Here is a 72,089-nt window from a genome sequence, read left to right as displayed (position 1 = left end):
TCTTCTCTTATGATATGGGGTGAAACACAAGGTTGCCACACCTTACCACCCCCAAACAAGTGGGCAAACCGAGATATCTAATAGAGAGCTAAAAAGGATTCTGGAGAAGACTGTAGGAGCATCAAGAAAAGACTGGGCGAAGAAGCTAGATGATGCTTTTTGGGCATATAGAACGGTATTCAAAACACCTCTTGGGATGTCCCCGTATCAACTGGTGTATGGAAAGGCCTGTCATTTACCACTGGAGCTGGAACATAAAGCCCTCTGGGCTCTTAAGCTACTAAATTTTGATAGCATTGCTGTTGGTGAAAAAAGAGTCTTACACCTGCAGGAAATAGAGGAGTTTAGATCTCAAGCCTATGAAAATACCAAGATCTATAAAGAAAAGACAAAGAGAAGACATGACCTCAATCTAACACCCATGAGCTTCGAAAAAGGACAGCAAGTGCTCCTCTACAACTCCAAATTGAGACTCTTCCCTGGGAAACTCAAATCAAGGTGGTCTGGACCCTTTCTCATCACAAAGGTCTCACCACATGGACACATAGAAATTATGGAGGAAAGTTCAAAGAGGACTTTCACTGTGAACGGACAGAGGCTCAAGCACTACATGGGCAACATGGGGGAAAACCCCAAAATGAAGTATCATCTCAACTGATGGAGAAATCGTCGAGCTAGCGACGTTAAAAGAGCGCTTCGTTGGTAGGCAACCCAACCTAAGGTAGTTTCCTTTTCATGATCTTTTCAATAAAAGTTACAAGTAATTTTTCCTGTATTGTAAGGAGCAAAGTTTGGTGTTGGACACCAAAACAATCCAAAAGTGAATGCGTAATTCTAAGTTTGGGGTTCCACCAAAGATTTCAGTTAGAATCACACTACACCTCTTCAAGGGGCATATTGCTAGCCCCAACCAATCAGGGAAACCACTTAACAACAGTTTAGTTTCTAGTTCATATTCGTTTTATTAATAAAAGCACATGAGGTTCTCTGCATGTATTCAATCTATTGCATTAGGTAAGGAACTAAGTTTGGTGTTCACACACCAAATGAAGTTCAAAAATTCATGAGTATACATGCATGCTGACTATTTCTCAAGTGCTTGGGGAACAAGCAACTTTCCATAACTTTGCAGGGATTCAAGTAACCTTTTGGAAAAACAGTACACCGTCATCCAGGGAGGATGATGACAACAAAGAGATAGCTAGAAGGCACCACCAAAAGGTTGTATTGTTACTTGATTCTATATGCTTGGAAATGCTAAAAAAGATGGGAAATCTGAATGTGTCCCTGAATCATTAGTTACTCTTTAGTTTAAATCACTAGAATTTAATGTTTGTTTTCCCCTGCTTAGGTCTATGCTAGCTGTGCCAAATGATCTGCTGCATTTTCACCTTGCTTACTTGTATGCTTGTCCTTTGAAATCAAATAAAAAGAGATGTTATGAAAGACCAGAGTGATGTTCAATTTGTGGATTAAAGTTCTTAAGCTTGTGGTGTAGTAATTACTTAGCTAAGTTGGTTCACCAACAAGGTAGGAAGGCAACTATCTGTCCTGAATCATATGCTTGAAACACACCCCATGAGACTAGCTACATAACAAGATCCTAATTAGAAAAAGAGAAAGAAAAATGAAAGTTGAGAAATAAAGAAAAATAATAAGAAATAAGGCTAGGCACCAAGGGTTGAATCTTAAGGCATGTGTCTATGGTGCTCCTGTGCAAAGGATATACTTGGATGAATATGCTCTCACGGGTGCCTTATCACTTGGTAACTTGGTTAACTAACCCGGGATTATCAGCTGAAAGTCCACTATCAAGAGTAACCTTTGCTACAGAACACATAGTAACCCAAAGAGGTACTAAACACCAAGGCCTCAAGTAAGAAAATAACAAACCATGTGCCTGTGGTGTGTATGTATGGGGGAAAGAGACTTGATGGAGTAAGTCCTTAGGGGTGTCTTAACACCCAGCACCTTGGACCAACTGGTTCAGGAGTGCTGGCTGAAAGCTTATTTTAAAGAGTCGCCCCCTTACAAAGCACCTAGTCTAGAGAACACAATCAAACCCTGAAAAGAAAAAGGGATCAATAAATAAAAGTCTCATAGGGTGCAATCAAGTGAGTATTCCAGGGCATGGTAAAGGTCTGAAATCCAATAAAGGAATGAACCTAAGTTGCTATGCATGAAACTCCATAAAACCAAGGACATGACTTCCACAATAATGATTCATTTCTCTTGTCATTTCATTCATCATTCTTATGTTTCAGTACTTGCTTAGGGACAAGCAAGCTTTAAGTTTGGTGTTGTGATGCCAGGGCATTTTGGCCAGTTTCATTGACCTTTTCTTTACTGTTTTAGGGTAGTTTCATGCATTTTCTTACTTAATAAACAAGTCTTGGGTAGATAATCACTTACATCTTGATTCAAGCAAAGATTATGAATTTCAGGTGATTTTATGAGAATTATGCATGAATTGAATGATAAATTGGATAATGCATGTCTCATAACTTGGATTAGAGCTTTGATGCACTTTATTTGCTTGATTTCAGGACAAAGGAAGCAAGGAAGAGCCACGTTAGCAGCCACGTTAATCTAATTAACGTGACCTCTAATGTGGAATGGGAATAAACTTGCAACGTTAATGAGAAAAGTGATTGCCAATAACGCCTTTGAGACCATCATGGCCCACGTTAATTGTCACGTTAACTACATTAACGTGGTAGTTAATGTGGAGAAAAAGGGAGCTCCAGCGTTAGTGGTAAAAGTGAACACCACTAACGCTCCAAATTGGCAATTAGCCACGTTAAGAGTCATGTTAACTTTGTTAACGTGAACTCTAACGTGGAAAGGAAGACCATGCAAACGTTAGTGACACTCACCTTTGTCACTAACGTTGGACTAAGCCCAATTGGCCACGTTAAGAGTCACGTTAACTACATTAACGTGAACTCTAACGTGGGAGGAGTAAGGAATCACCAACGTTAGTGACACTCACCTTTGTCACTAACGTTGGACCAAGCCACTATGAGCCACGTTGGCTGCCACGTTAATTGCATTAATGTGGAAGCTAACGTGGAGGAAGAAATGATGAGCCAACGTTAATGACATTCACCTTTGTCACTAATGTTGGAGATAGGTATCACCACAACGTTAGTAGCCACGTTAAGACAATTAACGTGAGGCACTAACGTGAGAAGGGGCATTTGGAGCGTTAGTGACAAAGGTAAGTGTCACTAACGCTCTTGAGGCTAAGGCATGCCCACGTTAAGAGCCACGTTAGTTATACTAACGTGGACTCTAACGTGAGAAAAGTGGGGCTAAGAGCAACGTTATTGGCAAAGGTAAATGCCAATAACGCTTGCGATGGACTAAGAGGCAACGTTAGTGGTCACGTTAGTGCCACTAACGTTGAAGTTAACGTGAACCATCTTGGGCTAGGAACGTTAGTGAAAAAGGTGATCGTCACTAACGTTCTCGAACCCACATTTTCACTTAACGTTAACGCCACTAACGTCCTAGCTAAAGTCCATGCCTACTTCACACTTTCTCTGCAAGTAAAGCTGAGCCCACTGAAGATTCCAAACTGCTTCAAACTCAAGATCCAAAGGCCCATATCCAAAGACTTGAAGAGCCAACTAGAATATCAGAAGAGTAGTATATATAGGAGTAGTTTTGAACTAGAGAGAGAGCTTTTGGGGCATTGGGAGAACTACTCTTTGTATAATTTTACTTTCTCTACAACTTCTAGTTTTACTTTCAGAATGTATTCTCCATCTTTGATTTTCATTCCCAGTGCTATGAACAACTAAACCCCTTTCATTGGGTTAGGGAGCTCTGTTGTAATTTGATGGATCAATAATAGTTTTTCATTATTCTTCTTTTTTCTTTTCTCTTGATTTTACTAGAAAGCTTTCAATCTTTATCCAATTGGGTAGTTGTCTTGGAAAAGAAGCTATTCATACTTGGATCTCTTCGGACCTTGGAAGAGAAATGAAGAGATCATGCTAGAAATGCTTTCTCATGTTGGACCAAATTGGGGTTTGGATGGATATAGTGACATATAATCCTACCAACAGTTTGATTTGGGAATACATGTGGTATAATCAGTGACCACTCTTCATCTCTTCTCATGAGCAATTAGACCAAGGAATTGGCTATTGATCAAGATTTGAGAGATTGAATTTCCAAGGAATTGGAATTCAATCACTTAAGATTGCCAAGGAGATCAATGAATGCATTGATTGAGGAAGAGATGGAGATGAACTTGATCCGGAGAATACAACATCTCCTGAGCCCAATGAATCCCCCATTTCTGATCTTACCCATTCTCTTTACTTTCTGCCATTTACTTTTATGTTCATTTCCCCAAATCCCCATTTAAGATTCTGCAATTTACTTTCCGCCATTTACATTTTGCTCTTTAATTCTAGCATTTACACTTTCTTTTATTTACTTTCCCGCCATTTAATTTCCTGCAATTCTCAAATCAAATTCTGCTTAGCTCAACTAGAACATTTCTCCAATTAAAATTGCTTGACCAATCAATCCCTGTGGGATTCGACCTCACTCTATTGTGACTTTTTACTTGACGACAATTCGGTATACTTGCCAAGGAAAAATTGTGGAGAGACAAGTTTTCGTGCGTCAATTATAGGGTAGGAATGGCTTAGAAGAGAGAAAGAAAGCATGTACAAAATGGGGGAACACGAAGACCTGAAATTTTGGAAAAAGCAGCATTGGCGTGCCCGCACACTCCACGCGCACGCGTGGATGAGTTTGGCTAGAAGTGGCGCGCAAGGATGGACGCATCCGCATGGATCAGAAGATTTCTATCGACGCGCACGCACACTTGGCGCGCACGCGTGGGTCGCAAAAGCAATCGGCGCGCACGCACGCATGGCGCACACGCGTGGGAAGCTGCACGTGACCTCATTAAAGAAAATCGTGCCTAGCGATTTTTGAGGCTCATCAGGCCCAATTTCAAGCTGTTTCTGCATGGAAAAGACCCAAGGATGCTAGGGGGAAAATGGGGGATCAACCATTTTACACTACAATTTTAGCTAGTTTTTTGGTTCTTTGTTCTTCTAGAGAGAGAAACCCTTGTTCCTCTCTAAATCTAGTTTTACTTTGATCTTCCTTTGTTGAGTTGTGAATTGGATCTTGTTAATTACTAGTTTTAATTGTTCAATTTGAATTTCCTAGTATAATTTTTCTTATATCTTGTGATAGTTTTATGAATTCTTGTCAATTATCATTTTATACCCATTTCATGAATGTTGTGAATCTTAGCTTGTTGATATTATATTGATAATTTCTATGTTTAATTGTGTTGTTTGGATGATTGTATGTTGACAATTGTTAGTGGGTACTTGTTGATTTCAATTTAATTGCTATTTTGAACATGTCTTTTGTTAATGCTTACCATGTGTTTGATGAAATGTTTACTTTGATTATGGAGTAGTTTTCTTTACTCTTGGCCTAGGCCAAGGGAATTGGGTAAACTTGAGTCATTGGGTCTAATGGATTTGATGATTTGGGAGCCCTTAGTGGTCAATTTGATAACCATTGACGCTAACCTTCTACTATCTCAATTAGTAGTGAGGTTAGAACTTATGGATTGATGTTGACCAAACCATTTGACGTACTTCAAGTATAGAAGTAGACTTAATGAGTTTGCTTCCTCATAATTGTCATGATATGGTTATTAGACAAGGATGGTGATCCCAATTCTCATGCCTAGCCAAGAGTTGCTTTTATTATTCATACTTGAAAACCAAAATTCCCAATCATTTGCCTTAGTTATAGTTACTTGTTTAGCTTAGAATAGAATCATATTGAATGTTACTTTGTTAGTTTGAAATCACTCATATCTTGCTTACTTTATTGAATTAGTTTCTTGCAATCTAAGATTACTTGCTTGTTAAGATTTCTATTTATTTTTATGCTCATAACTCACAACCCCGGATTTTTAACCAATATTGAAGCACATGTTTGCCCATTCCTTATGAGACGACCCGATGTTTGAATACTTAGGTTATTTCTATTAGGGTTGAACTTGTGACAACCAAATTTCTCTTCTAAATTTGATGCCCAAGGATTGTTGTTGGTAGAGCTATACTTGCAACACAGTTTTATTATGGAAAATCTTTACCAATACACCCTTGGGTCACCATCATTTCTTCGCGTTTAAGGACGCGTACGCACACTGTATGCGTACGCGTCGATGTTTCACGTGGTTCATTAAAGAGCAACTCGTGGCCAGCAATTTCTAGCTCATTTTGGGCCCAATTCAACTCATTTCTGATGCTATTGAACCTAAGGATTGAAGGGGGAATGAGAAAGTTGTCATAGTTTTAGTTTTCATCATGTTTTAGGTTAGGATTCTAGAGACAGAAGCTCTCCCTTCTCTCTAGAATTTAGGGTAGTTTAGGTTTAATTTTCTTAAATCCAATTTTCAATTCTTGTTTTGGTTTTAATTCTCATTATATTTTAGTGTTCTATTGTCTTAATCTTCTTAGTTTCTCTTGTTAATTTCTTATTTTGCTCTCTTTTGTGTTGATGAACCACTGTTGGATCTTGATTTCTTTTAATGAAATTTTATGTTTCCATGTTTCTTTTATGTTGATCTTGATTGTTATTGTTGATTTCTAGCTTATATTGGTTATGGGTTTCCTTTAATTCTTGAATTTTATGATGTTTACTTTTCTTGCATACTAGGTGTTTGATAAAATATTTCCTCTAGTTTTTGAGTAGTTTTCTTGATTCTTAGCCGAGGCTAAGGGAATTGAGTGACCTTAAGTTATTGGGTCTCAATGAATTGGTGATTTGAGAACCCTTGGTGGTCAATTTGATATCTATTGACACTAACCCACTACTAATCTAATTAGTAGATAGGTTGGGACTTATGGGTTGATGTGATCAAGCCTTTTTGACATACTTCAAGCTTAGGAGTAGATATTATGTACTTAAAGCTTTTGGAGGTAGACTTAATAGGTTGGCTTCTCGTAATTATCAAAATGGCGCCGTTGCCGGGGAGTTGCAATGGTGCTATATTATTGGCTATTGTAAATATGTGAATATGTTTGCCTTTTGCTTATTTGTTAGTTTTTGTTAGACTTAGGACTTGTTGCTTATTTTTGTAGCTTTTGTTTTTATTTGCTATTATGAATTCTCATCACTTTGGCTATGAGTGTGGTTCAAACTATGTTGTAGGAAATGGAAGCTTCAATGATGATGTGCATCAAGAATTTGGAAATCGAAGGTAGGAGGAGCCCCAAGCTTATGAACAACCTTCTTGGCAACAACCTCCTTCCGAACCAAGCTTGACAAAAGTGCTTGGGGACATGACTACTATCCTCACGGAGGATACGCGAGGACCAAAGGGCATTCTATGCCACCCGAGCCGTCCAAGCATCACCCCAACGTAACTACTCTCCAGATTCTTATGGGTATAATCCTAATCCTAATGCATATCCACCTAGTGTGTGTGATGATCCTTATTGTAGTTTTCAATCACAATCACCACCACCCTATGCCTATGAACTACCTCCCCAACATAGTTTTGAACCACCGCACTCACAAGCCTCATACTACCAAACACCTCCATATGATCCTAACCCATATCCACTATACCAACCACCTTGTGAATCATATGAGCCATATGAAGAACTACCCCAATTTAACCCCCAATACCCTCAAGAAGCACCACCTCCATGTTATGACCAAGATGATACACCTCTAATGTATGAGAACTCTCAACCACAAGATGAATCACCTCCCATATTTGAAAAAATCATGGCTCAGTTTGCTAATATTACTGCTATCTTGGAATCATTGGACTCATGCAACAAGCAAAGCATCTCCACGGATGAATATGAGAAATCAACCGAAGAAAGGAGCATGAAGGAGATTTTAGAATCTCAACATGAAGAATTGGAAGAAGGTGAGCAAATAATAAATCTTCCTCTTGGAGATGAACCCACAGCAATACATGATCCTTTGGTATTTGAGGAATCTTCCCCTATTGATATTGAGGTAAATGTTGAGATAAGTTCCACATTACCTCCATGTTGTGACATGAAGAATGGGGAAGAGCTAGAAGAAGTTGGTGAAGAGGTGGTTGAATGTGAAGAACTTTGTCAAGAGGAAGAGGTTGAAGTTGAAGAAGCTTGCCAAGAGGTGGAGGTAGTCAAGAAATAGCACAAGGGCAAAATTCCTATCCCTAAGCTTTACTTTCTCACTTGAATATGGTTTTATTGAAAATGATGGTCAACTTAGAGCTCTTTGTGGAGTTAAGAGTAGAAGAGATTTGTGTAGTGGTTGGAAACATCACTCTAGGTTCATGATGGTTGCATGCTCAAGGTTGAATAGCAATGGTTGGTGTAGAACCAAATTGCATGGGTCTAGGAGAATGTTTGGATGCTTAATTGAGAATTCACAAGCCTTGTCACCCAAATTTAACTATGGTAGTCAACGAGAAGATGGGTGCAAGAACAAGGTTTGGGACCCCTAAATTCATTTCAATAATCAAAACTCTTGGGGCCTTGTCATTTACTTAAGCTTACTCGAAGGCGTTGTGCGCCTAATTTGGGATCCCAGAGGCTATTGGAAATGCAAGCATTGGTGGAGATTCAAAGAAGAGTTCAAGCATAAGCCACCATAGAAAAGCCCCCACCAAATGTCCAACTTAAGGACTTAAACTAAAAGTGCTAGGTGGGAGACACCCCACCATGATAAACACTTTCCATTCTCTTGTATATATAATCAATGAATGAATTGGGTTGCCATTGTTAGGTAGTTTTCTTATTTTCATACTTTAGCATACTTTGCTTTGATTACTAGGTTACTTGTTAGATTAATGTTTTGTTTAGAATAGTTGTTGTTAGATTGTATTTTACTTGAAGTGTAAGTTTTGTGTGTCTTGTACTTGAAAATTTTTCAAAAACCAAAAAAGAGTTGTTGTAAATTTTAATTTTGATTGTTTTAGAATTCTTGTAGATTAGGAGAGTATCCTGTTTCTGTTTTCAAAAAAAAAAGAGGCAGGGACGCGTGCGCACGCTGTACGTGCACGCGTCGATAAGTGAATGTAGCCCCTCATACATGGAACCCGAGAGTTGCGCGAACACCACGCATACACTGCACAAAATGCACAGCTACATTCACGCGTATGCGTACATCACGCGTACGCGTCGATTTACACTCTCACCATGCACGCTTAAGCGTACAGGACGCTTACGCGTCCCTTGTCAATCTTGCCACCCATGCGCGCGCGCACATGGCGCGCATGTGTCGATTCCGCGCACTACTTCCCCTGTTTTCTGCTCTGTTTTCTTTTCTCCTCCTCTCTTCTTTTCTTTCTTCTTTCTCCTTTCTTCTTCTTTCCTTTTCTTTTCTTCTCTCCTTTCCTCTTCTTTCTTCTTCCTTTTCTTACTTTCTCTCTTCCTTCCTTTTCAAATTTTCACTTCTCATTTTTCTTATTTTTCATTTTTTTTCATATGTTGCATTTGCTTATTATCATCCATTGCATTTTAATTTGGTTCTTATAACTTGTTTTTAGTTTCTTTTCTAAATTTCTTATTTTAATAATGGTGTTGAATTATCTTACTCAATTGTTGAGAATTTCTTGGTTGATCTTGGTGCTTCTAGACTTGTTTAGTATTGATGGGTAATGAAATTTCTAATTCAATGCTTAACCTTTGATGATCCTTATATCCTTTGTGCATTGATATGAGATTACATGTCTTTCATGACCCACTCTTTCTTGTTTGAACTTGATGCTCGACATGCTCTTCATGTCATTCACTCATGCTTTGACTTTACTGTTGCATCAAGTCTAAGTTGATATGCCCTTAGCTTATATTGTTTTCTCACTAATATGTTGTAGCTACCATGTAGTAGAAAACCATGCTCTTATTTGGCACTAGCCCCCGCCTATGTTCTATTTGCTCTGATATCCTTATTGTAGGCTTAATTTTCTTTCTTTTTCTTTCCATTTAGGTTGGCCACCAAAAGAGGAAAAGGAAAAGCTTCGAAATGGGAGCAACAAACAAGTTCACCCGCACAACCTTTTGAAGGAACTCATCAATTGTAGCAACCCGTCCACCTTGCTCTTCTTTGCATGCACCGAGGACGGTGCAAATTTCTAAGTGTGGGGAGGTCGTCCGACCGACCTCCATGGGTAACAATTTCTTTCTTTTAACACCAATTCTTTATCTCCTTTGCTAGTTAGTTGTTGCATTGCATGATAGGTTGCATGTTAGTTAGAATTTGTACATATTTCACCATTTCTTTTTATGCTAGGACTACTTGGTTAGGGTGATGATTTCTTTTCCAAGAAAAATTATTTTTTAGGGCACCCTACCAACTTGAAAAAAAAAATTTTGTGACAAACTTCCTTGAAGAATTTATTTTGGAACATAGTTTTTGAGCTAAGAACACAAGCATGTGAGTTTTGAGCCAAATTGTGTGGTTACATCTTATAACCACTTATTTCCATTCTTGTGTGCATTGTTCTCTTTCTATGATTGTGATCTTTTATTTGTTTGATTCTTTATGTCCATTGTTCCATATATACATGCATTTATATGATTGAGGCCATCATTTCATTTAGCTCACTTATCCAAATAGCCTACCTTTCATCAACCATTGTTAGCGAATTTTGAGCCTATTTAATCCCTTTTGTTCTTAATTGTAGCACATCAATGCCCATAAGCGAAAAACAATAAATGTCCTTAATGTGGATCCTTGATTAGCTTAGGCTAGTGAGGGTGTGTATCATTTGGGTATGGGAAACTTGGGACATTGGTTGAGGTAAAAGTATAATTTTTATTTTTGTTAAAAATATTGGAAATTGGGTACATATTCATGCACTATATGTAAAACCATATGTATTGATACGTTTGTATATACTTTAGAAAAAAAATGATAAAGAGAAAAAAATTAATGAGAATGCGAATTAATGAGAATGCGATTAATGAGAATGCATGAGTATGTGAAAAAGTGGGAATCATGGGTAGCTAGGTTGTGTATTAAAATTGTATAGGTTGTTATATGTGTTTGGTGAGAGCTTAGGTTAATCAAAGATTCAAATTCCAAACTCACTTGACCATATGCATCCTCACCTTTACCCTAGCCCCATTACAACTAATGAATAAGTCCTCATGATGAATGTATGCATGCATTGAATAATTATTGATTGTTAGATGAAAAACAAATCATGGAAAGCATGATTAGAAGAGAATTGAGTGATCAACCCTATACACTTAAGCGACTAGAGCGGATACACTTCCGATGAGGGTTCGATGCTCAATTCCTTGTTCCCGGCTTTCATGAGCTTTTCCTCTTGCAAGTCTATTTGTGCCTTATTTTGATATTCAAATTGGTAGGATTCATGTATCATCATACTACTTAGCCCTATATGTGCATATATGTTCTTGGGGATTGATTTACTTTTAACCAAGTAGGTAGAATCATTTTGCATTTAGTTACATTCATATAGATAGGTGCATATAGTTTATTTGCATTGAATAAATGTTCATAGCCCTTTTCTTGTCCTTTTTTATTCTTAGCATGAGGACATGCTTGGTTAAGTGTGGGGAGGTTTGATAAACCCCAATTTTGTGGTTTATCTCGTGCTTAATTTGGGGAATTTTATCACCTTTTCCCATATTTATTCAATGAAATAGCATGGTTTTGTAATTCTCCCTTGATTTGTGCTTAAATGTGAAAACATGCTTTTTAGGCCCTTAAATTGGTGATTTTAACTCACCTTAATTCCATTTGATGCCTTTATGTGTTTGTTGAGTGATTTCAGGTTCATAAGGCAAGTATTGGATGGAAGAAGTGTGGAGAAAATCATGCAAAGTGGGAGAACTCATGAAGAAATAAAGGAACAGCAAAGCTGTCAAGCCTAACCTCTTCGCACTCAATTGACCATAACTTGAGCTACAAAGGTCCAAATGAGGCGGTTTTAGTGGCGTTGGAAAGCTAACATCCGGAGCTTCAAAATGATATAAAATTTGCCATAGTTGCTTCACGTTTAAGGATGCGTACATGCACTGTACCTGTATGCATCGATGTTGCACGTGGTTCATTAAAGAGCAACTCGTGGCCAGTGATTTATAGCTCATTTTGGGCCCAATCTAACTCATTTCTGATGCTATTGAACCTAAGGATTGAAGGGGGAATGAGCAAATAGTCATAGTTTTATTTTTCATCATGTTTTAGGTTAGGATTCTAGAGAGAGAAGCTCTCTATTCTCTCTAGAATTTAGGGTAGTTTAAATTTAATTTTCTTAAATCCAATTTTCAATTCTTGTTTTGGTTTTAATTCTCATTATATTTTAGTGTTCTATTGTCTTAATCTTCTTAGTTTCTCTTGTTAATTTCTTTTTTTGCTCTCTTTTGTGTTGATGAACCATTGTTGGATCTTGATTTCTTTTAATACAATTTTATGTTTCCATGTTTCTTTTATGTTGATCTTGATTGTTATTGTTGATTTCTTGCTTATGTTGGTTATGGGTTTCCTTTAATTCTTGCATTTTATGATGTTTACTTTTCTTGCATACTAGATGTTTGATAAAATGTTTCCTCTAGTTTTTGAGTAGTTTTCTTGACTCTTGGCCTAGGCTAAGGAAATCGAGTGACCTTGAGTCATTGGGTCTCAATGAATTGGTGATTTGAGAATCCTTGGTGGTCAATTTGATATCCATTGACACTAACCCACTAGTAATCTAATTAGTAGATAGGTTGGGACATATGGGTTGATGTGATGAAGCCTATTTGACATACTTCAAGCTTAGGAATAGATATTACGTACTTAAAGCTTTTGGAGGTAGACATAATAGGTTGGCCTCTCATAATTATCAATATATGGTTTGTTGACAAGGATGGTGATCTCAATTTCTCATGTCTTAGCCAAGAGTTCCACTTTCTTTTATTTAGTCAATTTTTCTTTTACTTTTCTTGCCATTTATTTTCTTGCCAAAATCTAAAATCAAACCCCTTGTTCTTCATAGCCAATAATTGACCACTTCATTGCAATTCCTTGTGAGACGACCCGAGGTTTAAATACTTCAGTTAATTTTCATTGGGGTTTGTACTTGTGACAACCAATATTTTTTGCATGTGAGGATTCTTTGTCGGTTTGGAACTATACTTGCAACGAAATTTCATTTGTGAAATTCTAAACCGTACAAGAAACTGAGCATCAATAGTCCCTAAGTGCGCATCCCCATGAGTCTATGCATATATTCATAATAATTCATAATTCAATTCTCATCTCATTGGGGAAATCCAGGGAGTTAAAGTACTCGGTCACAACTTATGTCGAAGGGTCAACAGAATGTCAAATCTCAACCTGAAGCAAGTGGAGTTGACCCACTGCGTCTACCCAGAAAAATCTAAAATTCAGATAAAATATCATATCTCTTGTCATTCTCAACCGGGGTCAAGTAGAGGTGAACCACTGCATCTACCCCAGGAGACTCAAACCAAACTGGGAGCAAGTGGATTAATGCCACTGCATCTACCTAGGAAGGTGTATTAAAATCAGAATCATGTTCAACATCAATTTCATTATCAATCTCATGGACAATCTCAACTTCAATCTCATCTCAACTTATGTTGAATCTTAATTGATCTCATTCATCATCATCAATAATCATCTCAGTCATATTCATCATATAGCCCTTCACATCTTGTTCAATTTCACTAACTCAACTCTTTTGGTTTTTTCCCTAACTCTTCCATACTTAATTACACCGGCTCTTGACTCTTATTGGGGTTTACAAAGGCTTAAAAGGCTCGAGGAATGGTTAAAAGCCTTAAAAATTCACTTTCTAGAAAAACAGGGTGGTCGCAAACGCATGCACATGCTCACGTACGCAGACCACCTTCGCTTATGCAGAAGGTTTGGACAGTGGGGTTCGCCTACGTACGCTTGACTTATGTCGCATACGCATGAGCGTCATTTTGACAAACTTGTGTATGCAACCTATATCAGAACTTGAAAAAGCTGAGATGGTGTAAAAACCAGTTTTTTAGCCCCAAATTCAAACATTCATATCTTTTTCTACAAATTCATTTTTCAAACATTATTGAACTGTTGGAAAGATTGATAAATGAATTTTCATAAAAATATAATTTTTAAAAGTTTCCGACTCCGAGGCCAAAAATCAGTTTTAACCAACAACACATATTTACCAATTCTTCCAATTGTTCACAAGCCAAATCAGTTTTAACACATCCAAAGGACTCCAAACCAACTCAATTCATATATTCACACTCAACTAAATTCAAACCTACTCTATTTATACAATTCAACTCAAATTCACCAACTTCACACTTCAAATCCACATTTTTTCTCTATTTCACGAATCATTTAAATTTCTATACATTTTATACCAATTCTTCATTCAATCTCATGTATTATCACACAATTCAATAATCACTTACTGTTCTTACCTTTTTCTGGCCTCCGGCCCAAAATCACATCCTTCGGCCCAAATTCATCAATTCAATACACATCACATAAATATATAATCATCATTCAATTTATAAACTTTTACAACACATTAACTATGCAAAACTACACAATCCTCATCCAAGACATCAATTACCACCACATATCATCTACAAATATCAAATCTATCCAAATACACAATTCAAATATAATCCTTGGGGCATCTAGCCTAGGATTTCATACTACATTATACGGTATTTAAATAAAACAAAAATTGTACCTCTTGGAAGTCAAAATCATGCTCTCTGCTTGTGAAATTTCACCAAGTCTCAGCTCCAGGCTCCACCCAATACTTTACAAGCAATTTCCAAGTTCCAAATGTATACCCAATACTCTAATACACACAATTTCATACATACATCAACCTAGCGTTCATAAAATTTATGAATCACAAGAGTTTGAGAATTTCTTATCTTAATTCATAGAATTGGTTGATGAAAATTACCAATAGCTCATACTAGAGCACCCCTAAACAACTAAAATCACAAGATTGCTCAAAACCCATAACCATATTTTGAATTACACATGTTTTACAAAAATGGGATAGGAGAACTTGAAAATCTTACTAATCTTTTTAAATAGAAATGAAGAGGATGAGAAGGGCTTTACGTGGTCACAAACGGTGTGGTAATCGGAGCACCAGAGAGGAAGTTACGGTGGATTTAATGTTTATGAGCTTAGGGTTTCTCTCTTCACCCTCTCTTCTTCAATTTCAGCATGAGTGTGTAAATCAGTGTGTTGTTGGTGCTGAAATCGCCTAAGTTAGGGCTTATAAATGTCGGCCTTGGGCTCAACTTGGGATCGATTTACATATATGGCCTGTTTGGCCCCATTTTGAGCCAAATCCTTTAAGATTAGCATTTTAATTTGTATTTTAAATATTTTTACCTTCTCAAACCTGAATTTTAACTTTTTAACATTTCTCACTCATAATTAATTTTTTCAATTGCAGTATCGAATAGATCTCAGCAGGTACTGCCGGATCAAATTTCCAGTGCGCATTTTTACGCAGAAAACTATGTTTTCTTACTCAGAAAAATTTACTGAGTCCGAATATCATATTTAAATTGTCAAATTACAATTGCTAAATTTTTAAATCATTTTCTCCCACATTTAATTTATTATTTAATTAATTACGATTTGAACGGGTTTTACATCCTACCCAACTTATTTAAAATTTTGTCCTCAAAATTTAGTTACCTATAAATAATTGTGGATAGTCCATCCTCATATCAGCCTCTAACTTCTGTAGTTGTGAAACATAGAACACGTCATGCAAATTTGAAAGATTCGGTGGCAACATCACTTGATACGCCGGAACTGATCTTCTTCAATATCTCAAATGGGCCAATGTATTGAGAATTTAACTTCTTTGTTTTAATTGCTGGTCCAATGCCCGTCATGGGGGTAAGTATTAGAAATACATGTTCACCCTCTTCAAACTTTAACGGATTTCTCCTTCGATCTGTATAACACTTTTGACGACTTTGTGTAGTGAGGATTCTGGTTCTAATCTTCTTGATCTTTTCCGTTGTCGCAGCTACCAATTCAGGACCTAACACACCTGATTCTCTAGGTTCATACCAACACAGAGGTGATTGACGCTTTCATCCATACAATGTTTCACTAGCCACCATCCCTATGCTCACATGATAACTGTTGTTATAGGCAAAATTCACTAATGGCATATAGCTATCCTAACTTTCGGGTTGTTCCAAAACACATGCTCTCAATATATCCTCTAAGGTGTGAATGGTTCGTGATGCGTGAGCATTTTATACCTTTTTTCCAGTATTTTCTACTTGTTTTTAGTTAGATTTTATTTAGTTTCACTTGATTTTAGTGGAAAAATCCACTTTGGATGCTACTTTGAGTTGTTTTGGTATTTTTATGATTTTAGGTAAATTTTGGAGTAATTTGGCAGAGTTTGGAGTAGAAAGAAGAAAAGCCTGCAGCAACCCCTCTAGGCGCTAAACGCCCAGCTGGCATTTAGCGCCAGCAAGGGATCAATGCGTACATAAGCTTGACTCCCCATGGGGCGTTATACACCCATCTGTGGCGTGAAACACCAAGAGCAGGCCGAAGACATCCTTTCATTAGGACTCCAAGTGGATTTAGCATATCTTAGTTTTATTTCCTTTTGTAATCTTTATTTACGAATAATATCTTTTTTTAGGTCTAACATTTATTACTAGGTTAGTATATAAGGAATAGGATGTACCCTTTTCGGGCAATCGGGCATCACGCATCATTAGGCAATAATTGCATTTTCTCTGTAAGTATGAGCAACCTAACTTCTCTTGGTTAAGGTTAGGAGCTCTGTTTATTTCTATGGATTAGAACTATTATTCTTCAATTTTAATATATGTTTAATTCAATTTTAAGGATGGTTTTCGTTCTTAATCTTATGAACTGGGTGGAACGAGAGTATGACCCTTTTCTACATGAGTTCTTATGATTCTCGAGAGAGTTATCTCGCTTGAACTACAACTTGAAAACACTCCTCCTAGACGTCTAATTACACGAACCGATGGGGATAAGCAACATCTATTCAGCCGATTTTGGGGTGAATAAGGCCTTTGTGGTATAAACTAGTTTTTTGAACTTCACCCTCTAATCGAAATTAAGTGACCACGAGAGTGGCGGTTGATGAAGGTTAGGGGAAGCTAAATCACTAAGAGATTAGGGTTTAGACACTTATGGTTTGCCATAGAAGTAATCATTCATTGTTAAAATAGTTGGTAAGAACTTTTAATCTGGAAAGATAAACATCTCCGAGACCTTAACTATTTTCTCATATCGTTTTCACACCAACTTGTTTATCTCTTTCTTTATTTTATTGCTTATTGTTCTATGCAAATTACACACACCAAACCCCTTTTCTAATTCGCCTGACTAAGTCCAACAAGACAACCATTGCTTGCTCAGTCTGACAATACTCGTGGGATCGACCCTCACTCACCTGAGGTATTACTTGGATGACCCGGGGATGCACGGAAACTTGTCTCTCAACAATTTTCCCTCGGCAAGTATACCGAATTGTCGTCAAATAAAAACTCACAATAGAGTGAGGTCGAATCCCACAGGGATTGATTGGTCAAGCAACTTTAATTGGAGGAATGTTCTAGTTGAGCTAAGCAGAATTTGATTTGAGAATTGCAGGAAATTGAATGGTGGGAAAGTAAATAACAGAAAGTGTAAATGCTGGAATTAAAGAGCAAAATGTAAATGGCGGAAAGTAAATTGCAGAATCTTAAATGGGGATTTGGGGAAATGAACATAAAAGTAAATGGAAGAAAGTAAAGAGAATGGGTAAGATCAGAAATGGGGGATTCATTGGGCTCCGGAGATGTTGTATTCTCCGGATCAAGTTCATCTCCATCTCTTCCTCAATCAATGCATTCATTGATCTCCTTGGCAATCTTAAGTGATTGAATTCCAATTCCTTGGTAATTCAATCTCTCAAATCTTGATCAATAGCCAATTCCTTGGTCTAATTACTCATGAGAAGAGATGAAGAGTGGTCACTGATTATACCACATGTATTTCCAAATCAAAGTGTTGGTAGGATTATATATCACTATATCCATCCAAACCCCAATTTGGTCCAACATGAGAAAGCATTTCTAGCATGATCTCTTCATTTCTCTTCCAAGGATCCGAAGAGATCCAAGTATGAATAGCTTCTTTTCCAAGATAACTACCCAATTGGATGAAGATTGAAAGCTTTCTAGTAAAATCAAAAGAAAAGAAAGAAGAAGAATAATGAAAACTATTATTGATCCATCAAATTACAACAGAGCTCCCTAACCCAATGAAAGGGGTTTAGTTGTTCATAGCTCTGGGAATGGAAAGCAAAGATGGAGAATACATTCTGAAAGTAAAACTAGATGTTGCAGAGAAAGTAAAATTACACAGAGAGTAGTTCTCCCAATACCCCAAAAGCTCCCTCTCTAGTTCAAAACTACTCCTATATATACTACTCTTCTGATCTTCTAGTTGGCTCTTCAAGTCTTTGGATATGGGCCTTTGGATCTTGAGTTTGAAGTAGTTTGGAATCTTCAGTGGGCTTAGCTTTACTTGCAGAGAAAGTGTGAAGGAGGCATGGACTTTAGCTAGGACGTTAGTGGCGTTAACGTTAAGTGAAAATGTGGGTTCGAGAATGTTAGTGACGATCACCTTTTTCACTAACGTTCCTAGCCCAAGATGGTTCACGTTAACTTCAACATTAGTGGCACTAACGTGACCACTAACGTTGCCTCTTAGTCCATCGCAAGCGTTATTGGCGTTTACCTTTGCCAATAACGTTGCTCTTAGCCCCCCTTTTCCCACGTTAGAGTCCACGTTAGTATAACTAACGTGGCTCTTAACGTGGGCATGCCTTAGCCTCGAGAGCATTAGTGACACTTACCTTTGTCAATAACGCTCCAAACGCCCCTTCTCACGTTAGTGCCTCACGTTAATTGTCTTAACGTGGCTACTAACGTTGTGGTGATAGCCATCTCCAACGTTAGTGACAAAGGTGACTGTCACTAACGTTGGCTCATCATTCCTTCCTCCACGTTAGCTTCTACGTTAATGCAATTAACGTGGCAGCCAACGTGGCTCATAGTGGCTTGGTCCAACGTTAGTGACAAAGGTGAGTGTCACTAACGTTGGCGATTCCTTGCTCCTCCCACGTTAGAGTTCACATTAATATAGTTAACGTGACTCTTAACGTGGCCAATTGGGCTTAGTCCAACGTTAGTGACAAAGGTGAGTGTCACTAATGTTTGCATGGTCTTTCTTTCCACGTTAGAGTTCACTTTAACTAAGTTAACGTGACTCTTAACGTGGCTAATTGCCAATTTGGAGCATTAGTGGTGTTCACTTTTACCACTAACACTGGAGCTCCCTTTTTCTCCACGTTAACTTCCACGTTAATGTAGTTAACGTTACAATTAACGTGGGCCATGATGGTCTCGAAGGTGTTATTAGCAATCACTTTTCTCATTAACGTTGCAAGTTTATTCCCATTCCACGTTAGAGGTCACGTTAATTTGATTAACGTGGCTGCTAACGTGGCTCTTCCTTGCTTTCTTTGTCCTGAAATCAAGCAAATAAAGTGCATCAAAGCTCTAATCCAAGTTATGAGACATGCATTATCCAATTTGTCATTCAATTCATGCATAATTCTCATAAAATCACATGAAATTCATAATGTTTGCTTGAATCATGATGTAAGTGATTATCTACCCAAGACTTGCTTATTAACTAAGAAAATGCATGAAACTACCCTAAAACAGTAAAGAAAAGGTCAGTGAAACTGGCCAAAATGCCCTGACATCACAACACCAAACTTAAAACTTGCTTGTCCCTAAGCAAGTACTGAAACATAAGAATGATGAATGAAATGACAAGAGAAATGAATCATTATTGTGGAAGTCATGTCCTTGGTTTTATGGGGTTTCATGCATAGCAACTTAGGTTCATTCCTTTATTGGCTTTCAGACCTTTACCATGCACTGGAATACTCACTTGATTGCACCCTATGAGACTTTTATTTATTGATCCCTTTTTCTTTTCAGGGTTTGATTATGTTCTTTAGACTAGGTGCTTTGTAAGGGGGCGACTCTTTAAGATAAGCTTTCAGCCAGCACTCCCGAACCAGTTAGTCCAAGGTGCTGGGTGTTAAGACACCCCTAAGGACTTACTCCCTCAAGTCTCTTTCCCCCATACATACACACCACAGGCACATGGTTTGTTATTTTCTTACTTGAGGCCTTGGTGTCCAGTACCTCTTTGGGTTACTAAGTGTTCTGTAGCAAAGGTTACTCTTGATAGTGGACTTTCAGCTGATAATCCCGGGCTATTTAACCCAAGTTACCAAGTGATAAGGCACCCCTGAGAGCTTATTCATCCAAGTATATCCTTTGCACAGGAGCACCACAGAAACATGCCTTAAGATTCAACCCTTGGTGCCTAGCCTTATTTCTTATTCTTTTTCTTTATTTCTCAACTTTCATTTTTCTTTCTCTTTTTCTAATTAGGATCTTGTTATGTAGCTAGTCTCATGGGGTGTGTTTCAAGCATATGATTCAGGACAGATAGTTGCCTTCCTACCTTGTTGGTGAACCAACTTAGCTAAGTAATTACTACACCACAAGCTTAAGAACTTTAATCCACAAATTGAACATCACTCTGGTCTTTCATAACATCTCTTTTTATTTGACTTCAAAGGACAAGCATACAAGTAAGTAAGGTGAAAATGCAACAGATCATTTGGCACAGCTAGCATAGACCTAAGTAAGGGAAAACAAACATTAAATTCTAGTGATTTAAACTATAGAGTAACTAATAATTCAGGGACACATTCAGATTTCCCATCTTTTTTAGCATTTCCAAGCATATAGAATCAAGTAACAATACAACCTTTTGGTGGTGCCTTCTAGCTATCTCTTTGTTGTCATCATCCTCCCTGGATGACAGTGTACTATTTTTCCAGAACGTTACTTGAATCCCTGCAGAGTTATGGAAAGATGCTTGTTCCCCAAGCACTTGAGAAATAGTCAGCATGCATGTATACTCATGAATTTCTGAACTTCATTTGGTGTGTGAACACCAAACTTAGTTCCTTAGCTAATGCAACAGATTGAATACATGCAGAGAACCTCATGTGCTTTTATTAATAAAACGAATATGAACTAGAAACTAAACTGTTGTTAAGTGGTTTTCCTGATTGGTTAGGGCTAGCAATATGCCCCTTGAAGAGGTGTAGTGTGATTCTAACTGAAATCTTTGGTGGAACACCAAACTTAGAATTACGCATTCACTTTTGGATTGTTTTGGGGTCCAACACCAAACTTAGCTCCTTACAATACAGGGAAAACTACTTGTAACTTTTATTGAAAAGATCATGAAAAGGAAACTACCTTAGGTTGGGTTGCCTCCCAACGAAGCGCTCTTTTAACGTCGCTAGCTCGACGATTTCTCCATCAGTTGAGATGATACTTCATTTTGGGGTTTTCCCCCATGTTGCCCATGTAGTGCTTGAGCCTCTGTCCGTTCACAGTGAAAGTCCTCTTTGAACTTTCCTCCATAATTTCTATGTGTCCATGTGGTGAGACCTTTGTGATGAGAAAGGGTCCAGACCACCTTGATTTGAGTTTCCCAGGGAAGAGTCTCAATTTGGAGTTGTAGAGGAGCACTTGCTGTCCTTTTTCGAAGCTCCTGGGTGTCAGATTGAGGTCATGTCTTCTCTTTGCCTTTTCTTTATAGATCTTGACATTTTCATAGGCTTGAGATCTAAACTCCTCCATTTCCTGCAGCTGCAAGACTCTTTTTTCACCAACAGTAATTCTATCAAAATTTAGTAGCTTGAGATCCTAGAGGGCTTTATGTTCCAGCTCCAGTGGTAAATGACAGGCCTTTCCATACACCAATTGATACGGGGACATCCCAAGAGGTGTTTTGAATGCCGTTCTGTATGCCCAAAGAGCATCATCTAGCTTCTTCGCCCAGTCTTTTCTTGATGCTCCTACAGTCTTCTCTAGAATCTTTTTTAGCTCTCTGTTAGATATCTCAGTTTGCCCACTTGTTTAGGGGTGGTAAGGTGTGGCAACCTTGTGTTTCATCCCATATCGTAAGAGAAGAGCTTCTAGTGGTCCGTTACAGAAATGGCTTCCTCCATCACTGATGAGTGCTCGTGGGACTCCGAACCGGCTAAAAATATTCTTTCTGAGGAAGTTTATGACCACCTTGTTATCATTTGTTGGGGTTGCAATAGCCTCTTCCCACTTGGAAACGTAATCCACTGCTACCAAGATATACTTGTTTGAATATGAGGTTGGGAATGGTCCCATGAAATCGATCCCCCATACATCAAACAGTTCCAGCTCTAAGAAGAAATTCTGCGGCATCTCATTTCTTTTGGGTAGGTTGCCAGCTCTTTGGCATTCATTGCAGTTCTTTGCTACTTCCTTGGCATCCTTGAAAAGGGTGGGCCAAAAGAATCCACTCTGTAATACCTTGGCTGCAGTTCTTTCCCCTCCAAAGTGGCCTCTATAGCATGAGCCATGGCAGTTCCATAGGACCTCTCTTCCCTCTTCTTCTGAAACACATCTTCTCAGGATTCCATCTGAACACTTCTTGAAGAGATATGGCTCATCCCAGACAAAATATTTTGCATCATTGATGAGCTTTCTTTTTTGATGTTTGTTAATCTCTAGAGGTAAAGCCCCAGTTGCCTTGAAATTGGCAATGTTTGCAAACCAGGGTGCTTTGTGAACCATCATTAACTGCTCATCTGGGAAACATTCATTCACACTTGTATCATGTGTTCCACCTTTGTCATGAGGGATTCTGGATAAGTGATCGGCTACCTTGTTCTCCACTCCTTTCTTGTCTCTAATCTCAATATTGAATTCCTGCAACAATAAGATCCATCTTATCAGTCTTGGTTTTGATTCCTGCTTGGCAAACAAATATTTAAGTGCTGTGTGGCCTGTGAAAACAATCACTTTGGCACCAATGAGGTATGATCTAAACTTGTCAAATGCAAAAACTGTTGCCAGCAACTCTTTTTCAGTAGTGGTATAATTTCTTTGAGTTTCACTGAAGACTTTGCTGGCATAGTATATCACATGGACTAAGTTATCTTTCCTCTGCCCTAACACTGCCCCAACTACAAAATCAGATGCATCACACATCAGTTCAAATGGTAAGTTTCAGTCAGGTGGGGAAATGATAGCGGCAGAAGACAGCCTCTTCTTTAAATTTTTGAATGCTAGCATGCATTTTTCATCAAAGACAAATGGTGTATTAGATACAAGGAGATTGCTTAAGGGCTTGGCTATCTTTGAAAAATCTTTAATAAATCTTCTGTAAAAGCCAGCATGCCCCAGAAAGCTCCTAATTGCCTTGACATCACTTGGTGGGGGTAATTTTTCAATGAGTTCCACCTTAGCTCTGTCTACCTCAATGCCTTGGTTAGAAACCTTATGGCCAAGAACTATTCCTCCTGTCACCATAAAGTGACATTTTTCCCAGTTCAAGACCAAATTAGTCTCTTGACATCTTTTTAATACCAGGGCCAGGTGATTTAGGCAATTAGGAAAGGAATCTCCAAATACTGAAAAGTCGTCCATAAAGACTTCAATGAATTTTTCTATCATATATGAGAAAATGGAGAGCATGCAGCGTTGGAAGGTTATAGGTGCATTACATAGCCCAAATGGCATGCGCCTGTAGGCAAACACTCCATATGGGAAAGTGAATGAGGTTTTCTCTTGGTCTCTCAGATCAACCACTATTTGGTTATATCCTGAATAACTATCGAGAAAACAGTAATATGCATGTCCTGCAAGTCTTTCCAGCATCTGATCCATGAAATGAAGGGGGAAATGATCTTTTCTTGTAGCTTCATTGAGTTTTCTGTAGTCTATGCACATCCGCCATCCTGTGACGGTCCTTGTAGGGATTAGTTCGTTCTTCTCGTTGGGGACTATAGTGATTCCTCCTTTTTTTGGGACAACTTACACGGGGCTGACCCATGGGCTGTCTGAGATCGGGTAAATTACCCTTCCCTGCCATAACTTCATGACTTCTTTCTGTACCACTTCCTTCATGACTGGATTCAGCCTCCTTTGGGGTTGAATGGATGGTTTGGCATCCTCTTCCAACAGTATCTTGTGCATGCATATGGTCAAACTGATTCCCTTCAGGTCTGCGAGGGTCCATCCAATGGCATCCTTATGCTTTCGCAATACTTGGAGTAGTTCATCCTCTTGATCTTGGCTGAGGACTGAGTTTATGATCACTGGGTAACTTTCATTCTCTCCTAAATACGCATATTTGAGAGTGGGTGGCAGTGCTTTGAGTTCAAGTTTGGGTGCTTCTTTTCATTCATCCTCCTCCTTTGGTGCACCCTGAACATGAATCTCCGCTGTTGCAGCCTCTTCGCTAGATGTTGATTCCTCTTCTGTTAACTCTTCAAGTTCTTCTTCTTCAAAAATTTCTTGTACTGCATCTTCCAGTGAATCTAACCTCATACACTCTCCTAATGGTTCTTGTGGGTAGCTCATGGCCTTGAATACATTGAATGTCATCTTCTCATTGTGTAATCTCAGGGTGAGTTCACCTTTTTGGACATCAATGATAGCTCCAGCAGTGGCCAAGAACGGTCTTCCCAGGATGATAGAGGCCTTGGCTTCCTCCTTCATGTCCAGCACTACAAAGTCTGCTGGGAAGATAAAATCTCCAACCTTCACTAGCAAATCCTCGATTATGCCATGAGGAAACTTGAACGATTGGTCTGCCAGTTGTATGCCCATTTTTGTTGGCTTAGCCTCCTCAATCCTCATTTTTCTCATCATAGCTATTGACATCAGATTTATGCTGGCTCCTAAGTCACATAGAGCCTTTTCCACTGTGATTTCCCCTATAATACAAGGGATCTGGAAGCTCCCAGGATCCTTCAATTTCTGGGGTAGCTTGTGCTGAATGATGGCACTACATTCTTTGGTTAGTATCACAGTCTCATTGTTCTTCCAACTTCTCTTTTTGGTCATCAATTCCTTCAAGAACTTAGCATAGAGCGGCATTTGCTCTATTGCTTCAGCAAAGGGTATGTTGATTTGTAGTTTCTTGAAGATTTCCAAAAACCTTAAGAACTGGTTGTCGTACCCCTTCTTCTTCAATTGCTGAGGGTATGGAGCTTTTGGGACGTCTGGCTTTAGCATTTCTCCTTTTTGCTGTGAACTGGGAATGGGAATTTGGACTTCATCTCGCTCCTTTTCCCTTTCATTTGAGTTCTTCTCTTGTGAATCCTTGGGAATTTCCTTCAATTCCTTCCCACTTCTGAGGGTGATAGCCTGACATTCCTCTCTTGGGTTTGGAACGGTTTTACTGCACAGGTCATGGCTGGGAATTTGCTTGAATAGGTAGCCAATTTGTGTCTCAAGTTTCTTGATGGCAGCATCATGATTCTGCATATTGGAGCGCACTTCCTCCCGGAACATTTTACTGTCTTGAACTTCCTTGCATATACGTTCAAGTAGAGTCTCAATCCTTGACAGTCTATCTTCAGATGTTGATGAGTTGGAGTTGGAGTGATGAGAAGGGCCATTTTGGCTTTGGTATGGATGTTGAGGTGTGTTGTTAGGTGGGTGCTGATATGATCTCTGTGTGGAATGTTGGTGAGCTGCATTGTTGTTGGGGTTGTGATGTCTCTGATCTTGGCCTTGATCTTGTTGATTTCCCCACCCAAAGTTTGGGTGGTTCCTCCAACCAGGATTATAAGTTTTGGAATATGGATCATGGGTCTGCCTAGGTGAGTTTCCAATGTAGTTGGCTTGTTCCTGATCACCCTCTGCCTCTGCATTTACTCTTTCTTGAGTTGCTGATGAAGTGGTGATTGCTGCTACTTGGTTCCTCTCCATCTTCTTGGTAAGGTTAGCCAGCTGCTTGGTAATCAGCTTGTTCTGGGCCAGCAGTGCATCCACATTATTTAGCTCCATTACTCCTCTAGTGTTGCCTCTTTCAGAAGCATAGAAGTAGTCATTCTCGGCTACAGTCTCAATGACATCTATGGCTTCTTCAATGGTCTTCTTGTTTAGAGATCCCCCAGATGAGTGGTCTACTGCCTTCTTTGATTCGTAAGAAAGACCGTCATAGAAGATGTGTAACTGCACCCATTCGTTGAACATATCTGGTGGGCACCTTCTTGTCAAGTCCTTAAACCTCTCCCATGCTTCATATAGAGTCTCACCATCTTGTTGCCTGAAGGTCTGTACCTCAGCTCTCAACCTGTTGATCCGTTAAGGAGGATAGAATCTCGCCAAGAATTTGTTCACCACATCTTCTCAGGTTGTTAAACTCTCCTTCGAAAAGGATTCCAGCCATTTGGATGCTTTGTCCTTGAGAGAGAAGGGAAACAAAAGCAGTCTATAGGTGTCGGATGAACACCATTAGACTTCACAGTATCACATATCCTCAAGAATGTGGTTAGATATTGATTGGGGTCTTCTTGGACACTTTCTCCGAATGAACAGTTGTTCTGAACAAGGGTGATAAGCTGTGGCTTTAGTTCGAAGTTATTGGCATGTATGGTTGGCTTTTGAATGCTACTTCCACAGTTTCCTGGGTTTGGATTGATGTAAGAGCCCAGAACTCTTCTCTCTTGCCCAGCATGATTTGCTGAACCTTCTCTGCCATAGTTGTGAGCCTCTTCTTCATGATGGTTCTTCATATTCTCATCCATGTCTGGTTCAAAGTACTCTTCCTCTTCCTCAGCACCAACAATTCTCTTTTCTCTTGCTTCCCTCCTTAGTCTAAGGAAGGTCCTCTCAAGTTCAGAATCGAAGGAAGTTAAAGCCCCGCTTCTTCTACCTATCATACAACCAACAAGGCCAAAGCAAAAAGAAGATAGAGAGTATTCTTTGTTAAAAAAAATGCTGTTAGTGTGAGTGATGCAATATATCAAACAGTTAGTGGGTTAGTGAACTAAATTGTAACAACTACGAGAACACCACTAACGGGTAGGGGTAAAGGGAAGGAAATAACTAAAACTAAAAGTAAATTAATCAAACAGAATTTAAATCAAACAAAAAAAATGCTCAATCTAGTTATCCACCAATTTAATCATTGTTGATACAAAATCAATCCCCGGCAACGGCGCCATAAACTTGATGCACGGAAACTTGTCTCTTAACAATTTTCCCTCGGCAAGTATACCAAATTGTCGTCAAGTAAAAACTCACAATAGAGTGAGGTCGAATTCCACAGGGATTGATTGGTCAAGAAACTTTAATTAGAGGAATGTTCTAGTTGAGCTAAGCAGAATTTGATTTAAGAATTGCAGGAAATTAAATGGCGGGAAAGTAAATAACAGAAAGTGTAAATGCTGGAATTAAAGAGCAAAATGTAAATGGCGGAAAGTAAATTGCAGAATCTTAAATGGGGATTTGGGGAAATGAACATAAAAGTAAATGGCAGAAAGTAAAGAGAATGGGTAAGATCAGAAATGGGGGATTTATTGGGCTCAGGAGATGTTGTATTCTCTGGATCAAGTTCATCTCCATCTCTTCCTCAATCAATGCATTCATTGATCTCCTTGGCAATCTTAAGTGATTGAATTCTAATTCCTTGGTAATTCAATCTCTCAAATATTGATCAATAGCCAATTCCTTGGTCTAATTGCTCATGAGAAGAGATGAAGAGTGGTCACTGATTATACCACATGTATTCCCAAATCAAAGTGTTGGTAGGATTATATGTCACTATATCCATCCAAACCCCAATTTGGTCCAACATGAGAAAGCATTTCTAGCATGATCTCTTCATTCATCTTCCAAGGTTCCGAAGAGATCCAAGTATGAATAGCTTCTTTTCCAAGACAACTACCCAATTGGATGAAGATTGAAAGATTTCTAGTAAAATCAAGAGAAAAGAAAGAAGAAGAATAATGAAAACTATTATTGATCCATCAAATTACAACAGAGCTCCCTAACCCAATGAAAGGGGTTTAGTTGTCCATAGCTCTGGGAATGGAAAGCAAAGATGGAGAATACATTCTGAAAGTAAAACTAAAAGTTATAGAGAAAGTAAAATTATACAGAGAGTAGTTCTCCCAATGCCCCAAAAGCTCCCTCTCTAGTTCAAAACTACTCCTATATATACTACTCTTCTGATCTTCTAGTTGGCTCTTCAAGTCTTTGGATATGGGCCTTTGGATCTTGAGTTTGAAGCAATTTGGAATCTTCAGTGGGCTCAGCTTTACTTGCAGAGAAAGTGTGAAGTAGACATGGACTTTAGCTAGGACGTTAGTGGCGTTAACGTTAAGTGAAAATGTGGGTTCGGGAACGTTAGTGACGATCACCTTTTTCACTAACGTTCCTAGCCCAAGATGGTTCATGTTAACTTCAACGTTAGTGGCACTAACGTGACCACTAACGTTGCCTCTTAGTCCATCGCAAGCGTTATTGGCGTTTACCTTTGCCAATAACGTTGCTCTTAGCCCCCCTTTTCTCACGTTAGAGTCCACGTTAGTATAACTAACGTGGCTCTTAACGTGGGCATGCCTTAGCCTCGAGAGCGTTAGTGACACTTACCTTTCTCACTAACGCTCCAAACGCCCTTTCTCACGTTAGTGCCTCACGTTAATTGTCTTAACGTGGCTACTAACGTTGTGGTGATAGCCATCTCCAACGTTAGTGACAAAGGTGAGTGTCACTAACGTTGGCTCATCATTCCTTCCTCCACGTTAGCTTCCACATTAATGCAATTAACGTGGCAGCCAACGTGGCTCATAGTGGCTTGGTCCAACGTTAGTGACAAAGGTGAGTGTCACTAACGTTAACGATTCCTTGCTCCTCCCACGTTAGAGTTCACGTTAATGTAGTTAACGTGACTCTTAACGTGGCCAATTGGGCTTAGTCCAACGTTAGTGGCAAAGGTGAGTGTCACGAACGTTGGCATGGTCCTCCTTTCCACGTTAGAGTTCACGTTAACTAAGTTAACGTGACTCTTAACGTGGCTAATTGCTAATTTGGAGCGTTAGTGGTGTTCACTTTTACCACTAACGCTGGAGCTCCCTTTTTCTCCACGTTAACTACCACGTTAATGTAGTTAACGTGACAATTAACGTGGGCCATGATGGTCTCGAAGGCGTTATTGGCAATCACTTTTCTCATTAACGTTGCAAGTTTATTCCCATTCCACGTTAGAGGTCACATTAATTAGATTAACGTGGCTGCTAACGTGGCTCTTCCTTGCTTCCTTTGTCCTGAAATCAAGCAAATAAAGTGCATCAAAGCTCTAATCCAAGTTATGAGACATGCATTATCCAATTTGTCATTCAATTCATGCATAATTCTCATAAAATCACATGAAATTCATAATGTTTGCTTGAATCAAGATGTAAGTGATTATCTACCCAAGACTTGCTTATTAACTAAGAAAATGCATGAAACTACCCTAAAGCAGTAAAGAAAAGGTCAGTGAAACTGGCCAAAATGCTCTGGCATCACCCGGTGCACTTGTCGGTTAAGTTGTATGAGTTATCAATTCGCGTATCAGTTCTCTCGAATTGTCCATCCATTTTTGGATGATAAGTGGTACTTAAACACAATCGGGTACTGAACTCCTTCTGAAAGGCTCCCCAAAACCTTGAAGTGAAACGGGGATCACGATCCGATACAATTGTAGTCGGCACGCTATGTAATCGCATAACTTATCTAGAGAATATGTCATCTGAACAAGTAGAAAATGAGCGGATTTAGTCAACCGATCAACACTCACCCAAATCGCATCAAACCCAGCTCGTGTCTTTGGTAAACCGGTTACAAAATCCATAGTGATGCCTTCCCATTTGCATGCAGAACCTCTAAAGGTTATAACAAGCTAGATGGCTTCTGATGTTCAATTTTTACCTTTTGACACGTCAGACACTTAGCCACATACACCGCCACGTCATTCTTCATTGTTGGCCACCAGGACGTCCTCTTCAAGTCCTGATACGTCTTAGTAACTCTAGGATGAATTGAAAATCCACTCTTATGAGTTTCGGATAATATTTCATTCCACAAGCTTCCCACACTTGGTACGTAAATTCTCTCTTTGTACCTCTAAATCCCTTCTTGATCCTTCTTAATCTCTTCTGTTTTTCCTTTTCCCACAGCCTTTATCATTTTTTGTAATTCTTCACTCTCTTGTGCTTTCTGAATTTTAGTCTTAAAGTTACTCGGGATTTACAATTAGTTCAATCTCACACCTTCAGCCACATCCTCCACTCCTAACCTCAAACTCGCAAACTTGCTTAACAACTCCTCTTCCTTGAGCATCATCCATGCCACATTCAAAGACTTCCTACTCAAGGCATCCGCCACCACATTCACCTTTCTGGAATGATAGTTCAAGTCAAAATCTTTGTCCGTCAACAACTCCATCCACCTTCTCTGCCTCATGTTCATCTCCTTTTGATAAAAAAATATACTTCAAACTCGTAGTCAGAGAAGACCCTAAACTTCACTCGGTATAGATAATGCCTCTAAATTTTCAAAGCGAAAACAACAGCCGCTAGCTCCAAGTCATGCGTAGGATAATTCATTTCATGTGGTCTCAGTTGTCGTGAGACATAAGCCACCATGTTTTGATGTTGCATCAACACATAATCTAAGCCTTTTAATGATACATCGCAATAAACTTTAAACGGTTCATTCGGCTCAGGTAGAATAAGTACTAGTGCAGAGGTTCACCTTTCTTTCAAGCTTTGAAAACTTTCTTCGCACTCTGACAACCACACAAATGGTACTTCTTTACGCGTCAACTTCGTCATTCGCAAGGAAATTTGTGAGAATTCTTTGATGAATCTCCTATAATATCTAGCCAATCCTAAGAAACTTTTAATCTCAATTACGGTCGTCGGCCTCTTCCACTCAGTCATTGCCTCAATCTTAGATGGATCCACTGCAATCCATCCTTACTCACCACATGAACGAAGAACATCACTTCTCTCTATCAAAATTCGCACTTCAAAAGCTTCGCATACAATTTCTTCTCCTTCAAGATTTGCAACACAACTCTCAAGTGTTCTTCATGCTTCTCTTTGGTTTTAGAATACAGTAGTATGTTGTCTATGAATACCACCACAAATTTACCCAAAAAGGGTTGGAACACCCTGTTCATGTAATCTATGAACACAGTAGGGGCGTTCGTTAGCCCAAAGGACATCACCGCGTAATCATAGTGACCATATCAAGTTCAGAACGCAGTCATTGGAATGTCAGCTTCTTTCACTCTAATCTGATGTTAACCCGACCTTAGGTTGATCTTTGAAAACACGCGTGCTCCTTGTAACTGGTCCATCAGATCATCAATAACACAGGTCCTCCCCACAGAAAAACACTTGGTCAAATTAAGTTCATCTCTATCAACTCTTCTAATTGCTTATTCAACTCTACCAATTCTAACGGTGCCATTTGGTAACGTGCAATCGACACTGGTCCAGCCCCCAACACTAAGTCTATAGCGAATTCGATTTTTCTCTGAGATGGGAACTCGGGTATGTCTTTGGGAAATTCTCGCACAATCGGTATTCGGTCTAAGTCTTGTTGATCTCCTAAAGAATTTGCAGCCAAAAGGATAAATCCCTGGCATTCTGCTCAACTGCAACTCACCATCACCACATTTAAATAATAACTTTACAAAACCACCGGTTCCTTTGATTCCTCAGACATAAACCGGACGGAATGCTTAAAACAATCCAACAACACCCGATTCATTGATAATCAATCCAAACCCAAAATCAAGTCTAACTTAGTCATTGGCAAATAGATAAAATCATGAATAAACTCTTGGTTTTCCACCCTAAAAGGAACTTCTTGACATCCTAGTTTGGTCACCACAGTTTTAGAAGCAAGGGTATGCATATGTAGATCAAATGACAATGTCGACACCCTTAATCCTAATTCAGTAGCTTTATCATAATCTATAAATGAATGAGAGGCTCCAGTATCATACAAATTAGTTAACACTTTATCATTGATTTCACATTTACCTTTGATCAAAGCATCCGACTTAGCAACATCATCTGCCATTAGGGCATACACACGGCCTTGCTGTTGGGCTCTCCTGGCATTCCAATCGGTCTTCTCGGGATAGTTACGAGACATATGACTAGCTCCTCCACAGCTATAGCAAAGTCCCAAACCAGCTCTACAAGGAGTTTCCGGATGACAGCTTCCACACCGCCTACAAGTCAGTTCATTCTGAGGTTGCCTTCCGTATCTCCTTCCTTGGTGGTTTTTGTTCCCTCAGTAAGTAGCTTGGCCACATTGAGGTTGTTGAACATAACCCCCTCTCTTAAAGTTTCGGCCCCTTGGAGTAAAGGATCTTGCACGTCCTCCTCGGTTGTGGTAACCACCATAGCTAGAACCTGCATTCACATTCTTCCTAGAGCAATCCTCCACCACACGACTTTTGTTCACTAATTCCGCAAAACTCTTAACCTCAAGAGGCACTACAGCTCGCATGATATCATCTCTTAAATCGTCTTGGTACTTCATGCAATTTCATTCCTCATATCCTTCAAGAGAACCATAAGAAACGACACAACTCCTCAAACTTGCTTGTATAAGCAACTGCAGTCAAAGATCCTTACCTTAGTTGAAGTAGCTCTAGCTCCTTGGCGTGTCTCACAGAATTCGGGAAGTATTTTTTGTAGAACTCCTCTCTAAAAACTTTCCAAATGATCGCCTCATTTTCATTTCCCTGTTGCAGAAGATGATAAGCTCTTTGCCACCAATGTTGTGCTTCTCCAGCTAACTGATAAGCAGCAAACTCCAATAATTGACCTTCGGGTATTTTCTGTGCTTGCAATGCCTTCTCTATTGCTCTGACCTAGTTATTGGCTTCCGTCGAGTCTTAGTTGATCCTCTAAATATAGGGGGATTAACCTTTATAAAGGATGCCAACGTCATCGGACTTTCAACTGAGCTTCCTCCAGATCTGTTATCGTTCCCATTCTCTCTTTCACTTGGTTTATAGCTGTCGCACTAGCTTGTATTGTGTTGACAAGGTTGGTCATTGCCGCCAAAAACTCAGCCTGATTATCAGACAAAGCAGATCCCTCATTTCCTTTCCATCCTCGACCCTATCCATGAGTTGCCATTTCGGGTCTTATCCACACAAAACAAGTGATATCAAGGTGATCAGTCTCAATATCTCAAGTTAAGTACTTCAATTTCCCAAAAGTATACTCATGAACTACATGCTAAACATATTAATCAGATTTCCTAAATAGCACAGGCACAATTCAGAGTATACATTGAAGCATAAGAAGTCCATCCCTCAGGCTCACGAGGACGAGCTGCTCTGATACCATAATGTAACACCCTAATATTTAAATCCTTATGCTCGAGTCACAAGTCAATGATAATAAGATGGTACGACTCTCAAGGTGGATTTAGAATATATATATATATATATATATATATATATATATATATATATATATATATATATATATAAGTTGAAAAGAAGGATTAAACGAGAAGTCTGAAAATGAGTAAAATAAAATTGCGAATCAGAACACTCACGTATCGATGAAACAGAAGGTAAAGCACGTTCGGAAAGCGATATAAAGATAAAGCAGTAAAGAGGAATAAGATAAAAATAGGATATATGTGTATAACATTATGGCCACTAGTCACGTCCTGCAAAGTTTAGGCCAGCTAGGGTACAGAATAAAATCAGTTTGACAACAATATTTTCTATCTCTTCCAAAATATAGATAAAGGCCTCTATAGGCAAGTTTTCAAAAGGAATAAATACATAATATAAGTTTTTCAAAATAAGTACGGCGAGATTCTAAACAAATATAAAGTAGAAATCTAATGATCTTCGTCATCTCTCACAGAAGCATAGCTTACTACTGAGCACCTGGACCTACATCTGAAAAACAAGAGATATATACAAAATGAGAACCCCTGACCAATGGCTCCCCAGTATGGTAAAAGCACCCAATAAATACTGCATAATGCAACACGAACTCCTTAAGTAATCTTAATTCTCCACACAACATTATATCCATCTTAAGTTCTTTCTAATCCATAATTTGGCAACTATCATAGGGATTTCTAAGTTTAAATCAACAATTCTCATTCTTTCTCAATTCTCCAATCAAAAAAGAACCATAATCAGAATCAACACTAGCCCTCAGCGTCAACCGACACCAGCATGAGGGACCTCTCAGTTGTACAAATACAAACAATGCAAACAAGTAATACACAAATAGATACAAGTATAGCAAGTAGCACATCATCAGATAACATGTACAATTAGGCAAATCAAATACAACTAAGAAAACCCAAAACAATTCAAACATATGCAAATGATATATCCCTATCCTATGGCCGATGAGTCTCAAAGGGTCAACAAAATCTCAAATCTCAACCTGGAGCAATTGGAGCCGACCCACTGTATCTACCCAGGAAAATTTGAATCTCAGATAAAATCTTATATCGCATGTGATGCGTGATCATCTTTCTTATATTTTCCTAGTAAATTTGCAGGTGAATTTGTTGAATTGAATCAATAATTAAGGATTTTAAGCCACCATGAATGCTACTTTGAGTTGTTTTACAATTTCATTTATTTCAGGTAGCTTTCGGGCAAATTTTGAGGAGTTCAAAAAGAAGAAAAGGAGCCACTCACAGATAGAAGGTGGCGCCAAACTTGGGAATTCTAGGTTTGACGCCAGGATCACTATATGAAGCACAAATTGATGTGGCCGTGGTGGCGCCAAACGACGTATCACTAGCATTTGGCTCCGAAGACGTTGGAATGGGTGCCCCTTATATGCACAACGTGGCGCCAAACTTGGAATAGCTTAAGCTTGGCGCCAGACTCCTGACTTAGAATAACACCAATGTGATCTTTATGATTTTGTTTGATTTAATTAGGTTTTAGAATTTATTTTTAAATTAAGAAAATATATTTTAGGTTTTAGAAAATATATTTTATATTAATTAGGATTAGATATAAAAGGAGAAGATATCTTAGCCTAGGGTTTCTTCTTCTCCTCTTCGGCACTTTACACTTTTCTCTGCCAGGATTTTTCTGCACCATGAGCAATTAAACCTCCATTGTTAAAGTTAGGAGCTCTATTTATTTGAATGGATTAATAACTATTGTTTTCTACTTCTAATTAATGCATTGATTTATATTGAAGAATCTGTTTCATTCTTCATCCTATGGATTAGAGTGTATTGGAAAATAACTCTTTTAAATTGAATTCTTGTTGAATCTTGGAAAAGTTATCTCGCCTGAATAATAGCTTGAAACTGAATTCTCATAACTCTCTAATTATCTAAATTTAATGTGATACGTGACATATAATCACATCATCTTTGGATCTTTAGGGTTTTATGTGGCAATAAACTAGAGTTTGAACTTAAACCCTCTAATTAGATTAAGTGACCAAGGAATTGGCATTTAATTGAGTTAGAGGAGGATTAAATTACCAAGGAATTGGAATCTAGTCACTTAAAGTTGCTATGAATTAAATATTTACATAATCAAAGTGGTTAATAAGAATTATTAATCCGGAAAAATAAATATCTCCAAAAGCTTAACTCTTTTCTCATATAATTCTCACAACCAAATTCCTGCTTGCTTTCTTAATTCCTCTAATTACTGTTTAATGCAATTTGAACCCAAAACACTCCCTTTTGCTTGTTTGACTAAGTAAATCATTTAATTATTATTTCTTGGTCCATCAATCCTCGTGGGATCAACCCTCACTCACCTGAGCTATTTCTTGGTATGACCCGGTGCACTTGCCAGTTCAGTTGTGGTATTCTAAAATCAGCACCAATCATTCTCAACCGGGAGCAAGTGGGGGCAAACCACTGCGTCTATCCCAGGAGACTCAAACCAAATCCAGAACAAGTGGATCAATGCCACTACATCTACCCAAGCAGGTGTATTAAAATCAAAATAATGTTCAACATCAATCTCATGGACAATCTCAACTTCAATCTCATCTTAACTTATATTCAATCTTGATTGATCTCATTCATCATCATCATCAATCATCTCATTCATATTCATCATATATAACTTCACATCTTGTTCATTTTCCTCAATTTCACTAACTCAACTCTTTAGGTTTTGTCCCTAACTTTTCCATCCTTATTTACACCGGCTCTAGACTCTTACCGCGGTTCACAAAGGCTTAAAAGGCTTGAGGAATAGTTAAAAGCTTTAAAAATTTATGTTTTAGAAAAATAGGGTGGTCGCATACACATGCACATACTCGCATACGCATGTGTGCAAATTTTCCAAACTCGTGGATACGGACCACCTTCGCGTACGTGGAAGGTTTGGACTATGGGGTTTGCCCGTGTACGCATGACTTGTGTCGCATACGCATGGGTGTCATTTTGACAAACTCTCGTATGCAACCCATATCAGAACTTGAAAAAGCTGGTATGGTGTAAAAACCAGTTTTCCAGCCCCAAATTCAAACCTTCATATCTTTTTCCACAAAATTCATTTTTCAACCATTCTTGAACTGTTAGAAAGATTGATAAATAAATTTTCATAAAAATATAATTTTGAAAAGTTTCCAACTCCAAGGACTGAGTTACGTCCCGCCGAAGTTGGCCAAAAATTAGTTTTAACCAAAAACACACATTTACCAATTGTTCTAATTGTTCACAAGCCAAATCTGTTTTAAGACATCAAAAGGACTTCAAACCAACTCAATTCATATATTCACTCTCAAACAAATTCAAACCTACTCCATTTACATAATTCAACTCAAATTCACTAACTTTACACCTCAAATCCACATTTTTCACTATTTCACCAATCATTTTAATTTCCATACATTCTATATCAATTCTTCATTCTTACCACAACATATCATCTACACAATTCAAATCCATCTAAATACACAATTCAAACTTAATCCTAGGGACATCTAGCCTAGGATTTCATACTACATTATACAGTATTTAAATGAAACTAAAATCATACCTCTTTTAAGTCAAAATCAAGCTCTCTGATTGTGAAATTTCACCAAGTATCAACCCCAATCTCCACCCAACACTTCTATAAGAAATTTCCAAGTTCCAAATGTATACCCAATACTCTAATACACACAATTTCATACATACATCAACCTTGGGTTCATAAAATTCATGAATCACAAGTGTTTGAGGATTCCTTACCTTAACTCGTGGAATTGGCTGATGAAAATGACCAATAGCTCATACTAAAGCAACCCTAAACAACCAAAACCTATAATATTTCTCAAAACCCATAATCAAATTTCGAATTACACATATTCTACGAAAATGGGGTAAGAGAACTTGAAAATTTTACCAATACTTTTGGATAAAAATGAAGAGGATGAGAAGTGCTTTGCGTGGCTTCAAACGGTGCGACAATCGGAGCACTGGAGAGGAAGTTATGGTGGATTCAATGTTTATGAGCTTAGGGTTTCTCTCTTCACCCTCTCTTCTTCAATTTCAGCATGACTGTGTAAATGATTGTGTTGTTGGTACTGAAATGTCCTAAGTTAGGGCTTATATATATTGAGCTTGGTCCCAGTTCACATATATGGACCGTTTGGCCTAATTTTAGACCAAAACCTTTAAGATTAGCATTTTGATTTATGTTTTAAACATTTTTACCTTCTGAAATATGAATTTTAACTTTTTAAGCTTTCTCACTCATAATTAATTTTCTCAACTCCAGTATCGGACAGATCTCGGCCGGTACTGTCGGTCAAATTTTCAGTGCGCATTTTTACGTAGAAAACTATGTTTTTTGACTTAGAAAAATCCTCTGAGACAAAATATCGTATTTAAATTGTCAAATTACAACTGCTAAATTTCCAAACCATTTTCTCCCATATTTAATTTATTACTTTATTAATTACGGGTTAACCAGGTTTTACAAGAACCATGTACGACGAGCAGCACTTCAGAAAGCAAAACCAGGTGCGATGGATGGAGGCACAGTGCGGTGAAGAAGGGAGGGAGGCACAGAGGCGCGTTGTAGCAAGGGAGGCATGGAAGAACGGAGGCACGTAGGCGCGACGTGGCAAGGGACAGAGGCCTGGCTAGCAGAATACGAGTAGTGGAGCACATAAGGCACGAGAAAACAAGCAGAATACAAAGGACGATACACGAGAGGGAAGCCGAGATGAGGAGGCATGGCGAGATGGGACTATGCAGCAGATCCGGAGAAAGGGTTAAATGAGAAGGGTGTGTGAGTGTGGGTGTCAAATGAGAAGGCTTTTTTTGGAATTTTTGAAATATGGAAGTGTCTTGAATGAGCTTCGCTACCCCAAGAATGAGAATATTCATTTTTTAATAGAATATTCTGTTATTTCAAACGTTTTTGTCACGGTAGTGATTTAATTGAAAATAACTATATAGTATAGGGACTCAATTAAAAAAAAATTATAGGGACCTAATTAAAAATTTGATAAAACTATAGAAATTCACAGAGTAATTAAACCTTAAAATTAATACTATTTAATATGTGATGTATCATTTTTTTATCAAAGAAAATTCAGTGATAGAAAAAAGAAACACAAATGAGCAGAGTAGGTGTGAGGATAAGTAAAGTAGACTTAATTTTTTTATAGGGTAAAGGATAAATAGGTCCCTGATCATGGACATTTAACTCCCTTAGGATTGGAAAATACAAAACGATCCCTGACATCTCAAAACACCGTACAAATTGGTCATTCCGTTCAATTTGCTCTCTAACACGTTACGGATTCAGATTACCTGGCACTTATGTGGCATAGCAGTGGGTACGTGTCAACAAGAAGCTGTGAACAGGGCTGACATGGTCTGCTGTAAAAAGCTATGGGACATTGTAGTCCTTGTGCACTAAGATGACATCGTTTCAGAAAACATTGTGCAACGATTCCTATGAGATATGCCAATGATGCCAATATCAGTCACAGACAATTACAGGAAGCCCTAGCACTTACGTTTTCCCTCCAAAAAATACAATGCTTCGTCTCCGTGTTGTCGTCGTTGTTGTTCTGTGAAGCAGTTCTGTTGAAGCTTCATGGTTCTACCTGCGTCCGCCGTGGAGAGTGGTAAGTAAATTGTTATTTAAATTTGCTCTGCTTATGCCCTTTATTTGTTATCCATGTCGTAGGACGAGATTTATAGGGACTGTAAGTGAGTGTAGTAGCTGATTAGTTTTGGGATTAGTCATTTGTCAAGTATTGTTTAGTGAGGTTTTGGAGATTTTGATAATAAGGTTTGGTTTTGTGTTGTGTTGTGCATTGAAAAATCTTACAAATGGATGATGTATTCGGTGTTCCCGTGTTCCATCATGGGGCTACTTTTCAAGAACACCTATTGGTGAGTTAGTTTATTTGCATGGTCAAGTTGAGAGGTTTCTACCAATGAATTTGGATTCTGTCAATTTCGGAGATCTGGTGACGATGTTCAAAGGACTGGGGTATCAATCGTATAAGGAGGCTTACTGGTATGATTCAAAAGCAAAGATATAGAGTCAGGGTTGCATGTATTGAGGGGGATGCAGGGATCAACCAAATACGATAGGCTAAGTTGAGGAACAAAGACACAGATGAATTATACATTTTTTTATCATCCTGTTAATCAACCTGAGATCGCAGATGGTGATTGTGAAAAGAATGATAAGGTTAAGGAAGAAGTCCAAATGACTTGGAGAAGTTGGATAACTTATCTACTGATGCTGATAGCGATGACAGTGAGGAAGATGAGATGTATAAACCACCACCTCCTGGTCATGAAAGTGGGAGTAAGAGTGGTGAAGATGATCATGAAGGCATAAGGGTTAGAGCTACCAAAGGGAAGAGAAAAGTAGTGTCTCCATCGTTGAGGAAAGGAGTTGAACCAAAGGAAAAGCAAAAAAAAACAAGCAACACATGAGTCTAAAAGGCAGAGATTTAAAGCAAGAAGGGTATGCTCATTTGGAGCAAGTTCCTCAAGGTTCACTGGGCCTGCTAAACAGCCCAGCACAAGTGGGCTAGAAAGACAGCCCAATAGAGCTAAGCCTGCTAGGGAGGCCAGCATGAGGCCAGCCATTGCAGAGTATGTCAGTGATATAGACACATAGGATAATGACATTGTATACGAGTATGAATCTGAGGAGCTGCATACCCCTATCTTATCGGAGGATGAACGGAACAAACTACACTAGCCTGATTTTGATGAACAGTATGGCTTCGGAGAAGGCAGATTTGAGCTTGGCACAAGATTTACTACAATAGAAAGGTTCAAGGAGGTTGTGAGGGATACATTTATTGCTGAGGGGAGGGAGTTGGTCTGGACTAAAAAATGACAGTGAAAGGGTTAGAGTTGGCTGCAAGGGTGAGGATTGTCCTTGGATTGCCCATCCTTCCTACAATAAACAGCTGCAATATTTTCAAGTGAAAACATATAGGAGTAAACATACGTGTGCAAGAGATCTAGGAAGCAATGCAGCTCACCAACACTAGATCAGCAAGAAAGTGGAGAAAAGGATGACCATCCATCCCTACATGAACACACATGAGGCTATCGATTTCTTAAGAGAAGGGTTTGATCTAGTTCTACACCCTAAGATGGTTCACAGAGCTATTAGGGAAGCAAAAGACAGGATTATGGCCAACGAGATAGAACAATATAGGAAGCTGAGGGACTACCTAATAGAGATACATAGAATCAATCCAAGGTCTACTGCTGACGAGCGGATATTTTATACACTTTTTGGCATTATTTTCATATAGTTTTCATTATGTTTTATTTAAGTTTTATTAAGTTTTTATAGGTTTTAGTGCAAAATTCATATTTTTGGATTCTACTTTGAGTTTGTGTATTTTATGATGATTTCAAGTATTTTCTGGCTGAAACTGAGGAGCTTGGGCAAAAGTCTGATTCAGAGGCAAAGAAAAGACTGCAGACGCTATCAGGATTTGACCTCCATGCACTCGAAGGATCTTTTCTGGAGCTAAAGAAGTCCAAATGGTGCGCTCTCACCAGCTATGGAAAGCTAATATCCAATGATTTCCAGAAATATATAATAGCCCATACTTTGCTTTAGAAATAAAGGCCCAAAACTGACGTTCAATGCCAACCACCAGCCTCATTCCTGGCGTCCAGCGTCCACAGGGGAGCAGCTGGTGTCCAAAGCCCAAAAGGGAGTCCCAAGCCAGCGTTCAACACTCCTAAAGGGTACTAACTCATGAAATTCACTCAAGCCTAACCCAAACACTCACCAAGTGGGCCCGGAAAGTGGACTTTCGCACTACAAGACTAGTTTATCTTATTTCTGTAATTCTTAGTTAGCAGATTAGTATATATAGGAGGAGATCACCCTTGTTTAAGAACTTATGATCTTCTTCCTCCCCCATTTTATTTTTCGAACAGCATTATGTACAGTATGAGTCACTAACCTCCTAAGGTTAAGGTTAGGAGCTCTGTTGAGTTTCATGGATTAATAATATTACTGTTCTAGTTCAATATGTCTGATTCTATTCTCTTATGTATCCTCGTTCTTCATCTCATGAATTAAGGGTGACCCGTGACAATCACCCTTGTTCTACATGGGTTCCGTGCGAGTCCTGACCCAGATAGCGTTGAACCAAAGATAGAGATTGCATTGTGGATTCCAATAGAGTACCTAGGCAACTTTGGATACGTGACATGAAATCCCGTTGACCGTGGGTAAGTGAGATCTGTGGCGCTAAGGCTAGAGTCTGAGAAGTAGCGTTCACTGATCCGGAAGATCTGCCTTGTCTGTGGCACCTTGAGTAGGATCGTGAAGGGGAGTGGATTACTTAGAGCTTCATCTTCTGCTATAGTGAGAAACCTAGAGGTGACTTGATGAGAGGACATGGGTCACTTGCAACATGGTTGATTGCTGCAGTGGATGAGGTTAACTTGATGAGAGGACATGAGTTAATCACTTACGGCTACCATTAAAGGAATCAGAAAGTTATTGAAGTAGACAGTAAGAAAAGTTAATCCAGAAAGACAAAGCATCTCCAAAGCCTTAACCGTTCTCATACCATTGATTTCTCATCTATCTAGTATCGTTTTATTTATTTATTTATTTATTTATTTATTCTGTTTTATGCGTTTTTCGTGACAAACTATAATTTCTATCCGCCTAACTAAGATCTGCAAGGTAACCATTGCTTGCTCAAACCAACAACCTCCGTGGGATCGACCCTCACTCACCTGAGGTTTTACTTGGACGACCCGGTATACTTGCCAGTCTATCTGTGCGAAACGTGCAGAGCCAGTTTCGTGCACCAAGTTTTTGGCACCGTTACCGGGGTTTGTTCGGATTTGACAAACAACCGGATTATCTTGTTGCTTATATTAGGTACTTTTTACTTTTGTTTTGAGTATTTTGTTTTCTTTTCAAAAAATTTTTCAAAACATTTCCTTTTCTTTATTAATCTTTGTCTTTTGTTTGAGTCCTTTGTTCTTGTTCTTGTTAAAGTTTCGAACTTTCTTGCTTTCCTTTGCCAAAATTTTCAAAAATAGTGTCTTTTGTTTGAGTTTAGTGTCAGTTCTTAAGTTTGGTGTCCTTTGTGTGTTCTTTGTTTCCTTTGAATTTTCAAAAATTGTCTTAGTGTTCTTTCTTGGTATTCAAGTTGTTCTTGTTTCTTTTCTTGTTTTGATCTTAAAATTTTTAAGTTTGGTGTCTTTTGGTGTTTGTTTTCTTAATTTTCTAAAATTAGTGTCTTTTGATCTAAAAATTTTAAGTTTGGTGTCTTTTGGTTGTTTTTCTCTTTCTTCATTAATTCAAAAAAAAAATATCTTTTCTATCTTTATCTCAAAAATTGTTTTCGGAAATTTCAACAAAATTTCAAATTTTAATTTCAAATTATCATCTTATCTTATCTTCATTTCAAATTTCAAATTTAAAATATCATCTTTTTCAAATCTTTTCTTTTAATTTGATTCTTTCCTATCTTATCTTTCTTTTAAAATTTTAAAATTCAAAACTTTTTCAAATCCTTATCTTATCTTTGGGTTATCTTTCTTTAAATTTCAAATCATTATCTTATTTTATCTTAATTTTGAATTTCAAAATCAAATCTTTTCGAAAATCAAATCTTTTCAAATCTTTATCTTATCTTATTTCAATTTCAAAATTCAAAATCAAATCTTTTTCGAATCTTTTCAATTCTTATCTTATCTTGTTGACTTTTCTTTTCAATTTTAAATTTTAAATTTCAAATTTTAAAATCAAATCTTTTTCAAATCTTCTACCTTATCTTATTTTCAAATCTTTCTTAATTAGTTATTTGTTTCTCTTTCTTCTTTTTCAAAACTTCCTAACTAATTTCTCTCACTTCTATTTTCGAAAACTTCTCACTTCTTTCTCTCTTTTCTTTTTCAAAAACTACCTTCTAATTTTCAAATTGTTTTAGTTAATTATATTTTAATTTCATATTCAACTAATAAATAAAATAAAAACAAAAATATTTTAATTCTAATTTCTCTTTTTACTTCTTAATTTTCAAATTCTTTACCCCCTCTACTCGAATTTTTCATCTGATTCCTCTATCTTCATTCTTCTTTCTTCTTCACATCTCACAACGAGCTCTCTATCCTTTGACATAGAGCCCCCATTCTTCTTCCTTCTTGTTTTCTTTTTCTTATTTATGAGCAGGAATAGAGATAAAGAACCTCTCTTCGAACTTGATCCTAAACCTGAGAGGACCCTAAAGAAGCGTTTACAACAAGTTAAAGCACAACATTTCAGAAGAGACCTCACAGAACTTTTTGAACAGGAAACAGAAAATACAAACATGGCAGCCGAACATATTAATGGTGTAATACCCGGTCTAACCGAAATTTAGTAAATAATAAGTTAAATAGGAGCGAATATGGTTGGAAGATTTGGCAATTGGAATTTGATAATTTAAATATGATATTTGGATTCAGTGAATTTTTCCGAGTCGGAAAATATAGTTTTCTGCGTAAAAGTGTGCAGTGGAATTTTGACCGGCAGTACCGGCTGAGATCTGTCTGGTGCTAAAACTGAGGAAATTGATTATGGGTAAATAAGATTAAGAAATGAGGAATTATAATTAGGGAAGGTAGAAATATTTAAAGTGCGATTTAGAGCACTAATCTTAAAGGTTTTGGCCCAAAATTGGGCCAATGGGCAAAAATAAGTGAACCGGGCCTAAGTGGGCCCAAGACCCAACATATATAAACATTAGTTGTGAGCATTTCAGCTCATTTTACCCTAAAAAGAAGGGTTGGGGCGCTGATTTGAGAAGAGAGAAGAGAAGAGAGAAAACCTAACTCTCTTTGATCTTCAAACCACCATAACTTGAGCTACGGAGCTCCGATTGACGAGCCGTTTGTGGCCACGCGTTGCTCTTCTCATCCTCTACAATTCTATCTAAGTTTGGTAGTGAGTATTTCATTCATCTCTGCCCAGTTTTCGAAATTCACCACTGTTACATATTTTTGGATAGTTAGTGTTGAAATCTTGTGATTTTGGGTGTTTAGCGATACTCCAACATGGATTCTAAGTGGGTTCTATCCCTACTTCATATGGGCTGAGGTAAGAAGTGCTCAAACCCTTGTGATTTATCATTTTTATGAGCCCTAGGTTGATGTATGTATGTGACATTGGTTATGTTAGTGTATTTGGTGATGTTGGTGCACAATTGGGAGATTGGTATTGCTTGAGGAGCTTTGGTAAGGCTTGGAGCTAAGGTTGGTAAAGAATTCCAAAGAAGAGGCTCAATTGGTTTGGCTACAAGAGGTACGGTTTAAGTTTCATTTAAGTACCGTGTGTTGTGATGAGAATTCCTAGGCTAGATGCCCCTAGGATTAAGTTTGGATTGTGTAAATGGTTGGTGCTAATATGCGTAGTTGATATGTAATGTGAATTAATGATTGGGTTGAGAATTGTGTGACCTTGTATGCTTGGTGTATTGAGAATTTGATGTACTGGGTAATGAGTATTGATTTGTGGTTTATGCATTTAAATTGTGAAAATTGGGCCGGAGGCCGTGAATTTTGGGCCAGAGGTCGGAAAGAGGTAAGAAAGGTAAGTCGATGTGTGCATTGTATGATGGCACAAGTGATTGGATGAATTTCAGATAATGAATATATGAATGATTAGGTTGGTTATTGAATAATAAGGTTTGAGAAGTTGAAGTATGGAATTTGGTAATTTTGGGTGAAATTATGTAGACGAGGTATGTTTGGTTCGGTTGAGATATATTATGTGATCATATATGTGATTATGATTATTGATGCCTTGATGGTATGATGATGCATTAGAGATATGTATGTTGTGATATATGCTTGGGGAATGATTAAGGTTGATTTGTGGGTGAAATCACGTGATAGTGAGTATGATATTGATTACGTATAATGATGGTTGATTGGAAATGGTATTATTGGAAATTGGGATGAGGAAGGATGTATGACATGATATTGTGTTTGTCCTTTAGCCATTTGATTGAGAAGTGTTAAAATGGTTAGATGTGGTTTTGAGAATTTTTGGTAAAGTGTCAATGTGTGAGTTGAGGATGGCTTGATGTGGATTTTGGTACATTTTGATTGATTTCAAAAAGGGTTGAAATTGGCATGTTTTGGTTGATTTTGAAAAGAGTTGAAAATGGCTTGTTTTGAAAATGGCACCTAGTGGTTTTGTATGAAAACATGGTTTTTGGGCATACTTTGACGGGACATAACTTGGACTACGGATCTCTGTTTAGTGCCAAATCTACTTAGAAATGAAATTGGATCCGGGATGTCCATGCCGTTTGAAGAACGGGTGAAAAATGATTTAAAATGAGAAAGTTATGTCCGTCGGAAGATTGGGGGTTGAATCTGTAAATTCTGCAGCTTTTAACTTAGAAAATTTTTAGCAAAATGACCTTCCACGCGTAGGCGCACTTGGCGCGTACGCGTCGTTCTTCAAGAAGGCACTATCCACGCGTGCGCATGGTGTGCGCGGGCGCGTCGATGCGCTGCATCAAATGCCCAGCTATTTTCCCGAGAGTTGTGCCAGAGTTGTGCCAGTTTTGTGCCTGGGGTGCAAGAGCACCCACGCGTACGCGTGGCTGACGCTTGCGCGTCGTTTGGCTATTTTTCAACCCGCGCGTCCGCGCGTATGACGCTTGCGCGTTGATGAGTTTTGTGGCCATCCACGCGTGCGCGTGGAGTGCGCGTACGCGTGGCCCTGTTTTCATGCCAAAGTTGATTTTTGAGTTTTAAAAGCCAAATCTCATACTTCTAAGCCTCCGATCTCACCTCTTATGTATTAAATCATTCTGATATGCCTAGCAATGAGCTAGGAGATGTGGTAACTTGCGAGTGAAGCAAGGGGAAAAGTTATGATCAATGATGGTCAAAGATGATTATATGAGATATAGAGGATGACGGTGGAAGTACCGTGTATGCCATGAGCCGGAGGGCTATATTTATTGATAAATGGCCCGTTCTTGATTGGACCATGAGCCAGATGGCTGAGTTATTGCCGGGTTACGGCAAAGCCATTATTGTTTATGGCTGAGTATAAATGCATATATGATTAATGAATGAATATGTTAAATGGATAATAATGAAAAAATATTGAAATGTGATGTGCGACCCCGGGTAGTAGGCAGTGGCGTTGTCCACTTGCTCCGGGTATGAGACGGGAAAGGAGGATTATGATAAACGAGTTTAATCGTGGGGTTTTGAATAAATGTGTATTTGTGATACCTGGGTAGTAGCAAGGGTCGTGGTTCGTCCCGCTTGCTCCGGGTCATTGTCTGAGGATTGATAATAATGAAAGGTGATTATGAATAAATGTTTATTTGTGATACTTGGGTAGTAGCAAGGGTTGTGGTTCGTCCCATTTGCTCCAAGTTAATGTTTGAGATTTGGTAACAATGAATGTTGATAATATGAATTGAGATTGAATGAATATATGTTTGAGATGCCTGGGCAGTAGCAAGGGTTGTGGTTCGTCCCACTTGCTCCGGGCCAATGCTTGAGATACCTGGGTAGTAGCAAGGGTTGTGGTTCGTCCCACTTGCTCCAGGTCAGAGATTGCGACGCCTGGGTAGTAGCGGCAGTAGTGGTGAATCCACTCGCTCCAGGTTGAGCTTTTAGACACCCGCCTGGGTAGTAACCGCAGAAGTGATTATTTCACTGGCTCTGGGTTGAGCGGGCAGTAGCAAGGGGGTTGTAGCTCAAACCTACTTGCTCCGCAAGGGGTGTTTCTGTCCAATGGTTAGCTACCAGGACATGTCGGGTTGGCTATATAACCGACAGATGATATCATCAGCCATAGGGCAGGCATTCATCATTTGCATATGTTTGAATTGTTTGGGTTTGCCATTTGTCTTGGATTTCTACATCATATATGCCATGTTACCTGACTATATGCTACTTGTTCTACTTGTATCATGTTTGTGTATTACTTGCCTGTATTGCTTGTGTTTGTACAACTGAGAGGCCCCTCATGCTGGTGTCGGTGGGTGTGAGGGCTGTTCTTGATGGGATGAATTGATGATGCGATTGCATGATGATGTATTGATATAGAACTGCTGAGGCAGAACAACTGGTGATGGTTTTGCTTATGATTCTGAGTCTGATTCGTGGAAGAGTCAGGGAGTTGGGAAACGTGTGAAACATGAATTGAATTTAGCACTCCCTTATGACAGTTGCCTATTCATGGATTAGCGAGAACCTAGGATGAATAATTGGTGAAGAAGTTTAGGATGCTTAGTGAGTTTTTGTTGCAGTACATTGAATTTATTTGGCACTTTTACCGTACTGGGAACCCATGGGCCCGGGGTTCTCATTCCGTATATATCTCTTGTTTTTCAGATACAGGTCTAGGTGTTCAGAAGTGAGTTGTGGGTCGTCTGAGAGACGGCGAAGATCTTTATTTCCTCTACTTTGTGTTTTGATTAGAATCTCTCCACCTTTGTTTTGGAAAGTTTATATTATGTATTGAACTCTTTGAATTTGCCTATAGAGGCTCTCATGTTTCCTTCGGGAGAGATTAGGATATACTGTTGTCAACTAATTTCATAATGTACTCTAGCCGACCTAAACTTCGTGGGTCGCGACTAGTAGCTATTTACTTATGTTATATATATCTATCTGTTATCTATCTCTTAATCTCCTCTACGCCTTGTCCGTATATCATTTTCGGCTTCACGATTTATCTTTTGTTGTCGAAACGTGAGAGATACGTCTTCACGATTTTATTTCTACTCTTTTCAGACTTCTCGATTAATACTCCTTTCGAAATTACCTATATTTATTTATTAAAAATCCACCTGAGAGTCGTACCACCGTAATATCATTGACTTATGACTCGAGCATAAGGATTTGAATATTAGGGTGTTACATTATGGTATCAGAGCAGTTCGTCCTCGTGAGCCTGAGGGATGGAACTGCTTATGCTTCAATGCATACTCTGAGTCTGTGCCTGTGCTAGTTAGGGTATCTAATCGATACATCTAGCATGAAGTCCATGAGTGTACCTTTGGTACTTTGAAGCACTATACTTCCGATATTGAGACTGATCAACTTGATATCGATTGTTTGGTGTGTATAGGAACCAGATGGCACCTCGTGGACCCGGTCGGGGACGTGAAAGAGATCGTACTAATACGCAGGAACCGGAAATCAACCCAATAACCCGGTAAACCTTATGGCGGCGTTGGAGAATATGGCTGCTGCTATGCAGGCCACTACGGAGGCTCTTGGGCAACAGATGAACAATAATGGCAATAGCGGAAGGGAAGCTCAGGGCCCGATGACACTGGCAACCTTCTTAAAGGTTAATCCACCTAAGTTCAAGGGAACCACCAATCCGACTGAAGCTGATACTTGGTTTCAGGCCATGGAGCGAGCACTGCAAGCGCAGTTGGTGCCTGAAGAGCAGCGTGTTGAATTCGCTACCTATCTACTCACGGGGGAAGCATCGTATTGGTGGCACGGGGCTCGACGTCTCCTGCAACAGGGGAATGATCATATCACTTGGGATGCCTTCCAGGTGGAATTCTATAAGAAGTACTTTCCGAATTCCGCCAGGACAGCCAAGGAATTGGAGTTACTACAGCTAAAGCAAGGTGCTATGTCCATATCTGAGTATACAGACAAATTTGAGGAGCTATTCAGGTTTTCCCGCATGTGTCAAGGAGCTCCGGGAGACTTCGAGGAATGGAAATGCATTAAGTATGAAGGAGGGCTCCGGAGCGACATCTTAAGCTCAGTGGGACCAATGGAGATCCGAACTTTTTCAGAGTTAGTGAATAAGAGCAGAATTGCTGAAGAGTGTGTGAAAAGGAGGGTTGCAGAGAAGGGAAGTCATAGAGAGCACAACCAAGGATTTGCACCAAGGGGTCGAGAGTTTAAGGAGAGAGGATACGTACAACACTTTCCCCAAGGACAGAATAACTTTGCGGCTGCTTCTGATGTTTCAAGCTGTCAGAGATGTGGAAGTCATCACCCAAATAGGCCGTGCTGATTGGGGTTAGGTGTATGTTACAAGTGCGGGTTACCAGGGCATGTATCAAGAAATTGCCAACAAGGAGAGAGTCAGGATGCGGGCCGATTGCGACAGTAAGATTGAGGTAATTGCCTTAATACAAATGGATAAATGCCTGTGATGTAAATGACTTTCTGTTGAGAATGATGTGTTGTGTTTGTTATGTAGTTGGTTGATTTCTGGATTTTTGGTGAAATAGATTGAACTCGTGACTTTTAGTTCCTTTGATTTAAATAGATAAGGGATGGTCCTAAATGATGGATTTGGAAACGTTAATTCGAATTGTCGGTCAAGTTAAGTGGTGGTTTAGTACTTGAGGAAATAAGTGATGGAACTAATACTTGACGAGAAATCAAGGTGGCATAGCGGAAGCTTGCTAAAGCGTTAGCATAGTATGGTAATAATAAGGAAAAGTAGAGCATGATTGGAAATTCTTTATGCTTTGAGTACTTAAAAGTTTAGTGAGCTTATGCAGATAATGATTCTAGGTAATTGGAATTAATTGCGGCTGTGAGCCTTGATGGTTCTGAAACGGATGAGAAAATTATCATTGATGCATAATTGGATTTAGATGATGAGAGAGTGCGAGTTGTCGTGTTTGAGAGATGAGTACCATGATGTTTGGTCATAGTGACCTTGGAATTAGATTGAGATTTATAATGATTGGTTTTGAAAGACGAATGTGAAAGCCACTAAATTGAAATACAGATGCAGTACTGAGATTGGTTTGAGGGAGCCCGTGACGGGTGGTAAACTCCAATTTTTGGGGAGGTACTGTTGAAAATTTTTCTCCAAAAAATTTGAAAGAGTGCTGGTTATGGTTTTGAGGATAATTTTTTATATGAGTAACTTTAACGAAAGAGATGTGTCTCGAATGCTTTTATAGATTATTAAAGGAAAGCGGATTCTCATGATTTTTGTTAAATTGTTATTTCAAACTCATTTGCTTTCTAGAAATGAAAGGGGTTTTTGATTGATGAGTCAGAGACTTTATAACAGCAAGTCATGTAGAAATTCGAAGGTTTGAGAATAAGAAAGTAAGTTTGGAGGTTATGCTTGGAGCTGAGCTGTGATTAGTGGTAATTGGCTTGGCAGAGGGAGAGGATAGTGATGGATGAAATTTTCGAGGGCGAAAATTTCTGTTAGTGGGGTAGAATGTAATACCCGGTCTAACCGAAATTTAGTAAATAATAAGTTAAATAGGAGCGAATATGGTTGGAAGATTTGGCAATTGGAATTTGATAATTTAAATATGATATTTGGATTCAGTGAATTTTTCCGAGTCGGAAAATATAGTTTTCTGCGTAAAAGTGCGCAGTGGAATTTTGACCGGCAGTACCGGCTGAGATCTGTCTGGTACTACAACTGAGGAAATTGATTATGGGTAAATAAGATTAAGAAATGAGGAATTATAATTAGGGAAGGTAGAAATATTTAAAGTGCGATTTAGAGCGCTAATCTTAAAGGTTTTGGCCCAAAATTGGGCCAATGGGCAAAAATAAGTGAACCGGGCCTAAGTGGGCCTAAGACCCAACATATATAAACATTAGTTGTGAGCATTTCAGCTCATTTTACCCTAAAAAGAAGGGTTGGGGCACTGATTTGAGAAGAGAGAAGAGAAGAGAGAAAACCTAACTCTCTTTGATCTTCAAACCACCATAACTTGAGCTACGGAGCTCCGATTGACGAGCCGTTTGCGGCCACGTGTTGCTCTTCTCATCCTCTACAATTCTATCTAAGTTTGGTAGTGAGTATTTCATTCATCTCTGCCCAGTTTTCGAAATTCCCCACTGTTACACGTTTTCGGGTAGTTAGTGTTGAAATCTTGTGATTTTGGGTGTTTAGGGATACTCCAACATGGATTCTAAGTGGGTTCTATCCCTACCTCATATGGGCTGAGGTAAGAAGTGCTCAAACCCTTGTGATTTGTCATTTTTATGAGCCCTAGGTTGATGTATGTATGTGACATTGGTTCTGTTAGTGTATTTGGTGATGTTGGTGCACAATTGGGAGATTGGTATTGCTTGAGGAGCTTTGGTAAGGCTTGGAGCTAAGGTTGGTGAAGAATTCCAAAGAAGAGGCTCAATTGGTTTGGCTACAAGAGGTACGGTTTAAGTTTCATTTAAGTACCGTGTGTTGTGATGAGAATTCCTAGGCTAGATGCCCCTAGGATTAAGTTTGGATTGTGTAAATGGTTGGTGCTAATATGCATAGTTGATATGTAATGTGAATTAATGATTGGGTTGAGAATTGTGTGACCTTGTATGCTTGGTGTATTGAGAATTTGATGTACTGGGTAATGAGTATTGATTTGTGGTTTATGCATTTAAATTGTGAAAATTGGGCCGGAGGCCGTGAATTTTGGGCCGGAGGTCGGAAAGAGGTAAGAAAGGTAAGTCGATGTGTGCATTGTATGATGGCACAAGTGATTGGATGAATTTCAGATAATGAATATATGAATGATTAGGTTGGTTATTGAATAATAAGGTTTGAGAAGTTGAAGTGTGGAATTTGGTAATTTTGGGTGAAATTATGTAGACGAGGTATGTTTGGTTCGGTTGAGATATATTATGTGATCATATATGTGATTATGATTATTGATGCCTTGATGGTATGATGATGCATTAGAGATATGTATGTTGTGATATATGCTTGGGGAATGATTAAGGTTGATTTGTGGGTGAAATCACGTGATAGTGAGTATGATATTGATTACGTATAATGATGGTTGATTGGAAATGGTATTATTGGAAATTGGGATGAGGAAGGATGTATGACATGATATTGTGTTTGTCCTTTAGCCATTTGATTGAGAAGTGTTAAAATGGTTAGATGTGGTTTTGGGAATTTTTGGTAAAGTGTCAATGTGTGAGTTGAGGATGGCTTGATGTGGATTTTGGTACATTTTGATTGATTTCAAAAAGGGTTGAAATTGGCATGTTTTGGTTGATTTTGAAAAGAGTTGAAAATGGCTTGTTTTGAAAATGGCACCTAGTGGTTTTGTATGAAAACATAGTTTTTGGGCATACTTTGACGGGACATAACTTGGACTACGGATCTCTGTTTTGTGCCAAATCTGTTTAGAAATGAAATTGGATCCGGGATGTCCATGCCGTTTGAAGAACGGGTGAAAAATGATTTAAAATGAGAAAGTTATGTCCGTCGGAAGATTGGGGGTTGAATCTGTAAATTCTGCAGCTTTTAACTTAGAAAATTTTTAGCAGAATGACCCTCCACGCGTAGGCGCACTTGGCGCGTACGCGTCGTTCTTCAAGAAGGCACTATCCACGCGTGCGCGTGGTGTGCGCGGGCGCGTCGATGCGCTTCACCAAATGCCCAGCTATTTTCCCGAGAGTTGTGCCAGAGTTGTGCCAGTTTTGTGCCTGGGGCGCAAGAGCACCCACGCGTACGCGTGGCTGACGCTTGCGCGTCGTTTGGCTATTTTTCAACCCGCGCGTCTGCGCGTATGACGCTTGCGCGTCGATGAGTTTTGTGGCCATCCACGCGTGCGCGTGGAGTGCGCGTACGTGTGGCCCTGTTTTCATGCCAAAGTTGATTTTTGAGTTTTAAAAGCCAAATCTCATACTTCTAAGCCTCCGATCTCACCTCTTATGTATTAAATCATTCTGATATGCCTAGCAATGAGCTAGGGGATGTGGTAACTTTCGAGTGAAGCAAGGGGAAAAGTTATGATCAATGATGGTCAAAGATGATTATATGAGATATAGAGGATGACGGTGGAAGTACCGTGTATGCCATGAGCCGGAGGGCTATATTTATTGATAAATGGCCCATTCTTGATTGGACCATGAGCCGGATGGCTGAGTTATTGCCGGGTTACGGCAAAGCCATTATTGTTTATGGCTGAGTATAAATGCATATATGATTAATGAATGAATATGTTAAATGGATAATAATGAAAAAATATTGAAATGTGATGTGCGACCCCGGGTAGTAGGCAGTGGCATTGTCCACTTGCTCCGGGTATGAGACGGGAAAGGAAGATTATGATAAACGAGTTTAATCGTGGGGTTTTGAATATATGTGTATTTGTGATACCTGGGTAGTAGCAAAGGTCGTGGTTCGTCCCGCTTGCTCCGGGTCATTGTCTGAGGATTGATAATAATGAAAGGTGATTATGAATAAATGTTTATTTGTGATACTTGGGTAGTAGCAAGGGTTGTGGTTCGTCCCACTTGCTCCAAGTTAATGTTTGAGATTTGGTAACAATGAATGTTGATAATATGAATTGAGATTGAATGAATATATGTTTGAGATGCCTGGGCAGTAGCAAGGGTTGTGGTTCGTCCCACTTGCTCCGGGCCAATGCTTGAGATACCTGGGTAGTAGCAAGGGTTGTGGTTCGTCCCACTTGCTCCAGGTCAGAGATTGCGACGCCTGGGTAGTAGCGGCAGTAGTGGTGAATCCACTCGCTCCAGGTTGAGCTTTTAGACACCCGCCTGGGTAGTAGCCGCAGTAGTGATTATTTCACTGGCTCTGGGTTGAGCGGGCAGTAGCAAGGGGGTTGTAGCTCAAACCTACTTGCTCCGCAAGGGGTGTTTCTGTCCAATGGTTAGCTACCAGGACATGTCGGGTTGGCTATATAACCGATAGATGATATCATCAGCCATAGGGCAGGCATTCATCATTTGCATATGTTTGAATTGTTTGGGTTTGCCATTTGTCTTGGATTTCTACATCATATATGCCATGTTACCTGACTATATGCTACTTGTTCTACTTGTATCATGTTTGTGTATTACTTGCCTGTATTGCTTGTGTTTGTACAACTGAGAGGCCCCTCATGCTGGTGTCGGTGGGTGTGAGGGCTGTTCTTGATGGGATGCATTGATGATGCGATTGCATGATGATGTATTGATATAGAACTGCTGAGGCAGAACAACTGGTGATGGTTTTGCTTATGATTCTGAGTCTGATTCGTGGAAGAGTCAGCGAGTTGGGAAACATGTGAACCATGAATTGAATTTAGCACTCCCTTATGACAGTTGCCTATTCATGGATTAGCGAGAACCTAGGATGAATAATTGGTGAAGAAGTTTAGGATGCTTAGTGAGTTTTTGTTGCAGTACATTGAATTTATTTGGCACTTTTACCATACTGGGAACCCATGGGCCCGGGGTTCTCATTCCGTATATATCTCTTGTTTTTCAGATACAGGTCTAGGTGCTCAGAAGTGAGTTGTGGGTCGTCTGAGAGACGGCGAAGATCTTTATTTCCTCTACTTTGTGTTTTGATTAGAATCTCTCCACCTTTGTTTTGGAAAGTTTATATTATGTATTGAACTCTTTGAATTTGCCTATAGAGGCTCTCATGTTTCCTTCGAGAGAGATTAGGATATACTGTTGTCAACTAATTTCATAATGTACTCTAGCCGACCTAAACTTCGTGGGTCGCGACTAGTAGCTATTTACTTATGTTATATATATCTATCTGTTATCTATCTCTTAATCTCCTCTACGCCTTGTCCGTATATCATTTTCGTCTTCACGATTTATCTTTTGTTGTCGAAACGTGAGAGATACGTCTTCGCGATTTTATTTCTACTCTTTTCAGGCTTCTCGATTAATACTCCTTTCGAAATTACCTATATTTATTTATTAAAAATCCACCTGAGAGTCGTACCACCGTAATATCATTGACTTATGACTCGAGCATAAGGATTTGAATATTAGGGTGTTACAAATGGAGGAGATGCAAGGAAGGTTCTTGATGACTTTACTACACCCACTTCTGACTTATAAGGAAGAGTATCTCCATACTAATACGTGAAAATTAGATTTCACATAATTTACCGGCAAGTATACTAGATCGCATCAATTAATAAAACTCACTTGGAGTGAGGTCGATCCCATGAGGATTGATGGATCAAGCAACTTTAGTGAGGTGATATGTCTAGTTAAGCAAACAATTTTTGTTGTGATTTCTTGATATCTTCAACATGAAAGTAAATTGCCAGAATATAAATGATAAGGAATTTAAATGACAGAAAGTAAAAGAGAATGAACTAAATGACTGAAAATGTAAGAGCAAAAACTTAAAATGCAAGAAAGTAAGAACTCAAATGTAAATTACTGAAGCTTAGATTGCAAGTAAGTAAAAGCTGAAATGTAAATAACAGAAGCTTCAATTGCAAGGAAATAACAGCTCAAATGTAAATGGTAGAAATTATAAATTGCAGGAATGTAAATAAGGAATTGGGTATTGGGCAATGAGAAATTCAAAAGAACAGAAGTAGAGATTGCTGATGGGTGAGATCACTAGGGATCAGAGATATTGATTTCTCTTGAATTAATGGGGCTCAATCATGTGAAACAGATCTATGGCAGATTGTAAGTAATTGGATCCCAATCTCTTAGTGGTTCAATTTCTCTTATCATAAACAATTGCCAATCTCTTGATCTAATTGCTCATGAGAATAGGTGAAGATCAATAGCTAATCCTGAATACCACACAACTCTCAGGATCTCAATTCAGGGTGGTTACATCCCACATACCAACCCAGAATGTACCAATCAAAAGAATTATGAGAGGATGAACTCTAAATTGACTTCTATGACTCCTTTCTCAAGTTCATCACATATTTCAAATAGATTCAATCCCTCTCTCGATAGTAATTGAATCTGTGAAGAACAAGAGTTTCCTCTTAGATGAATTCACTTGAATTGAGAGGAAAAGAAGAATTATCAATTCATTAAAACCAACAGAGCTCCTGCCCCTAGTGAAGATGGGGTTTAGTGAATCATAACTCTAGGAACAATTGCAGGAAATTAAAATTGCATGAAAGTAAATTGAAAGCAATATGAACAGAAATGTAAATTTGCATTAGAAAACAAGTACTGGAATTGAAACTTGCATCAAAATAAAACTGAATTCAATACAAACTAAGAAGAGAGTGCAGAAAGTAAAACAAGTACAAAAGAGAAATTCTACACTAAGCTCTCTGGAGTCTCTAATTCTCCAGCCTCTATGATATGAAACTTGTTGTCGGTCTAGATTTTCTTCCTAAAGAAAGGAATTACTTCGTTGTAAGCATAGCTCCAAACCAACAAACAACTCTCACATCAAATTAAAATATGGTTTTGTCACAAGTACAAACCCCAATAAGAATTAACCAAAGTATTTGAACTTCGGGTCGTCTCACAAGGAATTGTAATGAAGTGCTCAATTATTGGCTATGAAAATGAAGTGGGGGGGGTTTGATTTGATAAGAGGGGCAAGAAAAGTAATTCAAACAAGAAATTAAAGAAAGCAATTAATAAAGAGAGACATTCATGGCAAGGTTTGAGATCATAGGCTTTCTATCCTAGTCATTAATCATAATAATACTTAACAAGAATTTATCTTATTTTGTCATCTCCAACATTGGAAGAAGGTGTAAGTCATCTTCCACTAGAGAAAGTCAAACAAGACTAGTTAACCTCAATCCAAATGTCCTAATCAACTCACTAATGGAATTAGCAAGAGATTAGAGTCAATAAAAATTATATTAACTAACAACTCTAGATCACCAATCTAAATTGGGTATTACTGACTCAAGATTGCCCAATTACTCTTTCCAAGCCAAGAATGCTCAAAATCTACTCTAAAGCCCAACCAAGCATTTTGTCAAACACTTGGTGGGTACAAATGAAAAGCATGGTAAAAGTGCAAGAATAATAAATCTACCAACTACCAATTGCAAGAATAGTAAATCAACAACTCAAATCAACAATTATAAGACATCAAACACTAAATTTCATTAAAAGAGATCTAAATCTAACATGAGCATTCATGAACATAAAAAGAGAGCATAAAAGGGAAATTAACAAGAAAACTAAGAAGAATAGAGTAGTAGAAACAAGAAATTATGAAGGAAACAAGATGAGAACATAAAAATTGACCTAGATCTAAGATGGAAATATCCTATGAACCCTAATTCTAGAGAGAAGAGGGAGCTTCTCTCTCTAGAGACTAAGCTACATGATGCAAAAACTTCAAACAATTGCTCCCCCTTACCCAAGCTTGAATTCTACATGAAATAGCATCAAAAATGAGTTGGATTGGGCCCAAAATGAGCTGTAAAATCGCTGGCCACGATTTCACTTTAGTGAACCATGTGCTCCATCGGTGCGCACGTGTACATGGCGCATACGTGCCCCTATACGTCTGGCAACTATGGCAAATTTTATAGCATTTTGAATCCCCGAATGTTAGCTTTCCAACGCAACTAGAACCGCCTCATTTGGACTTCTGTAGCTCAAGTTATGGTCGATTGAGTGCGAAGAGGTCAGGCTTGACAGCTTTGCAGTTCCTTCATTTCTTCATAAGTTCTCCCACTTTGCATGCTTTTCTCCTCACTTCTTCCGTCCAATACTTGCCTTATGAACTTGAAATCACTCAACAAACATATCAAGGCATCGAATGGAATTAAAGTGAGTTAAATTTAGCTATTTTAAGGCCTAAAAAGCATGTTTTCACATTTAAGCACAAATAAAGGGAGAATTGCAAAACCATGCTCTTTCATTGAATAAATGTGAGAAAAGTTGATAAAATCCCCCAAATTAAGCACAAGATAAACCAAAAAATTGGAGTTTATCAAATCTTCCCAGACTTAAACCAAGCATGTCCTCAAGCTAAGAACAAAGATGGACAAGAAAAGGGGTATGAACATTTATTCAATGCAAATAAACTATATGCAACCTATATAAATGAATGTAACTAAATACAAAATAATTCTACCTACTTGGTTAAAAATGAATCAATCTCCAAAAATATATATAAGCAAGTAGGGAAAAGGTCATATGACGACTCACAAACTCTACCAATTTAAATATCAAAATGAAGTTCAAATAGACTTGTAAGAAGAAAGCTCATGAAAGCCGGGATCAAGGAATTGAGCATTGAACCCTCACCGGAAGTGTATCCGCTCTAGTCGGTCTAGTGTATAGGGTCAATCACTCAATTCTCTTCTAATCATGCTTTCCATGATTTGTTTTTTCATCTAACAATCAACAATTATTCAATGCATGCATACATTCATCATGAGGACTTATTCATAGGTTGTAATGGGGCTAGGGTAAAGGTAAGGATGCATATGGTCAAGTGAGCTTGAAATTTGTATCTTTGATTAGCCTAAGCTCTCACCTAGCACATGTAACAACCTATACAATTCTAATACACAATCTAGCTACCCATGATTCCCACTTTTTCACATACTCATGCATTCTTTTTAATTCACATCCTATATGCATTAATATTATTGAACTTTACTTTGGGACATTTTTGTCCCTTTTTTATTGCTTTTCTTTTTCTTTCTCTTTTTTTTCTATTTTTTATTTTTTTTTACAATTTTTTTTCATATATATATATATATATATATATATATATATATTTTCAAACTAAAATATATACAAAGATGTCAATGCATATGGTTTTACATATTTAATGCATGAGCATGTACCCAATCCCATGATTTTCAACAAAAATATAAAATACACGTTTACCTCAACCAATGTCCCAAGTTTCCCATACCCAAATGATACACACTCTTACTAGCCTAAGCTAATTAAAGATCCAAATTAAGGGACATTTATTGTTTTTCGCTTTAGGCTTGTAATGTGCTAAAATTAAGAACAAAAGGGATTAAATAGGTTCAAAGTTGGCTAACAATGGTTGATGAAAGGTAGGCTATTTGGGTAGTGAGCTAAATGCAATGATGACCTTAATCATATAAATGCATTCATACATAGAATAATGGACATATAGAATTAAACAAATTAAAGATCACAATCATAGACAGAGAACAATGCACACAAGAATGAAAATAAGTGGTTGTATGATGTAACCACACAATTAGGCTCAAAACTCACATTCTTGTGTTCTTAGCTTAAAAACCATGTTCCAAAATAGATTCTTCAAGCAAGTTCAACAAGAATTTTTTTTTAAATTGGTAGGGTGCCCTAAAAACTGTTTTCTTGGAAAAGAAATCATCACCCTAACCAAGTAGTCCTAACATAAAAAGAAGTGATGAAAAATATGTACAAATTATAACTAGCATGCAACCTATCATGCAATGCAACAACTAACTAACAAAGAAAATCAAGAATTGGTGTTGAAAACGAAAATTGTTACCCATGGAGATCGGTCGAACGACCTCCCCACACTTAGAAATTTGCACCATCCTCGGTGCATGCAAAGAAGAGCAAGGTGGATGGGTTGCTACAATTGATGAGCTCCTTCAAAAAGGTTGTGCGGATGAACTTGTTTGTTGCCCCATTTAGAAGCTTTTCCATTCCTTTCTTTCTTGGTGGCCAACCTAAAAGGAAAGAAAAAGAAAGAGAATTAACCCTATAACAAAGATAGCAAAGCAAGTAGAATGTAGGCGGAGGCTAATGCCAAATAAGAGTAAGGTTCTCACTACGTGGTAGCTACAACATGTGAGTGAGAAAACAATATAAGCTAAGGCATATTAACTAACAGTTGATGCAAGAGTAAAGTCAAAGCATAAGTGAATAACATGAAGAGCATGTCGAGCATCAAGTTTAAACAAGAAAGAGTGGGTCATGAAAGACATGTAAGCTCATATCAATGCACAAAGGGTACAAGGATCATCAAAGGTTAAGCATTGAATTAGAAATTTTCATTACCCATCAATATCAAACAAGTATAGAAGCCCCAAGATTAACCAAGAAATTCTCAATAATTGAGTGAGAGAATTCAACACCATTATTCAGATAAGAAGCTCAAAAAAAGAAGAAGGTAAAAACAAGCTATAAAAACAAAATGAAAATTCAAAGAATAAAAGTATGCGAATGCAATGGACAAAAGAAAATGGAAAATGAGGAAAAAACTCTTTTTTTTTGCGACGCGGACGCGCACAGTGCGCGGGTGCGTGCCTGATGAAGGTGGGGATCGGCGCGGACACGAGAAGTGCGCTTGTGCGTCAGTCGCGGGCACGAAATAGGCACAAAATTGGCATAACTTTCTGGTTTTTGTACCAGTGGGGTAGGTGGCACTATCGGCATGCGCGCGCGCAGCGTGCGTATGCATGCATTGCGCAATTAGAGTCAACGGCATGTACGCGCCAGGTGCGCGTACGCGCGGGTTGGTTTGTGCTTTAGGCCCAATGTTCGCACAGTGCAGGCCTCTCGGGTTTTTGGCTGGGGTGGAATTTTTGCATCCACGCGTACGCGTACATGGCGCGTCTGCGTGGATGGTTGAAAATGCTTGAGGCGCGCGTATGCGCCAGGTGCGTGATGAGCGGATAATTTATACGCTTTTTGACATTGTTTTTAGTATGTTTTTAGTAGGATCTAGTTACTTTTAGGGATGTTTTCATTAGTTTTTATGTTAAATTCACATTTTTGGACTTTACTATGAGTTTGTGTGTTTTTCTGTGATTTCAGGTATTTTCTAGCTAAAATTGAGGGACTTGAGCAGAAATCAGATTCAGAGGTTGAAAAAGGACTGCTGATGATGTTGGATTCTGACCTCCCTGCACTCAAAATGGATTTTCTGGAGCTACAGAACTCGAAATGGCGCACTTCCAATTGCGTTGGAAAGTAGACATCCAGGGCTTTCCAGCAATATATAACAGTCCATACTGTGGCCAAGAATTGATGACGTAAACTGGCGTTCAACGCCAGTCTTCTGCCCAAATCTGGCGTCCAGCGCCAGAAAAGGATCCAAAACCAGAGTTGAACGCCCAAACTGGCACAGAAACTGGCGTTCAACTCCACAAATGGCCTCTGCACGTGCTACACTCAAGCTCAGCCCAAACACACACCAAGTGGGCCCCGGAAGTAGATTTATGCATCAATTACTTACTCATGTAAACCCTAGTGACTAGTTTATTATAAATAGGACCTCTTACTATTGTATTAGGCATCTTTGGACGTCTGGTTCTTAGATCAGAGGGGCTGGCCATCTCGGCCATGCCTGGACTTTCACTTATGTATTTTCACGGTAGAGTTTCTACACTCCATAGATTAAGGTGTGGAGCTCTGCTGTTCCTCAAAGATTAATGCAAAGTACTACTGTTTTCTATTCAATTCTTCTTATTTCGCTTCTAAGATATCCATTCGCACCCAAGAACGTGATGAAGGTGATGATTATGTGTGACGCTCATCATCCTTCTCCCTTATGAACGCGTGCCTGACAAACACTTCTGTTCTACATGAATTAAGCTAGAATGAGTATCTCTTAGATCTCCTAACCGGAATCTTCGTGGCGTAAGCTAGAATGATGGCGGCATTCAAGAGAATCCGGAAGGTCTAAACCTTGTCTGTGGTATTCCGAGTAGGATTCAATGATTGAATGACTGTGACGAGCTCCTAACTCGCGATTGCAGGGCGTTAGTGACAGACGCAAAAGGATAGTAAATCCTATTCCAGCATGATCGAGAACCGACAGATGAATAGCCGTGCCGTGACAGGGTGCGTGAGCATATTATTCACTGAGAGGATAAGATGAAGCCATTGACAAGGGTGATGCCTCCAGACGATTAGCCGTGCCGTGACAGGGCATTGGATCATTTTCCCGTGAGATGACCGAAAGTAGCCATTGACAGTGGTGATGTATCACATAAAGTCAGCCATGGAAAGGAGTGAGACTGATTGGATGAAGATAGCAGGAAAGCAATGGTTCAGAGGAACGAAAAGCATCTCCATTCGCTTATCTGAAATTCCTACCAATGATTTACATAAGTATCTCTATCCCTTTTTATTGTTTATTTTAATCTAATCAAGTATCATGTTTAAATCCGCCTGACTGAGATTTACAAGGTGACCATAGCTTGCTTCATACCAACAATCTCTGTGGATTCGACCCTTACTCACGTAAGGTTTATTACTTGGACGATCCAGTACACTTGCTGGTTAGTTGAACGGAGTTGTGAATTCAAATAGAGCCAATTATTAAATTTCACACAAGTACAAAGAACATGGAACACAATTTCGTGCACCAAGTTTTTGGCGCCGTTGCCGGGGACTGTTTGAGTCTGGACAACTGACGGCTCATCTTGTTGCTCAGATTAGGTAATTTTCTTTTTGTTTTATTTTCAAAATTTTTTCAAAAAAAAATTTCTAAAATTTTCTCATCTGTTTTCGAAAAAAATAAAAATGTTTTCAAAAATAAATTATTCTATGGCTTCAGAATTTTTAAGAATGAATTCTAGTGTTTCATGAAATATGTTGAATCATATCTGGCTGTAAAGCCATACCCAAACTACTTTGGGATTGGTATTCAACTAATCACTCCAGCCCATGTAATTATATGTTGCAGCCTGGCTGGCTGTAAAGCCATGTCTAAATTCATTTGGACTGAGGCAGCAATTTGTTATCAAGAGCAAGCTAGTTGGAGTTAATCCACATGCTACTGTTTCTGATCACCTACTGAAGCTTGGCTGGCCATTGGCCATGTCTAGTGTTTTGGACTGGAGCTTTCATTGAAAGCTTGGCTGGCTAGTGAGCCATGTCTAATTCCTGGACTGAAGCTTTAACTAACATGGCAAGATTCCTGGAATTCATATTAAAAATTTTGGAATCCTTATTTTTTCAAAACTATTTTCGAAAAATATAAAATAAAAATCCAAAAAAATTTAGAAAATCATAAAAATAAAAAATATTTTGTGTTTCTTGTTTGAGTCTTGAGTCATATCATAAGTTTGGTGTCAATTGCATATGCATCTTGCATTTTTCGAAAATATCATGCATTCATAGTGTTCTTCATGATCTTCAAGTTGTTCTTGGTAAGTCTTCTTGTTTGATCTTGATGAATTTTTGTTTTGTGTCTTTTCATGTTTATCATGTGCATTCTTGAATTCTTAGTGTCTAAGCATTAAAGAATTCTAAGTTTGGTGTCTTGCATGTTTTCTTTGCATTAAAGATTTTTCAAAATTGTGTCTTGATGTTCATCATGACATTCAAAGTGTTCTTGGTGTTCATCTTGACATTCATAGCATTCTTGCATGCATTCATTGTTTTGATCTAAAAATCTCATGCATTGCATATTTTTCATGTTTTTCATAAAAATTTCAAAAATCAAAAAAATATCTTTCCCTTTTTCTCTCATCAAATTCGAAAATTTGGATTGACTTTTTCAAAAATTTTTAAAATCAAGTTGTTGCCAATGAGTCAAATCAAATTTTCAATTTGAAAATCTTATCTTTTTCAAAATCTTTTTCAAAAAATCAAATCTTTTTCAAAATTATTAGTTATTTTCGAAAATTTCAAAAATATTTTTCAAAAATCTTTTTCTTATTTTTATACCAAATTTTCGAAAATAACATAATCAATTAATGTTTTGATTCAAAAATTTGAAGTTTGTTACTTGCTTGTTAAGAAAGATTCAAACTTTAAGTTCTAGAATCATATCTTGTGATTTCTTGTGAATCAAGTCATTAATTGTAATTTTTAAAAATCAAATCTTTTTCAAAAACTAATCTCTATCATATTTTTTCAAAATTATCTTCTTATCTTATCTTTTTCAAAAATATCTTTTCAAAATATCTTTTCTAACTTCCTAACTTCTTATCTTTTCAAAATTTGTTTCAACTAACTAACTAACTTTTTGTTTGTTTCTTAACTTTTTCAAAACCACCTAACTAATTCTCCCTTTCTAATTTTCGAAAATACCTCCCCCTTTTTCAAAAATTTCTTTTTAATTAACTAATTATTTTTATTTTTATTTTTTATTTCAAAAAAAATTTCGAAAAAAAATACTAACAATTTTCAAAAACCAATTTTCAAAAATCACTAACCCTTTTTCAAAATAATTTTCGAAAATTATTCCTCCCCCATCTCATTCTATTTATTCATTCATATCCTAACATCTCATCTCACATCTCTTCCATTCGTACAGTTGCATTTCTTCCTTTACATCACGTGCTTTATCTCCCCCTCTTTTCTTCCACTCACAAAGGGATCCCTATACTGTAATATAAAGGATCTCTATTATTATTATTATTTTTCTGTGCCTTCTTCTTTGTCATATGAGCAGGAGCAAGGATAAGAACATTCTTGTGGAAGCAGATCCAGAACCTGAAAGGACTCTGAAGAGAAAATTAAGAGAAGCTAAAATATAACAATCCAGAGATAACCTTTCAGAAATTTTCGAACAGGCAGAGGAGATGGCAGCCGAAAATAATAATAATGTAAGGAAGATGCTTGGTGACTTTACTGCACCTAATTCCAATTTACATGGAAGAAGCATCTCCATTCCTGCCATTGGAGCAAACAACTTTGAGCTGAAACCTCAATTAGTTTCTCTGATGCAGCAGAACTGCAAGTTTCATGGACTTCCATCTGAAGATCCTTTTCAGTTTTTAACTGAATTCTTGCAGATATGTGATACTGTTAAGACTAATGGAATAGATCCTGAAGTCTACAGGCTCATGCTTTTCCCTTTTGCTGTAAGAGACAGAGCTAGATTATGGTTGGATTCTCAACCCAAAGACAGCCTGAACTCTTGGGATAAGCTGGTCACGGCTTTCTTAGCCAAGTACTTTCCTCCTCAAAAGCTGAGCAAGCTTAGAGCTGATGTTCAAACCTTCAGACAAAAAGAAGGTGAATCTCTCTATGAAGCTTGGGAAAGATACAAACAGTTGACCAAAAAGTGTCCTTCTGACATGCTTTCAGAATGGACCATCCTGGATATATTCTATGATGGTTTATCTGAGCTATCAAAGATGTCACTGGACACTTCTGCAGGTGGATCCATTCACCTAAAGAAAACGCCTGCAGAAGCTCAAGAACTCATTAACATGGTTGCTAATAACCAGTTCATGTACACTTCTGAAAGGAATCCTGTGAACAATGGGACGCCTATGAAGAAGGGAGTTCTTGAAGTTGATACTCTGAATGCCATATTGGCTCAGAACAAAATATTGACTCAGCAAGTCAATATGATTTCTCAGAGTCTGCATGGAATGCAAGCTGCATCCAACAGTACTCAAGAGGCATCTTCTGAAAAGGAAGCCTATGATCCTGAGAACCCTGCAATAGCAGAGGTAAATTATTTAGGTGAACCTTATGGAAACACCTATTAACTCAACATGGAGAAATCATCCAAATTTCTCATGGAAGGATCAAAAGCCCCAACAAGGCTTTAATAATGGTGGAAGAAACAGGTTTAGCAATAGCAAACCTTTTCCATCATAAACTCAGCAACAGACAGAGAACTCTGAACAAAATGCTTATAATTTAGCAAATCTAGTCTCTGATCTATCTAAGGCCACTGTAAGTTTCATGAATGAAACAAGGTCTTCCATTAGAAATCTGGAAGCACAAGTGGGCCAACTGAGTAAAAGGATCACTGAAATCCCTCCTAGTACTCTCCCAAGCAATACAGAAGAGAACCCAAAAGGAGAGTGCAAGGCCATTGACATAAGCGCCATGGCCGAACCTCTGAGGAGAGGAGAGGACGTGAATCCCAAGAAGGAGGACCTCCTGGGACGTCCAGTGATCAATAAGGAGCTTCCCTCTGAGGAACCAAAGGACTCTGAGGCTCATCTAGAGACCATAGAGATTCCATTGAACCTCCTTATGCCCTTCATGAGCTCTGATGAGTATTCCTCTTCTGAAGAGAATGAGGACGTTACTGAAGAGCAAACTGCCAAGTTTCTTGGTGCAATCATGAAGCTGAATGCCAAATTGTTTGGCATTGATGCTTGGGAAGTTGAACCTCCCTTGTTCATCAATGAACTAAGTGATCTGGATCAACTGACATTGCCTCAGAAGAGACAGGATCCTGGAAAGTTCATAATATCCTGTACCATAGGCACCATGATCTTTAAGGCTCTGTGTGACCTTGGTTCAGGAATAAACCTCATGCCCCTCTCTGTAATAGAGAAACTGGGAATCTATGGGGTGCAAGTTGCTAAAATCTCACTAGCGATGGCAGACAGCTCAAGAAGACAGGCTTATGGACAAGTAGAGGACGTTTTAGTAAAGGTTGAGGGCCTTTACATCCCTGCTGATTTCATAGTCCTGGATACTGGAAAGGAAGAGGATGAATCCATCATCCTAGGAAGACCTTTCCTGGCCACAGCAAGAGCTGTGATTGATGTTGACAGAGGTGAAATAGTCCTTCAATGGAATGAGAACTCCCTTGTATTCAAAACTCAAGGATCTCCCTCTGCAACCATGGGGAGGAAGCAGAAAAAGCTTCTCTCCAAGCAGAGTCAACTAGAGCCCCCACAGTCAAACTCTAAGTTTGGTGTTGGGAGGCCACAACCAAACTCTAAGTTTGGTGTTGGAGAGTCTCAACAAAGCTCTGCACATCTGTGAGGCTCCATGAGAGCCCTCTGTCAAGCTATTGACATTAAAGAAGCGCTTGTTGGGAGGCAACCCAATATTTATCTAATTCTTATTTTTATTGTTTTTCATGTTTTCTTAGGTTCATGATCATGTGGAGTCACAAAATAAACAAAAAATTCAAAAACGGAATCAAAAACAGCAGAAGAAAAATCACACCCTGGAGGAGCATCTGTCTGGCGTTCAAACGCCAGAACAGAGCATAGTTCTGGCGCTGAACGCCCAGAATGGGAGCATCCTGGCGCTGAACGCCCAGAACAAGCATGGTTCTGGCGTTCAACGCCAGAAATGGCAGCAAATGGGCGTTGAACGCCCAAAATGGGCACCAACCTGGCGCTGAACGCCTAGAATTGTGTGCAAGGGCATTTTGCATGCCTAAATTGGTGCAGGGATGTAAATGCCTTGACACCTCAAGATCTGTGGACCTCACAGGATCACCTCAGGATCTGTGGACCCCACAGGATCCCCACCTACCTCCACTCACTCTCTTCTCTCTTCTCAATCATCCTCTATTCCCAATAAACACTCTTCCCTATTAACTCTTTACCACTCACATCCAAACACCCACTTTCCTTCAAAATTCAACATCTCTTTCCCACCCAATCCCACCCATATGGCCGAATACACATCTCCCTCCATCTCCTCCATATCTTCTTCTTATTCTTCTATTCTTTCTTCTTTTGCTCGAGGGCGAGCAACATTCTAAGTTTGGTGTGGTAAAAAGCATAGCTTTTTTTTTGTTTTTTCCATAACCATTGATGGCACCTAAGGCCAGAGAAACCTCTAGAAAGAGGAAAGGGAAGACAAAAGCTTCCATCAAGGGTCTATAGCTCAGTGGTAGAACATTTGACTGCAAATCAAGAGATCCCTGAGATACCTCAGGGGATACATTTTCTTCCACACAATTATTGGAAGCAACTAAGGGTGGAACATCAAGAGCACTCCATCATCCTTCATGAAATCAGAGAAGATCTAAAAGCAATGAGGGAGGAGCAGCAAAGACAAGGAAGAGACATAGAAGAGCTCAAGGACATCACTAAGGTGGACTCATTCCTTGTTCTTACTTTCTCTGTTTTTTGTTTTCTATGTTATGTGCTTATCTGTGTTTGTGTCTTCATTACATGATCATTAGTAGTAGTAACTTTGTCTTAAAGTTATAAATATCCTATGAATCCATCACCTCTCTTAAATGAAAAATGTTTTAATTCAAAAGAACAAGAAGTACATGAGTTTCAAATTTATCCTTGAACTTAGTTTAATTATATTGATGTGGTGACAATGCTTCTTGTTTTCTGAATGTATGCTTGAACAGTGCATATGTCTTTTGAAGTTGTTGTTTAAGAATGTTAAATATGTTGGCTCTTGAAAGAATGATGACTAGGAGACATGTTATTTGATAATCTGAAAAATCAAAAAAATGATTCTCGAAGCAAGAAAAAGCAGCAAAGAACAAAGCTTGCAGAAAAAAAATATATATATATATAGGCGAAAAAAAAATGTAGAAAAAAAAATAGAAAGAAAAAGCAAGCAGAAAAAGCCAATAACCCTTAAAACCAAAAGGCAAGGGCAAATAAAAAGGATCCCAAGGCTTTGAGCATCAGTGGATAGGAGGGCCTAAAGGAATAAAATCCTGGTCTAAGCGGCTAAACCAAGCTGTCCCTAACCATGTGCTTGTGGCGTGTAGGTGTCAAGTGAAAACCTGAGACTGAGCGGTTAAAGTCAAGGTCCAAAGCAAAAACAAAGAGTGTGCTTAAGAACCCTGGACACCTCTAATTGGGGACTTTAGCAAAGCTGAGTCACAATCTGAAAAGGTTCACCCAATTATGTGTCTGTGGCATTTATGTATCCGGTGGTAATATTGGAAAACAAAGTGCTTAGGGCCACGGCCAAGACTCATAAAGAAGCTGTGTTCAAGAATCATCATACTGAACTAGGAGAGTCAATAACACTATTCGAAATCTGAAGTTCCTATAGATGCCAATCATTCTAAACTTCAATGGATAAAGTGAGATGCCAAAACTATTCAAGAGGCAAAAAGCTATAAGTCCCGCTCATATGATTGCAGCTATGTTTCATTGATTGTTTGGAATTTATAGTATATTCTCTTCTTTTTATCCTATTTTGATTTTCAGTTGCTTGGGGACAAGCAACAATTTAAGTTTGGTGTTGTGATGAGCGGATAATTTATACGCTTTTTGACATTGTTTTTAGTATGTTTTTAGTAGGATCTAGTTACTTTTAGGGATGTTTTCATTAGTTTTTATGTTAAATTCACATTTCTGGACTTTACTATGAGTTTGTGTGTTTTTCTGTGATTTCAGGTATTTTCTGGCTAAAATTGAGGGACTTGAGCAGAAATCAGATTCAGAGGTTGAAAAAGGACTGCTGATGCTGTTGGATTCTGACCTCTCTGCACTCAAAATGGATTTTCTGGAGCTACAGAACTCGAAATGGCGCGCTTCCAATTGCGTTGGAAAGTAGACATCCAGGGCTTTCCAGCAATATATAATAGTTTATACTTTGGCCAAGAATTGACGACGTAAACTGGCGTTCAACGCCAGTCTTCTGCCCAAATCTGGCGTCCAGCGCCAGAAAAGGATCCAAAACCAGAGTTGAACGCCCAAACTGGCACAGAAACTGGCGTTCAACTCCACAAACGGCCTCTGCACGTGCTACACTCAAGCTCAGCCCAAACACACACCAAGTGGGCCCCGGAAGTGGATTTATGCATCAATTACTTACTCATGTAAACCCTAGTGACTAGTTTATTATAAATAGGACCTCTTACTATTGTATTAGGCATCTTTGGACGTCTGGTTCTTAGATCAGAGGGGCTGGCCATCTCGGCCATGCCTGGACTTTCACTTATGTATTTTCACGGTAGAGTTTTTACACTCCATAGATTAAGGTGTGGAGCTCTGCTGTTCCTCAAAGATTAATGCAAAGTACTACTATTTTCTATTCAATTCTTCTTATTTCGCTTCTAAGATATCCATTCGCACCCAAGAACGTGATGAAGGTGATGATTATGTGTGACGCTCATCATCCTTCTCCCTTATGAACGCGTGCCTGACAAACACTTCTGTTCTACATGAATTAAGCTAGAATGAGTATTTCTTAGATCTCCTAACCGGAATCTTCGTGGCGTAAGCTAGAATGATGGCGGCATTCAAGAGAATCCAGAAGGTCTAAACCTTGTCTGTGGTATTCCGAGTAGGATTCAATGATTGAATGACTGTGACGAGCTCCTAACTCGCGATTGCAGGGCGTTAGTGACAGACGCAAAAGGATAGTAAATCCTATTCCAGCATGATCGAGAACCGATAGATGAATAGCCGTGCCGTGACAGGGTGCGTGAGCATATTATTCACTGAGAGGATAAGATGAAGCCATTGACAAGGGTGATGCCTCCAGACGATTAGCCGTGCCGTGACAGGGCATTGGATCATTTTCCCGTGAGATGACCGAAAGTAGCCATTGACAGTGGTGATGTATCACATAAAGTCAGCCATGGAAAGGAGTGAGACTGATTGGATGAAGATAGCAGGAAAGCAATGGTTCAGAGGAACGAAAAGCATCTCCATTCGCTTATCTGAAATTCCTACCAATGATTTACATAAGTATCTCTATCCCTTTTTATTGTTTATTTTAATCTAATCAAGTATCATGTTTAAATCTGCCTGACTGAGATTTACAAGGTGACCATAGCTTGCTTCATACCAACAATCTCTGTGGATTCGACCCTTACTCACGTAAGGTTTATTACTTGGACGATCCAGTACACTTGCTGGTTAGTTGAACGGAGTTGTGAATTCAAATAGAGCCAATTATTAAATTTCACACAAGTACAAAGAACATGGAACACAATTTCGTGCACCAGTGCGCGCACGCGCAGATTGGTGCTCTATTTTTCAAAATTTTTCCAAGTTCTTGCTCCAAACTAAGCCTTCCAAACCTCCAAACAGCTACCAAAACACTCTAAAACCTTATTTAACATATTATACTACCAAATATACTCAACAAACTAAACAAAACATGAAATTAAACCTATTCTACCAATATTTACAAAAGAGAAAATGAAAAGAGTTTACCATGGTGGGGTGTCTCCCACCTAGCACTTTTAGTTTAAGTCCTTAAGTTGGACATTTGGTGGGGGTCCTTGCTAGGGTGGTTTATGCTTGAATTCTTCCTTGAATCCCCACCATTGTTTGCATCTCCAATGTCCACCGGGATCCCAAATTAGGCGCACAAGGTCTTCAAGTAAGCTTAGGTAGATTTCAAGGCCCCAAAAGTTTTGATTGTTGAAATGAATTTCGGGGTCCCAAACCTTATTCTTGCACCCATCTTCTCGTTGACTGCCATAGTTAAATTTGGGTGACAAGGCTTGTGAATTCTCATGTGAGCACCAAAGCATTCTCCTAGACCCATGTAATTTGGTTCTACACCAATCATTGCTATTCAACTTTGAGCATGCAACCATCATGAGCTTAGAGTGATGTTTCCAACCACTACACAACTCTCTCCTACTCTTAACTCCACAAAGAGCTCTAAGTTGACCATCATTTTCAATCAAACCATATTCAAGTGATAAGGTAAATCTTAGGGGTAAGAATTTTACCCACTTGAATGTTGTATTGGATGGTGACTTAGGAAGGGATGTCTCCAATCATCTTGCAAGTTTCACTCCCTTGTGCTCTTCTTTAATTATCTCCACCCCTTCACAAGCTTCTTCAATTTCAACCTCTTCCTCTTGGTAGCTTCCTTCCAATTCAATCTCTTCTTCATTGCTTACCAAGGGCATGGGAGGTTGTGCATCATCTTCTTTGATCTCAATTTCAAGCCCAATGGGAGAGAATTCAATTGTAGATAGGAACTCCTTAATGATTAAATCTATCTCTTGATCAACCTCTTCAAAATCTTCAATCAAGATATGCTTTGGAGGTTGTACACCCTCCTCAACATCAATATCAAGCTTTTTGAAAGAGGCTCTATAATGCTACATTCCCATGGACTTCTAACATCTCCTAGGTCTTCAACCACTCTTTCCGGCTCAATTGTCTCATCTTCCTCCCCTTGTGGCAATTCTTTCTTCAACTCCTCTTCTTCACCTTGAAGCTCTAAACTCACTCCCTCACTATGCTCCTTGGTTGTTTCTCTACATTCGTCAATGGGAGTGCCTTGGTTGCTTAGGCTTAGTCGGGAGGAGACCATGTTGCTAATGGCTTCTACCATGATATC

General features: G+C 38.7%; 1 protein-coding gene and 1 non-coding gene across 2 annotated transcripts; one reads left to right on the top strand and one right to left on the bottom strand.

Moving 5' to 3' along the window:
• Positions 1-26,196: 26,196 nt before the first annotated feature.
• On the top strand, positions 26,197-26,303 carry LOC148568637 (small nucleolar RNA R71). Its single transcript, XR_015881886.1, has one exon. It is a non-coding gene; the product is annotated as a small nucleolar RNA R71 (small nucleolar RNA).
• A 5,478-nt stretch (positions 26,304-31,781) lies between these two features.
• Positions 31,782-32,165, bottom strand: LOC107636731 (uncharacterized). Its single transcript, XM_016340225.1, has one exon. It carries the CDS (start codon positions 32,163-32,165, stop codon positions 31,782-31,784), a length of 384 nt encoding a protein of 127 aa, XP_016195711.1.
• Positions 32,166-72,089: the final 39,924 nt, after the last annotated feature.

The sequence above is a fragment of the Arachis ipaensis genome, chromosome B4 (genome assembly GCF_059453495.1).
Source record: "Arachis ipaensis isolate K30076 ecotype BB chromosome B4, ASM5945349v1, whole genome shotgun sequence".
Lineage (NCBI taxonomy): Eukaryota > Viridiplantae > Streptophyta > Magnoliopsida > Fabales > Fabaceae > Arachis > Arachis ipaensis.
The sequence above is the reverse complement of the archived record's forward strand: the minus strand, read 5'-3'. Positions and strand labels throughout refer to the sequence as shown.

What these genes read in the sequence shown, in the direction of transcription:
- LOC107636731 (XM_016340225.1), bottom strand. Translation starts at nt 32,165, where the DNA reads ATGTCTCGTAACTATCCCGAGAAGACCGATTGGAATGCCAGGAGAGCC.